A 62,337-nucleotide genomic window follows, 5' to 3' on the forward strand; every position below is an offset into this window, starting at 1 on the left:
CTAATAAATGCTTGTGTGAACCCTGTGATTTATGTTCTGTTTTACCCCTGGTTTAGAAGAGCTATCAGATTCATTGTCAGCCTCAGAATACTGCAGCTTCACTCCAGAGACGTCAAAATCCTGTAGGCAGCGCAATACAACTTTCACCTAAATTTTCACCTTTAAATGTGGGTGTTCATCTGCCCAGCATCACTTTGTGTTTAGTACATAATGAGCAGAAGCGCAGACCCGCGCAGATAGTGACTCTGCATGCAGATCTCTTGTGCACCTGAAAATTGCAGGAATTAAATGCATGCTTTGCACTATATGACCTTTAATGTAACTCATCATAAATATGTGCTAAGTTGCAATAAAAGAGGTTAGTCAGCTTCTCTTAATGGCTTTTTTTGTCTGCATAATCCCTGTGAAGGTATTAAAGTCTGCTTATGTTGTTGTCATTTATTGTCACACAGACTAACTGTAAAGGGCTCTTTCAGACTTTACTTTGCTGAATCAAAAACATTGTCATTGTATGAGAAATACCTGCAGCCGTCTTACTCTTTCAATCTGAAAATCTTCTCAACATGTTCAATATTATGTCTAACAAACCACATTTACAATCCTTGAAATAAAAACAGAAATACCCAAACTCGTATCACCCTGTGCTTTCTCAAGGATCCATACAACCTGCACACAGCAACAAACTAACTCATACCACAATACTTCCAGCACATGTCTGAGTGCTAACTATCAACATAAGTGAGTATTTAGAGGTTAAAGGTGGACGGCAGCATAGTAAACACATGGAACAGATTTTCTTATCAATGTGATGATTTGGCTTTTTAGTAGAGTTTCTTTGCACTTCTTATTTAGACAATAATATTAATAATAATAATAATAATAACAATAACAATGAACCTGTTAGGATCAATGTTCATATAGGGGGTTGGGAATCGCATCTGTAACTGGAAGGTCGCCGGTTCGATCCCTGGGCTCTCTGTCCTGGTCGTTGTGTCCTTGGGCAAGACACTTTACCCTACTTGCCTACTGGTGTTGGCCAGAGGGGCCGATGGCGCGATATGGCAGCCTCACTTCTGTCAGTCTGCCCCAGGGCAGCTGTGGCTACAACTGTAGTTTGCCTCCACCAGTGTGTGAATGTGAGAGTGAATGAATAGTGGTATTGTAAAGCGCTTTGGGTGCCTTGAAAAGCGCTATATAAATCCAATCCATTATTATTATTATTATTATATGTGAAATCTATTCTGCTGAAAAGGTTTCTGACTTCATTGTTGAAGCTTCTTGAACTCCAGGTCTGTGAGCATGTCATCTAACTATAATAGTAAACTCATATATTGCCTGTTTTAGATCCTATGGGACAGGAAACAGCAGGCTTTCTACACCCATCATGCACCAGCAGCATGTTCCCTGCTCAGTGCTGCATGACGTTTGACGATTAAAGCTATTCACAACAAATCAGTGCAAACAACCTGTAGAGGGCAGCAGTGGTCCTGTCTGCGGTTTATTCTGTTATATATTTTACCAGAAGAAGGAAAAAAAACTAGAAAAAAGAAAAAGGGCATGACCCCTGACTACTGATTCTTGGGCTTTCATGTTCTCCTATAATATTAACATTTATCTGATTGTATTTAAAAACAATAGTAATAATAATAATAATAATGTTGAAGACATGGTGTCTGTTTGGTGTTGCTGATTTAAAGGTAAAAATATCTAATGAGCATCATGTCAGTGCTAGCTAAAAGATAGTCTAAGCAGCTTGTCAGTTGGTAGATTGATAACCTCATTCAGTAAAATGTATGTGAAAGAACCTGCTATTTCTTTTGGTTTCGTTTGTATTCATATGAATAAAGTTTCAAAGTTAGTGTCTCCTGTGTCAAAGAGGTGAGCAGGATCAGTAACCAACGCTGCAAAGGTGTGACAGCCCCCACCCATATTTAGAATGGGCAGAGGCGTTAAGCATCACCTTTTTAATCACTTAATCACTAGTGTGTACATATATTTATATATACTTATATTTAGTCAGTTAACTGGAAATCTATTTTTTTCTTTTACTACATCTTATTAATATTTTGCTCTTTTCTATTTTTCTATTTATTTTTTATTTTTATTTATTTTTTCTTCTACTGTACCATTCTGCTGAGTGACTGTCTTCTGCTCGTCAAATACATTTCATTGCGATGTTGACCCTGTGCTAACTTGCATATGACAAATAAAACTGAAAACTGAAACTGAACTGATCACTGTTCTTTGCCTCATTAGGGCTATAGTACAAACAGATACATGACTGGAAATGTAAATACTGATAGATACAGTGCTGTGAAAACTGATTTATCCCCTTCCTGCTTTCTACTTAGTTGGGGGATTTTTTTCTTGTAAAATGATGAATTAAATGTGATTAACCACTTTTTTTTTTGGGAAAGCTGAGTTCAAATTCTTTAGTGACACCCAAGCCTGATTGGTACCAGACCAGCTGAATCAAGAAATCACTCAAATAAAGCCTGTCTGACAAAGTGAGGTAGGCTAAAACAACACATCATGCCACAATCTAAAGAAACAGATGAGAGACAAAGTCATTGATATCTTTCAGTCCACAGAAATGAGTTTGTGACTTCAGTGAACCACAGTGAGAGTCATTATCGTGAAAACTTGAAACAGCGGTAAAGCTTCCAAGAGGCTCGCTGAGCAAAATTACTCCCAGAGCGCATCAATGACTCATCCAGGAGGTCAGAACAAAACCTAGAACAACATCTAAAGAACTGCAGGTCTCATTCTCCATAGACGAAAATGAAATTCATCACACTAACACACAAACATGGTGGTGGTGTGAGGGTCTGTGGCTGATTTGCTGCTTCAGGATGACTTGCTGTAATTGATGCAACCATGAATTCTGCTCTCTGCCCCAAAATCCTGACCATCAGTTCATGCCCTGAAACTCACTTCAGCAGGTTATGCAGCAGGACGATGAAGTAAGTCCACCTCTGAATGGTTTAAAAAAACAAAATGAAGGGTTTGGAGTGACCTGCTGTGGCTGAAAAACCCTCCAGTGTGTCTGAATTACAACAATTCTGCAAAGAGTTTGTGACAAACTCCTCGATTGTCACAAATGTTTGATTGCAGTTCTTGCTGCCAGGGTTGGCCCAACCAATTATCAGCTTTAGGGGCAATTAATTTTCACACAAGTACGTTTTTCCCCCTCACTAAATTATAATTTGAAAACTGCATTTTTTTATTTACTTGGATTATCTTTGTGTAATTAGTATCCGATCTGTTTCAGAAAGATGCAAAAACTTTCTCACAGCGCTGTACCTGAACTGAGCGTTGCTGTATCTCCTCCCGCTCTGCAGAATTCCCAGTGAACTGTGCCCAGGTTGGCTCCAGCCCAGCAGCAATGATCCTCTCCATGAACACCGTGGTGCTGTTTGCGCCACAGCAGCTGGCTTGGGTGATTGAAAGGGATGGGCCGCTTTCACCAGATTTTATAGCCAGTAATTCCTTTTATCCACCAAGCTCAGATCTTCCCGCCAGTTGCTTCGTCATCCACATCAAATTAACCACATCTGTGTTACCTCTGTTCCCACAGGGACTGAACTTCCTCATTCCCAAACTGGAATGAGTTCAAAAAATATAAAGCCTTAAAGAGATTGTACTTGTATGACAAACCCTGACCCTCTGCTCAGTGAACTGGTATTTACTGTACTGGCACCGGAAATAAACGCAGTGCTGTATTTAAAGGATGTTGGATCCATTTAAGGAACATAAACAATAAGCTGCACATTGCCCTTGCTTTAATATGGATTTACAGTAATCACTAACTCCATTAAGATTGAGTGCAGGTTGCCTACTGTTAGGAAGGTTGGTGGTTCAATCCCCAGCTTGTTGAAGTATCCATGGACAAAAGGCTAAACCCTGAGTTGCCCTATTAGAGTGTGAATGTTAGATTTAAAGTGGTATTAAGAGAGTGCTCAAACAGAGTAAAAAAGATTATATAAGTACTGATTTATTTATAATTTCCTGTAATTATACTGTTTCCAGCCCTAAATTCAGTGCAGTCTTGTGGTTTAGCCAGCAGGGGGCACCAGCTTCTTGTCTTGCTCATGAACTATCTCCTCATGAATGCTGATCCTTCACGTCTTTCCAGTCCAGTTATGGTGTAAAATTCCAGAAAATATCAGAAAAAGCATATACCAGACACCAAGAAGAAAGTATTCAGGGTGTCTGGTGTGTAAAATAACACGATGATGGGGAGGCGTGATCTGCCGCCTTACTGCTTTTTAAGGAAAGGGAATCTTCATCCACAGCATTAACCAGGCATCAGATGATTGAGTAGGAGAATTCGATGCACATGTTATGAAATCAAAGACATAGGAGTTTGTGTCAGAGAGTCTATGCAAATGCAAGTTAGATGCGCACATATAACCCGGGAGGTCTAATGACACAATCAAAGGCAAATCCTAGAGGTTATGAAAACTGCAGCAGCCAGCTTCAGGGATGATTTCAGGATTATCTGACTATGTGCGCTCTACTTCCTGTGTAGGTGGAGAGACTACAGGTAGTACAGGAAGAGAACCAATGTGCTGGACACAGGAAGCAACCATAAACATCACAGAGGGTCCCAAGCAAGTTACATTTTTGAGTTTTTTTAATGATTTAAATAAACAGTTTAACTAGGAGTTTTCCGTAATGTAATTGAAGGTCTTGTTAACTTAAGCTGTCATTACACTGAATCCACCAAGCATCTAATTACACGCCCGCAGACTGCGTTACAACACCGCATGACAATCTCACGACTCATAGACATAAGATAAGTCAAACAAGGGCGCTGACATCAAACCGAGAGGGACGTTGGGAAAGGACATTTAAATCCTCAAAAACTCAGGCTGCGTCGGCCAAAGCACAAGTCAAATCCAAGGCCATCCGTCTGCTGTCAGAGGCTTTGGCTGAGCAGGTTTAAAGCAGAATTTAATGCTTCGTTTACTACCTCAGGATTATAAATAATCATAAATCACAGGTGCTTGGTGTACCTGTGTAAATTTTTCCAGGTACTCTCTGTAACTTGCTGTTGACAGATAGAAATGGAAACGTGTTGCTGGGCCAAACAGTTCAACACCGTCGTCCTGCCTACCAACACTGCTGATGTCAGTGGGATGGTTGGGAAGGTATCCTGCTTTCTGCCCGCTAAATAAAATCTAGGATTTTTTAAAATTTTCTAAGGCAATTATTTGGGTGAATGCTCTCAGGACAGCACCATCCTTAAATCGCACAGTGAATTTTGACTTTATCAAATTATTTTCCACTGTTGTGCATTAATGTCAGACACCTTTTCATTGCTGGACACAGGGAAGAACACTCTGTTTGGTTTAGGTGAGGGGAGCTACTGGAATAGAGCATGCAAAAGGCAGGAGTAGGATACATGATGCCTGCTCACACGTTCACACAATCCATCATCACAGAGTTTGCACTGAGGAGCTGGAAGGTCACAGACCTTCCAGAATTTCCAGTCGTCCAATTTGACTGGGTCTCGCATACACCTCTGTCTGCTGAGTCTTAAAAAGTTCAGGGTTGCAGTGAGTGTATAAATAAGACTCTTGTTACATTCTGATCCAGCCAGACCAACTCCACCCCCCTATTTTCATTCTTTAAACTGTACTAAGCTAACTTTGTCCTCTTTGCAGCTTTGTAAGGAAAGAAAATCTAACTTACATGCAAAAAAAACCAAAAAAACTCAGCGTATCACCTCAAAGTCTTGAACTATTCATGGCAACATGAAACAAATAACATTTCTATATTATATTTTCTATATTCTAATCCTGGTGGTGCGATTCATGCTATAATACCAGGCATCTGTGGGTGAAACTGCCTACGAACAAATAGACGGTTGGAACACAGCTTCGCTTTTTTCTTTGGTTTGTTTGCACAGCACGATACAGTCTTAGGGGTTCTGACAAAGATTAAAAAATGACTCAGAAGACTGATTATGGAGCTCAACGTGAAATCTCAGTATAGACTGTATTTTAAAGATGCAGCCAACGTAACATAGCCAAATGGTTTGTGTACGCAACATTCTGAAGCCTTAAAGGCCTTTATGCACAGAGCACGCTCCAAAAAACCCATGAAATTCTGAAGCGCTCAAATTTGTCGTGTAACCTACATACACGCTTAAAGAGTTTGGATTTTGCATAGCATTCATCTTAAAAAGGAAGAAAGAGAGATTCTGGGTTCATCATTTCATGGTTTAAAGCTGTATCACGGATGCTTTCGTACATATTCGTACATATTTTGAGACGTCAGTGGAGCAGTTTGAGCTCTTGTTGGCAGAGTTGGGACCAAATCTGAGGCGGCAAAGAAATAATTTCAGAGAGCCGACTGACCATAAGCAACATTTAGCTGTGTGTCTGAGGTGAAATAGGATTCTTTTACCAGTTTACTAAAATGTCAATGAATATCCAGTACCGCTTGATCCAAACAATAAATGCAGCAAATTTGTCCAGCAAATTATGCGTTTGGTGTGAACAAATGCATGTAGAAAAGGTGAGTACAGTGTTTGAACGCCTTTAATGTTAGTGTTTTGTAGACCCCCCTCCCAAATGAAAATTTTAAAGTAAACAGAAGCAGGGACAAACACCCTTCATCTATAAAGGGTTTGTCCAACAGAGGGCACTCTCCAATTTGCATATTGGTAACACAACCAATGTGGAAGTTGGTTGTGTGCTGGTAAACCAGCACACAACCAGCTGATGGTGTAAATGAGTAAAAAGTAGCGAGGCGTAGCACGTTTTAGAGAAATCTGCATCTCTTTCACATGTCTGAAGGGGGAAAAATTGACCATCTATTGGAAAACTGTACTTTTAAAATCAATAAATATATCATTGATCCATTCGCTTCCGCTTTTCAGGGTCGCAGGGGGTGCTGGAGCCTATCCCAGATGTCATAGGGCGAGAGGCGGGGTACACCCTGGACAGTTTGCCAGTGTGTCGCAGGGCTAACACACAGGGACAGACCATTCGCACTCAATTCACACCTATAGGGAAATTAGGTTTTTCAATTAATCTATCCCCACAAAGTGCATGTCTTTTGATGTTGGGAGGAAGCCAGAGTACCCGGGGAGAACCAACACAAACACGAAAAGAACATGCAAACCTAGCCTGATGGTGGAATTGAACTCACCTTCTTGCTGTGATCCAACAGTGCTAACTGCCGTGTTGCCAATAATAAATAAATAAATAATAATAATTTATTGCTTTATTGGGGAAAGAAAACCACATATCGGCAACGTTCCCTCTAAGCTGCGCACTGCTGGCACGGTCTCTGCGCACAGAAAATCTGCATTGCGCACACAAAAAAAATCTAACCTGAATTGAAATTAAAATAAATACATTAACAATTCTATTTTGTAGTGTTAGTCAGTAAGTGACTGGCTGCTCCAGTATGGGATAAGAATGATGCCACCTCATCCCATAGTCCAGCCAATGATGCGATTCACATTCGTATATACGCAGCTAATCAGCATTGTTGACAGGCAATGACAGCGTCCTTATGTGCCGACACCAATGTTTTCGCTAGCAAAGTGGCGTGGTTGATGTGGAGTGAAGCCACCTCCAATGGTGTACAACCATTGGAGATGTGAGCAGGACAGACGGAACAATTGACAGAAAAAGTGTGGCCTTTATACCAGTTTTTAAATTGTGTTGATGGGCCATGTAAAACCAGAGTTATGATAAAAGTGTGTGTTCGCTCAGACACATGAAAAATTACAGTGGGGCAAAAAAGTATTTAGTCAGCCACCGATTGTGCAAGTTCCCCCACCTAAAATGATGACAGAGGTCAGTAATTTGCACCAGAGGTACACTTCAACTGTGAGAGACAGAATGTGAAAAAAAAAATCCATGAATCCACATGGTAGGATTTGTAAAGAATTTATTCGTAAATCAGGGTGGAAAATAAGTATTTGGCCAATAACAAAAATACAACTCAATACTTTGTAACATAACCTTTGTTGGTAATAACAGAGGTCAAACGTTTACTATAGGTCTTTACCAGGTTTGCACACACAGTAGCTGGTATTTTGGCCCATTCCTCCATGCAGATCTTCTCGAGAGCAGTGATGTTTTGGGGCTGTCGCCGAGCAACACGGACTTTCAACTCCCGCCACAGATTTTCTATGGGGTTGAGGTCTGGAGACTGGCTAGGCCACTCCAGGACTTTCAAATGCTTCTTACGGAGCCACTCCTTTGTTGCCCGGGCGGTGTGTTTTGGATCATTGTCATGTTGGAAGACCCAGCCTCGTTTCATCTTCAAAGTTCTCACTGATGGAAGGAGGTTTTGGCTCAAAATCTCACGATACATGGCCCCATTCATTCTGTCCTTAACACGGATCAGTCGTCCTGTCCCCTTGGCAGAAAAAAAGTCCCATAGCATGATGTTTCCACCCCCATGCTTCACAGTAGGTATGGTGTTCTTGGGATGCAACTCAGTATTCTTCTTCCTCCAAACACGACGAGTTGAGTTTATACCAAAAAGTTCTACTTTGGTTTCATCTGACCACATGACATTCTCCCAATCCTCTGCTGTATCATCCATGTGCTCTCTGGCAAACTTCAGACGGGCCTGGACATGCACTGGCTTCAGCAGCGGAACACGTCTGGCACTGCGGGATTTGATTCCCTGCCGTTGTAGTGTGTTACTGATGGCGACCTTTGTTACTTTGGTCCCAGCTCTCTGCAGGTCTTTCACCAGGTCCCCCCGTGTGGTTCTGGGATCTTTGCTCACCGTTCTCATGATCATTTTGACCCCACGGGATGAGATCTTGCGTGGAGCCCCAGATCGAGGGAGATTATCAGTGGTCTTGTATGTCTTCCATTTTCTGATGATTGCTCCCACAGTTGATTTTTTCACACCAAGCTGCTTGCCTATTGTAGATTCACTCTTCCCAGTCTGGTGCAGGTCTACAATACTTTTCCTGGTGTCCTTCGAAAGCTCTTTGGTCTTGGTCATGGCGGAGTTTGGAGTCTGACTGTTTGAGGCTGTGGACAGGTGTCTTTTATACAGATGATGAGTTCAAACAGGTGCCATTCATACAGGTAACGAGTGGGGGACAGAAAAGCTTCTTACAGAGGACGTTACAGGTCTGTGAGAGCCAGAGATTTTCCTTGTTTGAGGTGACCAAATACTTATTTTCCACCCTAATTTACGAATAAATTCTTTACAAATCCTACCATGTGAATTCATGGATTTTTTTTTCACATTCTGTCTCTCACAGTTGAAGTGTACCTCTGGTGCAAATTACTGACCTCTGTCATCATTTTAAGTGGGGGAACTTGCACAATCGGTGGCTGACTAAATACTTTTTTGCCCCACTGTAGAAGGAACATTGCATATCGGCAGCACTTTCCATCCTGCACTTCTGCACTCATGCTATGACCATTTACAGCACAATGTCCAAGTTAGTGCTTAGAGATTAATGAACAAAGACCAAGACAGAGGAAGCAGTTGAAGGGCCTCAAGTCTCATCAACATCAGCTCAGTAGCAGAGGACAGCAGTACTGCTCTGAACTGCAGCAGACACTGAAAACAGAGGAAGTGGTTTTTCCACAATTTGGGAGTACAATGGCACCGCTGTGTAGGCTCTCTCACTGCCTAATGCAAAGGGCGCCCTTTTTAATGCTGAGCACAGGATGTCGAGAGAGACCATCAGCACTTCACAAGGACAGCTGGGGGGGAAAAGAGAGACTGCTGTCTGACTTCTGATTACTTTTGTAGGATAGGTGCTGTACCTGAACTCGTTCCTTCTGTAATCTGGGATTTTGTTCTGACAGAATAAAGACACCATTGCTTCAGTAATGGCAAGTGTGGCTGTGAAATTGTTCAGGCTCTAGCAAGCAGTGATTCTGCCACTGTGTCTCTAAATCAGCCACATTTCTCTGTTTGTTCAGTTATTTATGATTTAAAAATGTTTTGTTACCATTTCAAAAGTGGTTATAGTAAGAAGTTCTTAAAAGTACTACATAACTCAGAGAGGAGAGTTCACTTTGGGGCTTACACTCGATAAGAAATAGGTTTTTAATTCAACTCATGTGATGAGCTGAATATTTTAACCCAAACCTTTATACTGTTTGGTTTGCCTGCTGTTTGAAAGCTGGACTAATTCACAATTTTACCTCTCAGTGATTCCTGAGATTAGGGACAAAACAGGTTTTAATTTTCTAAATTATATTTTTTAATTTTTCAAAAACATATTTACATATAATTGTTACACAAAGTTTTGGCTGTCTCACCATGTTTTGGTACAATCTCCCAGGTGTAACATTTTTTAATAATTTATGTTTTTGCTGGAGAAGTGCAAGGTTTTTGTCAACACCGTCAGACACAAAGAAATGCAGAAATATATATTTTAAATTAAGTTGTTTCAGCTATTTTGACTATTAGCAGCTTCTCTATTCTATTGTTTATGCACATATGTTTTCAAAGTAATTATACCACATTTAAAAGTAAATGACAGAGTAGTTTGGGCCCGGTAGCAGGATTCATACATCATCACTTAAAGAACAGCTCTCGGGGCACAGCTAGCTCAGTAGATGCCACATGATCGAAAGGTTGGGCGTTCAAATCCAACGAACGGAGGCTATCCTGGATTGGTAGCTGCCCACTGCATCACTGAGTGAATGGGTTAAATGCAGAGTACTAAGCATTTTCCTACAGGATTAATAATGTATACATAAACAATTAGATTCAAGATAAGGCAAATTTGATAATATTTGACACATCTGTGAAGCAGAAATATCAGTAAAATACACAGGAAGTAATATGACTGAAATATTAGTAAAAACAGCATTAGAAAAAGGGTCAACACCATCAGACAAAAATTCTGATGGTGTTGACATCTGATGGTGTTGACAAAATACCCTACTTCTCTTATAACACATGTTTTTCTGACAGAAGCCATCTTGTTTTTCATCATTTGCTTATGGCCTCAACAATCTACCTCAATGAGGCTGTTTTTACAAGAAAAAATAATTAAACCTTGGATTACATCGACTTTGGTGTTGACGCACTATGGTTGTGACACAGAGTTTTATCAGAAAGGTGTGCAATAAATGAAATAAAAACAAACAAATTATCACAGCAGTGACCTCATGGCATGTGTATCAAACAGGAAGTGGTAAAGGGGTCCTCAGAGTGTAAGCTACCCACAATAATTCCTGATTTATTTGTACATTTAAAAAAATCTGACGGTGTTGACACAAACTCTGGACACGATTTTAATCACTTAAAAAATATTTAAAAATAAATTTTCAATTGCATATTTTGATATTATATAAGGTATTGACTTATATACTTAGTGACGAGAACATGTTTAATTTTACATTACTTTTATTTTTTTTTCTGTATTTTAATATTATCACACCTGCTTCTGGACAATGGATTTTTAAGGTACTGGTAATGTATTGTACCATTTAAAATAAATATATATTTATAAAAAATGCAAAATCATAGTTTTGTTGTATAAACATTGCCTTGGTTTGTCTTTTAGGCAGTTGGGTTAACACTTCTATGCATATTTTTAACCACATAATTGGGTTTTATCTGCCGGACATGTTTTGTCCCTTATCTCAAGAATCACTGCTCTAATATTTCAGCTGCAGGTCACCTGCCACATTGATTTTAGGCTCATTTGTCACAGCTAGCCTTTGTAGCTCTCACAAATAAAACAGCAACTTTCTTCAAAAAACAAAGAGAGAGGATATTTCTTTTGCTTTCAGGAGATTCAAATTCACATGTAGTTTTCTGGCAGGTAACATTGGTTAGGACTGTGCCACCTGTGCTAGTGGAAACAATAAGTTCTGAATTTCCGCCTAAGGCCAACTTGCAACGCACAATAAGCCATGACCCCCAAGAAAAAACCTTTTCTTATAGATAGCCCCTGGCCACTTGTACTGGATTTGACCTGCTTTTGGCTTCAGAACAACTTTAATTCTTCACTGCACAGATTGAACAACCTTCTGGAAATATTCATCAAAGAATGTGGTTTATACTCACATGATAGCATCACACCGTTGCTGCAGATTTCTCGGCTGTTCACTCATAATGCATAATGTTCATACGTAAGAGTCTCCTGTTCCGCCATGAGCCAAAGGTGGTCTGTTGGATTGAGATCTGGTGACTGTGGAGGTCATCTAAATACAGTGTACTCTTTATCATGTAGACAAAAAACAGAAAAAATATTATTAGAGCTTTGTGACATGGTGTGTTATCCTACTGGAAGAAGCCATCAGAAGATGTAGTCCTAAAGTGATGGACATGATCAGCAGAAATAGTCACATACGCTGTAACTCTTAAACAACGCTCATTTGATGCTAAGGGCCCAAAATACCACCACTACTAATCTGAACTATTGATATAAGGCAGGATTTCATGTCTGACCCTACAATCTAAATGCTCACAGCAGAAATTCTCAGAGTCATCAGAAGAAATGTTCTTCTATTGTCAGATTTTGGTGAACATTTGTCAAATGTGGCCTTAGTGTCTTGTTCTTAGGTGACAGGAGTGGCAGAAGACCATACTGGGGGCTCTTTTGCAAACTAAGATGCTCTTCTGCATACTTTTCTTGTAACAATTGGTTATTTGAGTTACTGTTGCCTTCCTCAGTCTGAGGCATGCTGGCCTTTCTCCTCTGACCTCTGGCATCAACAAGGGACGCCAGAGGTCAGGGAACTGCTGCACCCTGGATATTTTCTCTTTTTCGAAACATACTTTGTAAACCCTAAAGGTAAAGGTTTTTGAAAACTCTAGTAAATCAGCAGTTTCTGAAGTATTCAGACCACCCTGTCTGGCACCAACAACCATGCCACGTTCAAAGTCACATAAATCACTTTTCTTTTCTTTTCTTTTCTTTTCCATTATGATGTTCAGTTTGAACTTCAGTAGGTCATCTTAACCATGTCTACGTGTCTAAAATTGTTTCCATGTGATTGGCTCATTAGAGAGTCACATGGTACCTAGCAAGTGTTCAGTGAGTGGTTATAAATGGCAAAATAATCTATATATAATTTTTAAAATGTGCCATACACTACAACATGTGGACTTTTGAAACAATGTCCAAGTGTCAACAAGACATTTGCTTAACTCTCTTTCAAACCAAATGTAACAGGATGTTAGTTTCGATGGCTTTGAGGCCTCAGATGTCTTTTAGATCTTTAATCAAAAAAAATTCCCCTGCGGTTTATATCTTTTTGCCATTTAATTTCTTGCATGCATTTTTAACATGTCTGAGCTGGAAACATATTTTCTTGATGGTCTAACCTTTCATGGATCAAGTTTTAAAATGTGACTCTTATGAAGTACTAAGAAAATCTTTGGGCTACAGATTTCTTTGGGCTACATTTGGCCATGACTAAGGGGAATTGACTCAAGACAGTCTGGCTACGGCCATATTGCTCTCTGATGAGGCGAAGGTACCAAAAGTAGCCCAGATTGGGCCAAATATGTCCACTATCTGGGCTGTATTCATAACAAGATTTGCTTGAGGTGTCATTTTGACAGCTCGGTGAATAAAGCCTGTTAAATTACTGTTAGCCTTACTGTGTAGCCTTGTTTATGCTTCATCCACAGCACATACCCGTCTAACTGTTTTAAACTGGTTAGTAGCTTGTGTCACCTGATATTTCTGAAAGAACACCATGCACACCACCACCATCAAATTATACAAATTAATTTTTCCTTCAAATGTCATGTCATTCATGTCTGACGTCACTTTTGCGTAGGTTTATGGGATCTTTGGTTTTGTTGTCAGCCACCAGAGACCTTCTGATCAATTAACAATGATTCAGTGAGGTCAAATTCCCTTCACAGCCCAAAGAAAACAGACGACACCATTGTAAGCATCTTGGTGAATTTTATATAGCAGGTTATCGCTCTCTTTATAAAAGATTTCTTGGGTGGTGCCACAGAATCATGCTGATAGAGCCCTTCTTCACATATTGATCTCTATTTAGTAATTCTGTGCTCACATGATGAAGAGGGGAAAGCAATGACTGGAATGTGGAGTTTGGTTGAGCAGATTCCGACACATAAAGCAAACTGCATGCAGGCACTTGCCAGCATGTGCGTGCATGCATGCGTGCGCATCTAATCCTTCAAAAGGCTGGCAGTGACTGGCCCAAAAATCGGATGTTTTCTCATTCGAGCGTTTCCCAGACACACCTCTCTTTGCCTCCTCCTCCTGCCTTTTCTCCACTTCTATATACCGTCTGTCTGCCTGACATCCCCATAATTTACTTTATAGTTGTCGGTAAAGGGGGAAAGTGGAAAAAAAGATTTCAGAATATAGAAAAAGATAAAAGCTCCTTCTGCTGTTCCTCTCTCCTTCTTCTCCTCCTCCTCCTCCTCCTGCTGCTCCGTGACACACATGCCCACAGCCTTGGGGCAGTATAGTTAAGGAGGTATGTAAAGTTTGTCTTTTTTTAGGACCTGTAAGGGACAAAACCAGAGGTGGTCAGGAAAAAAAGTGAAAGCCAGAGTGAAGAAAAGGCAAAGATGGAACCTGAGAGGGGTAAAAAATGTCAGAAAAGGCTGTGAGCTGCAGGTGTGAGAGCTTCATATGTGCCTCTCACACACACAGACTAGTCCTGACAAAGAAATAGTGCTCATGGGGGTGAAGAGAAATCGACAGGAACTGGGGGCAGCTGAGATAAACCAGAGAGAGAGAGGCAGCAAAGGTATTAGGAGCTCATAAAAAGGCACTTAGAGCTGCAGTTAGGAAACTCACATTCATCACTCCCAGGTGAGCGAACATGCGCATTTTTTTCTTCCCCACCAGCAGCTGCTCCCGTTACCAGGAATTACAGAGACAGAATGACAAAAGATGTCACGATAACAACTGTGTGAGAAACAGAAGAGTGATGGGGAATGTGGGAGGATAATCTGATTTTAAAAAGTGACAGTTCAGCGTGTTATGTGTCTGAGAGAATCAAATTATAGAACCCACAGCAGCGGGGGGGAAACAGTCTGTCCAGTGAATTTAAATCTTAAAATAAAGAAGATGATGGCATCTGCTAAGGGAAAATGTGCCAGTGCCCAGGCGCTGCATAGCCTGCAATTTCTGGGCTGGGTGGCGGGGGTCAGTATAATCAGCTGTACAAACCATGTCTCTCAAATCCTTTACCCCGCCCATTAAATACAAGCCATTCTTGTTTGTCTCATTCACTCCAGCAGGACGCCTGTGAACAGGACGCATGTTCACTCTGTTTGGACTGGAACTTAAAATGACTGACTCTTTCCTTTCTTTTTTTTTCTCTTCTATTTTTTTTTTCAGGGCAGGATTTTAAATAAGCCACTTTCTATTGTTTCAACTCCCTTTGATGCTTTTCTAAGGATCACACACCCTGACAGTTGGGAGTTGGGACTGATTCAGAAAGCAGGAGGGGGGAAATCCAGAGAGACAGACAGACAGAGCTGTGCCCTGAAGCTTTCTGGGGAAGAAAGAGGAGACAGATAAAGAGTCAGAAATAATCTGAGGGAGAGAGAGAGAGAGAGAGAGAGAGAGAGGAGGGAGGGAAGAGCACAGCTGTTGTGCAAAGACGAGGAAAAAAATACAGATAAAAAAGGCGAGGAGGTACACAAGTGTGAAGGGCGAGGAAAGGAGACTGACAAGGACGACCAAGGCTGGAGAGAGGAAAAAGGGAGATAAATGCGAGAGTCAGCAAACAAAAAAGGGCCAGAGACCGAGGAGTAGGTCCAGGCCAAGGCCAAGAAAGATATAAAGAGGAGACAAAGTGAAGACAAAACTGAGACAAACAGCGACTAACAGACACCTGACATCACGGCCAACGGCAAGAATGGAAGAGCAGCGAGACGACAGGAGAGGCTAGAGAGAGAGAGCGTGCACGAGAACGAGCTGTGGTTTGACACGAGGAAGAGGAGTAGATTTCCTCATCATGATTTATTCAGCTGATTTCCCAAATTTAACCAACCTGTGCCAGAAGAGCAACTTCGTCCCAGGATAGAATGAAGAGAGGAGCTGAGAGATACCTATAAAATCTGCGGAAACCTCTTTCCTTATCCTCCACCTTCCTCTCCTCCTTCCTGGCTTTCTCTTTACATCAAGCTTTAAATCCGCCAACTTCCTCTTCCTCTGTCCTGACATCTCCTCTCCTTCCCCCCCTTCTCTCTATATCCTCACTATGTGGATACCAGCTGTGCTCCTATGGATGCTTAATATCAGCAATTTGTGCTCAGGACAAGACTATACAGACTATTACCAATCTGGAGACATGGGCACACAGGTAAGTATTTACACTTCACACCTCACAACATGATAATTATGTTAGTTTTTCTTACAATCGATTCCATACAGATGAACATTTTTGAGAAAAAGCTGAATGAACAAAGAATTGTAGATGCTTCCATGGATGGCACACAGATGTTATAGAAATAGTATTAAAGAACCATTAACCTATGTGCTTGATACGTAGACACAGACAGCAGATTGCCCAACTGTTGAGATTGTCCTCTGCACCGTCAGCACTGAAACATTATATGTGAGAATACGTTTTGTAAGGATTGCGTTATTTAAGCTGTATTTACTTAGGCAATCTCACAGATGTAATCTTTTTTACACAAGCAACATTTCCAACAATCACAGTGGTTTACACAATGGAGTCATCATAAAATCAATAAAATCCACATGGGGTATATAAACCTAACAACTTCCAGTTGTTCATTTTAAACTTGATTAAGCTTGATAGCATGTCCTTAATAAAAAAAATAAAATAAAAAAAAAACACACAGCTAACCTGATGCCTTCCAACCAACAGTGACTTTTTGGGACATGTAACTTTTGCAGAACTTCAACTAGCTATTGTTGTAGCTGTCTCATATATGTCATCAAATTGTGAATATTAAATCTTCCAGCAATTGTTTTGCTCCTTCATGATGTGTTTTCACACTATAAGCTATCTAACAAAATGCAAGGAGCTCAGTGATGCCTTGCTTTAGCCTGAATTTTGTTATTGTGCAGAGTAGGAACATTACAGATAAGTAATGCAGTGAAAACCAAACATTTTGTCTAAATGGAGTTTGGAATAAGCTTTCAATAATGGCATCATGAGCATAACAATGGCCATTAAAATGTTCAACTGGAAAATAAATACAATTATGTTTTAGGGGAAAAACACAGTGTTCATTCTTGTGGTACACTGGCATACTTCAATAGCATAAAATACATACAGTCAAATGAAAAATAAAGTGCATAAGTGCTTTAAACCCAACATTCACACTAAAAAGGATATAGTGGGGCCACTTGGGGTTCAATATCTTGCCCAAAGATACTTTGACACGCAAGGATGCACACCTGAACCACCGGAGATTAAGCCACTGACCTTCTGAGATGAAAACCCACTCTACCTCTTGAGCCACAGTCATCCCATTAATAATAATTATGTTATGTTTGTCACTATGTCACAATCCTGGGACGTCACAGGAAATTCAACTTGAGCATGGTGACGGAAGAGTTATGATTTGTGCTTATTTTGCAGACACAGGACCTGGATACCTTCCAGTCATTTAGTCAACCATGTATTCCTCTGTATACCAAAGTATTCTGCAGTTGAATGTGAATCTGTCCAACAGCCAAAGCTTGGTTTTAGTGGTCAAACAAACTGAATCATGTAAGACAGACCTTCCCAAAGTGTGGGGCCCGCCCCCTAAGGGGGGCGCAGAGCCATTGCAGGGGGGGGGGGGGGGGGGGGGGGGGTGGTGGTATGCCAAGGGGGGGGGGGGGGGACAATGCTTGGACACTGCTAGCACCACACAAACGCAAAGCAGGAGATAAAGCATAGCTGAATATGTTTCCAAACCAACTTCATTCTAAGCCAAAGACTAGAAAATATGGTGAAGCATATTTTTCCCTTTGGGTTCACCTGCACAAGTGCCAAGGTAGGTCTCTGCTGCATGATTGGTTTTCCCTTTTACCCTAACTCACAAACACTTGTTGTAATGATTAATTACTCCTGACATTTTGGAGATGTTAGCTCTTTATACAGTAAAGTTACAGTGGGATACAGATAATATGAGGCTGATCCTGCCACAATTTGTTCCCCCTGTCTAAATCACGGACAAACAGTATCCTACAGCTGTTTATGTTTTTAAACCCATTTTGCACAGAGAGGCATTTTTTGAAAAATGTATTGATAGTAATGTTGAATATTATTACACAGGAAAAAAACAACTGCATGTAAAATAATTACACCGTGATGCCTCTGCCTTTCTAAATAGAGGGACAGTAACTTCATGTGTAAAACCTGAAGATAGAAACAAAATACTGTTAATCTGACTATCTGCCATTCTGCAATTCATCTCATGTAAACAATAACGTGGCACAGCGTGATGTTGTGTGACAAACTCTGTATTGCTCGTCCACACGTAAACGCAAAAAGGGAGTTTTAAAAAATCTCAGTTTTCGGTGATTTGGAACGCCGTTTACGTGTGGACGAAACAGCTGCGTTTTCCAAAACACCCGTGTAGGTGTGGACGTAGCGTAAAAGAGTTAGTAGTGTATTTCCTTACTACCTGTAATTTATTGCAGATTACTCGTATTTGCTTAATTGTTTACTAAACAAAGGGGGGCCAAGCAAAAAAAGTTTGGGAACCATTGATGTAAGAGGACAATGAGCCCAAATAGAGCAGTGACTATAATAAAATGGCTAAAAATAAATTAAAATAAAATAAAAACAATAAAATGCTTTAGTCCAGTTAAAGTCCAGGCCTCAACCTAAAAAAAATTGTGTGGGAGATGAAGCAAGTAGCGTAAAAACAAATGTCCACAAACCTCAATATATGGGGCACTATAAAGAGAATTCCTCCACAAAAATGCATGTGATTGATAGTCATAGAGAAAACAATTGCTTCCAGTTACTGCTGGCAAAGTTTCTTCTACAAGCTACTGAGGTTCGACTCCACTGAACGGCTACCCTGAGGTACCCCTGAGCAAGGTGCCGTCCCTACACGCTGCTCCCCGGGCGCTGCATTGGTGGCTGCCCACTGCTTCACTGGGTGAATGGGTTAAATGCAGAGGAACTATTTCCCTATGGGGACTAACACGCACACTTTACTTTACTTTACTTTACTGAGTCATGGAATATATTTAGTTTCCCACCAGATTGTATCATGTGAATCAAATTTGGTAGATTTATCAGAACCTAAAGAAAGTGGCATCATTTTTGTATACTATGTAAACAAAAAAAAGTGTAATGCACTTAAGATTAAAGAAAACACCATCTTCTTAGGTGCTTGAATGCAAATGCATACTCCAAAACTAACAGTAGTCAAGTGCAAACAGTTTTTCTTTCAGTGAAAACTTAAAACATGAAGATTCCTCACCATAGAGCTGGCTGCACACAAGATGGTATCATCCGCATAGAAGTGAACATTTGATGTTCCTTTGTAAAATGTTTAGATTGTGTGATATTATCAGATAATTTATATTGTATAACAATATAACTATTATATTTAATTAATAAGTTATATTGTAATATAACTTATTAATGTATAACATTAACAGCTGGGGGCCAAGTATTGATCCCTGTGGGACACCTAAATCCTTCAAAAGCTTAAAACACAAATTATAAGAAACTTTAAGAACCAGTTATAAGAAGAATCCTTGCAGCCTCTAGAAAGCAACTTATTAATAAATCATACAAATAGTATGATCACAGAAACATGGAGTAGATTTCTAAATATAGAGGTTATCATTTGCTTTTCATTACACAAAATTAGAAGATATGCATTTATATAATGCATTTGTTTTACACAACTTTTTTGTTTTGTTTTGTAAAGCAACTGCTTGTTTCTGTGATGTTATTAAGTTATGACTAAAGAAAGAAAAAAACAAAAGTCAGCATGGTTTTGAAAGTTTACCTGACAACAAAGGCTGTTTACGAGCCAGCCAGGAAATGGTTCGGTGTTTGGTTTCCTGCTCTAGGAAAGTAGACCTCATTTAGTGGAAGCTGCTCGGTGCATAAGTGAAAAACTTCAGACTTATCAAAAACATCTATGACAACAATGAGTCATAGTGCTTTTCACGCTTAAGATAGAGGACTTGGTTTTCTTCTGAGCACTTTTTCCATACGTGTATGTATCTTTTTTAAACTCTGTTTAAGTCACAATAACTTCAGACTTAATGTGGTTGTAATACTACTACTACTACTACTACTACTACTACTACAGCTACTAACAACAACAGCAATAATAATAAGAGTGAGAAATGAATGGGTGTGTGCACATGTGTGTGTCTATATGCCAGCAATGCCTGATGTTAGACACAATGGATGCAAGATCAGTCAATTATGACTTCACGGTCCCTTAGCGATTACCTCATGTTATGTGATCAACTAACAATGCAAGAGAGGAGGAAGAGCAGGAGAAAAAGGGCAAAATGAGAGAGAAGAGTCTGTCATCTGCTCTGTAATGAGAAGTACAGCGCTAAACAATTCTACAGTAAATATACCACAAACTTTTCTTTCTACTGGTTTTAAATAGCAACCTAGGTTGGTCAAAAGATTAATAGGAAATCAAAAGATCCTTGAATTAATTCCGTACAAACAGGGCAAGTATGTTCTTTTCTGTTCTGCTGAAGTTGATCAACTATATTTTTAGAAATGCACTCAGCTCTATTTTATAGTTTATAAATGTGCAAAATGGCTGTCAGATAGATTTATATCACCTGACAGCTATTTCCATCCAAAACAAAAGTTACACGTGTGGCACAGCTCAGGGGATGACGGAGTGCAAAGGAGTCTCATGTGTAAAAACAGCTGTCTACAGGCCTTTAGAGACTGGGGAGAAACACAGACAAACAACTGTCTGAAAGAACATTAAAAAAGTTGCTGGGATTAAAGGTTCTGGGTTCACTGAGGTGGAAACAAGACCAGTGTTGGTTCTTTTAACTTAGGTATCTCAAAAGCAGATATGGTCTAAAAACAGCATCTCTTATTTCCAGTAGTGGCACCATGAAGTTGTCATGGATCATCAAGCTGGAGCTTCGTGTATACAGATTTTTATGCAGTTTTGTTTTTACACTAAATTCAGAATTCCATATTTATAGTAACAGGTGGACATAAAAAACTGCTATGAAGGGGAGGTTAATAATGACAGTAAAGTATGTTGATATTTGTTAAGACGGATGGAGGGAAATGAAAAAGGAGGGGGGAGGCAGACAGAAAGAGATAAATGGAAATAGTGATAACACTGCAGAGATCCAGTTTCTGTTTAGGCAGTGCCAGCTGTGCCAGTCTGCTCTCTCTCAGCCTGGGAAATTAAACAACCCACCCATGTTCCCAGGAAGACTTCAAATGTGACACTCAAAGACCAACTCCCTGCTGACATTTAGTCAGATAATACAGCAGCGTCTATTAGTCCGTTAATCTCTCATCTTTCATCTACTCTATTAAAACAGAAGAGAGTCGTTTATCATGATGGCGGGAAAATCATTAAGGGAATGACTCACAGCTGGAAGGGTTTATAGAGTGATATCTGCTTTAAACTGATTTACTGTATGGATCTCATCCACCACATTGAATAATCTCCATTACGTTTGTCTATTTAAGGAGGCCCAGTGTTGTCCTAGAGTAAACTCCAAAAGCTCTTACATAGGAGGCTTCAATGGAAGCTGACCTGTTGTGCTCATTTCCAGCTCTGTCTTTTGTTTTTAGATTATAGTAGAGTAACTCTGGATGATTCATACAGTACTACGCAAAACCATTGAGTCACCCCTCAATTCTTTATATTTTCCTTCTAAGCAGCCAGACTTTCTTGTAGTTTTTTTAAAGTGCCATTGAGCTATAGTTATCCAGGATTTCTGAAGTTCTTTCAAAGTTTTTCTTTGGACATTGGCTGCTTTTTCACTTATTGTCTGTGTACCTGCTAATTTTCAGATGAATGTTTTTTGTTTGTTAAGCCAGTTGAGACTGACCTATGAATCATTCAAGCATAAAAAGGCTCCTAACTGAAGGGATTAAGCAGTGTTTTGTCTGCACATAAAAGACAACTTAGCAAAGAACCACTTTTAAATTGTATCTTTAGGCACTTTATTACCAGCAGCTGTCACAAAAACACAAAACTTGTTCTCATTTTTGTAGCCAAATCTATGAAAAATGCCAAAGATGACACAGTTTGACAGGCATAAAATGGCTCTTTAGCACGATGTGCAATGTCTTGAAACAACTAGGGGAAACTATACAAGTGGAGGAAAAAAGAAGTGCCAGGCTTAAAACCTATCTACAGCAGATGAACCATATCTGAAAGTCATCTCCTTAAGAAATATGAAGGAAAGCAATCAAAGACCTGACACAGGACCTAAGAGATGCATCTGGACCTTCAGTTGATCCATCTTCTGTTCACTGAAGCTTCATCAGAAATAATCTCAGTGGAAGGGTGGCTGTCAAGAAGGCTTAAGGTGGAGAAACAGGGAGGAAAGGCTTAGGTATGCCACATTATACAAGAACTGGAGTGAAAACAGGGGGCAACACATGTGGTGGAGTGATGAATCCAAATGTTAAAGGTTTCATTCAAATCATAACTGATATGTTGGAGGTTAGGAGAGAGGTAGGACGGTGAGTGCCCAGCTATAAAACACGGTGGAGCCTCTGTCATGGTTTTGCTGCATTTCAACCACTTGTTTTGGGGACTATCAAAATTGATGGAATCTTGTATGCAAAAAAAGTGCCATCAGATTTAGATCCACCATGCAATACCTTAATTTTTCAGCAAGACAATGAAAAACCCACTCCCAGTGCAGTAAAACCATACCTGGATACATAAAACACACAGTGGAACACTATCAGTTATGGATTGGCCTCCCCAGAGCCCGGACCTCAACACTGTTGAAGCAGTGTGGGATCATGTTGACAGAGAACAGAACAAAAGGCAGAAACATCCAAAGAAGAGCTTTGGATGTCTTTCAAGAAGCCAGGAGAACTATTCCTGAAGACTACTTATAGAAATTAGAAGAGTGTGCCTTTATTATTCAACACACTCTGAACTCTCTTAAGTTCAGACTGTGTTGAAGAATAAAGGTGGTCATACTAAATATTGACTTTCAAGCTTGTTAGAATTGCACAAACTCTGTTGTTATTTCAATAAATCGCTGCACCTATTTCCCAATTTCCTAGCAAAATACAAAGAAATGAAGGTGACTCAAGACTTTTACATAGTGCTATATATACTGTGTATTTATTTGTAGACTTATGTATACCCTATGTGTATTCTCAAATTAAGTTTTCCTGCTTTGGATTTTTTTTCTTTTTTTTTTTGTCATTAAAAAATAGCAGTGTGTGCAGGTGAAGAGAGGACATGCATGCTCTTAACTAACAGTAGCCAAAAACAACATGTTACAACACATTGGCAGCTGAGGTATTCACTGTTTACCCAGAACAAACCAGCAAACTCCATGCTGTAAATTCCACTGTATCAAACCATTTTTCACCAAAAATACACAACTAAATCGTTCTGAAGCCAAACTATAAAAAGAGTGTTTTTAAATAATTTCTATTTTATTACACAACCAAAACACCCTCTTAGCTGCAAGATTTGTGACGTTTGTTTATCATCTTTTAGGTTCATTTTCTGTCTACATAACTCTTTTTACTCTTTGTGCTGACTACATATGTAAAAAGTATAATTTCTCTATTCTTCTTTCCCCCCCATGCTCTGTTGCAGTCAAATGACCAGCTCAGTTTGGAGACAATAAAAAGTGTGGATGACCTTCTACAGTTCCTATACCCTGAATACAGTGTGATTCAGCAGTGCCTAAAGAAGAGGTCATGGCACAGCTCTTCATCCCCCTCTTCATCATCTTTATCCACATCTTCAATGAGCCCTTTACTCAACGCTAACAATCAGGACATGTGGGTTCCGATGAGGGAGGAGGCTCTTTACAAAGTTGATGACACTTGGCGAGGTAAACACTGATGGCTTGCACAGAGGTAGTCTGTTTATTATTATTTCTTCAGAATCATTAGATTTGTGGAAGTCAAGACAGTGTTATTGCTGCTAATGTCAGCCTTTCAATCACAGCAGTCTGAAATACTTGAACAGACTGGCAAAGTGGAAAAAATGTGGCAGTGACATAACCACACAATTGTGTTTTTTAAGGACTAACAGATGGATTTCATTGTACTGGAGACAGAAAAAGTAGCTGGTATTGCAGAGAATGAGCATTTCCTCTCCCTAAAACCTCTAATAAACAGAAAAACGAAGAAAGGGGGAAACAAACAGAATCTACCTATAATTACCAGCATACAATGGAAATTACTGTTGTGTTCACTGAGCAGCTGTATGTCAAAAATGTGCTTCTGCAGAAACAAATTGTGGCGAGAATTATCCCAAATGTGGTTTCTGAATCCTCAGGTGGGTGTTTATACACTCATGTGGAAAAATATGTGAACAACAACACGTGAAATATTTCACTATCTCAAAAAAAAAAAAAAAGCCAACATGCAGAAGCAGTATGTAAAACCCTGAATACACCCTTACCGCTTCCATAAGAATTAAAAGGGGAAGTAGCAGCCAGGCACTGCTAATCAAGTGCACATGATTAACTGATCATCAGCAAGTGTGACCACCTCTAGAGAAAAGCTGAAATTTTGGAAGTTTGCTTATCTGCCGCATTCAGGTGTGTGTTCACACAATGCCAGGGAAGAAAGACATCAGCAATGATCTTTAGAGAGGCAATTGTTGCTACCCATCAGTCTGGAAAGGGATGCAAAGCCATTTCCAAACAATTTACAGTGAGAAAGATTACTCACCAGTGGAAAACATTCAAGACAGCCTCCACTCATCCAAAGAATTGATGCCTCAAGGTCAGACCATGCAATGCCTAGAGTGAAAAAAACACACCTCAGACTCTACAGGTCTCAGTTAGCATGTTCAATATTAAAGATAACGGCAGTACAATTATGTATGATGTGTTTGAAACTGTTTTAAGGAGAAGGCCTCTTCTCTCTGAAAAAAACATGGCAGCATGGCTTAGGTTTGCAAAGTTGCATCTGAACAAATCAGAAGACTTCTGTGCTTTGGACAGACAAGACCAAAGTGATAGACAGAAAACCCAGCATATCAGCACAAACACCTCATACTGACTGTCAAGAACGGAGGTGGAGGTGTGATGGTTTAGGCTTGTTTTGCAGCCAAAGGACCTCGCACCCTGCAGTCACTGAGTCAACCATCAACTCCTCTGTAAAGTGTTCTAGAGTCAAATGTGAAGCCATTGTCCCACACCTAAAGCTTGGCCCAAACCAGATGATGTAAGGGGCAGTGATCCCCAAGCATAGCAGCAAGTCAACAACAGAATGACAGAGAAAGAAAATAATCAAGGCGTTGTAACGACCCAGTTAAAGTCCAGACCTCAGCTCCACTGAAATGCTGTGCTGGGAACTTAAGAGAGCTGAATTCCCGCAAACCTCAATGAAATGTAGCACCACTGTAAAGAAGCGTGGGCCCAAATTCCTCCATAATGATGTAACCGACTAATAAAGCCATACAGAATACCGTTGCTTGAAGTGAATGTTGCTAAAGGTGGATCTTTAAGCTATAAGCATCTCAGATTGTGTTTAAGTAATTTTAGAATTAAACTGAAGGTGTGGTTCAAAGATGTCTGGTGTGGCCTTCACAGAGGGGTGCAGTTCCTGTTGTCATGCATTGTTGGCTGTATTTTCAGTCATCCTGGAGGAGATCCAACGAACCTCGTGCCAGCCCAGAGAGGTGTGCATTGAAGTCGCTAAAGAATACCCAGAATCCACCAGTCAATTCTACCTCCCTCATTGTGTGGCACTGCATCGTTGCAGTGGATGCTGCAACAACGAAGCTTTTTACTGCACAAATACAAGTTACGCTCTTGTGAACAAGACGGTAAGCCATGCACCCGGAGTCTCTATTTTACCTCCTTGTATCTAACATCTTGTTATGGTTGCCCTGAGAGGCCAAACAGACTGCAACTTAAGAAAACACCAGCAATAAGAAAAATGCTGCAAAAGCACACAAAACACAATGGAAATAGGAAAAACGACAACAGAAAAATAGGAAAAAACAAAACAGAAATAGGGAAAAACAACAAGGGAAATAGGAAAAAATATAAGGGAAGTGTTTCTGGGGGGACAATAACCATTGACGGACCAGTTCCAGGAACCCAAAACATGGTAGGCGTGTTTTATCATGATTCATATAATACTGATGACAGATTTTTGGGCTAATGGTTAGGTTAACACACTTACCTCTCATCTTTTCTTTCCTCACAAAACCGATAAATCCTCCACTTTTTTAAGTGTCTCCCAGAACAATACTTAACATATTTTGGTTCCTACAACTGGTCCGTCGGGTTATTGTCTCCCCAGAAACACTTCCTTTGTACTTTTGGAAATCAGCTTTTTTTTCCTATTTCTGTTTTAGTTTTTCCTATTTCCGTTGTCATTTTTCCTATTTTGTGTTTTGTGTGCTTTTGCAGCGTTTTTCTTATTGCTGGTGTTTTCTTAAGTTGCAGGCCGTTTGGCCTCTCAGGGCCACCGTATCTTGTACACTCTTCAGCGCTTGAATTATTTAACACTCTGCTCCAGATTTTATGCTCTTGCGCCACAAACTGCATCAGGAAAGAGGACAGAAACCAATCTGCCCATTTATGTAACCAGCTTGTCTGTATCACAACACACCCTACTCCAGTGGGACAGCCTTTGGCTGCAAATGGACATGATGTTAAGACAATATACACAGTTGAGTCACGCACAGTTGCACAATCTTACAACAATTACATCAGCATCTAAACATCAGCAGTACTGCAGCAGAAGAACAGGAAAGAAAAGAACAAACACTAATTCCTTCCACAATGCAGATTTTTATGCACACATGCACGTCTAACTTTCTTCTTCCCACTCCTAGCTGATGGAACGATCCCAGTCCAGGTTGGATTACACTGCTGTCACGGTAACCTTCATCAACCACACTTCATGCGATTGCCTCCCCAAGCGGCCACTCCGCTCCATCATCAGACGAGCAGCAACAGATCGCCTGTGAGTTGGAGTGATAGGTGAAGAGTGACGTGTGGGTGCCTTTACAGCCATTCATGACTCACTCTTTTGTGTATCCATGCATTTATAATATAGCGTGAGTGCGTGTCTGTGTTTTGATAGGTGCTCTCCTCCTGAACGTGCCTGTGCCTCGGGCTTATGGGATCCAGCAAACTGTGTGTGCGTCTCTGCAGACACGATAAACTACCCTGAGAGAGAGGCAGGTAAGCATGCATGAGTCATGTTGGTCAAATTAGTCATTTTCTACTCATGCTGATGCATATTCAGTCTAGTCCATCAGTGGTTCTCAAGCATGTGGTTGACACCCACTATAGACAAAACTGACAATTACAGTTTTTCCACTGATGTGGCGCAGATGGCCAATCTAGAACTAGCTCCACCCTTTTGCACTGAAAAAAGACTAGCACCAGAGCCAAGGAGACCACTACCCCAACTTCTCCTAATGACGCAACATAATAATTGGTTCTGAATCCTCTTGAGCCCCTGGTACTCAAAAGGCACCAACACAGAATGGGATCTGCATTGGTACCAGAACTACAATGGTGGAAAAAGAGTCATAGAAGAGTAAACTTTTTGGCAAATGAAACCAAAGTGGTAAATCCAGTGAACAAGGCTGACTTATGTTCCAAATAAAGCCTTTAAATGAGGATGTCAAAGTTTGAGCGTCATTTTGATGACATGAAAAATAGAGATTAATTCATGGGTCAAAATCTCACTGCAGAGTTTGATATTTTTGTCTGACCCACCCTTTCTGCAGTACGGACTACGGAGCCCCGCAGGGGACATGGGAGGAAAAAAAATTAAGACGGACTTTTGCGAGATCTCGCAAAACTTTTGTGAGATCTCGCAAAACAAACTCGGGATCTCGCAAAACAAACTCGGGATCTCGCAAAACTTTTGTGAGATCTCGCAAAAGTTTTAGCCGCATTCTTCCCGTTAGCTCGAAGCTAACGGGAGGTCTAGACCTACTACAGCCGGGAGGAACACTGCTTTCCCGGCACATCGTGCCTCGACCTCCCGGTCGGCTTCGAGCTGGCGTCCGAAGAATGCGGCTAGTTTTGCGAGATCTCGCAAAAGATTTGCGAGATCCCGAGTTTCTTTTGCGAGATCTCGCAAAAGTTTTGCGAGATCCCGAGATAGTTTTGCGAGATCTCGCAAAAGTCCGTCTCAATTTTTTTTCTCCCATGTCCCCTGTGGGGCTCCGTAATGGACAGCACGGACACTCCAACGTGTTAGAAATAGTGTTGTTTTTTTAAACTCAGGCATGTCCTTTAAACAAGACATGTCCTTTTAATTGGGTCACGGCTCTGAAGTGGAATGCACAATAGTACAAAAAACTTCCACTGAGCACGTTTTGGGATGTGAACCAAAAAAAAAAAACTGAGTAACAACACCCAGATGATGATGATGATGGTGATGATGATGGCGTTTGGGTGGCAAATCTTTCCCTGAGGTACTGCCTATTCATTTGTAGCAGGAATGTTTTTGTGCCGTTTTACTTGTACAATCATGTAGTGAACTACAGTTCCTACCACTCTTTTTTACATTAAAGTAACCTCTCTTGACATATATTATTGTTTATCATTTTCATAGCTGTTCATCTGATCTATACTGAGAGGTCCGTCTTTGAACTATTGTTTCCACAGGCAACATTAGTATAAGTGTAAACCAAAAACTATTCTCTTCTTTGGATTTACCACAGGTATGTGTCCTAAGAAAAGAAAATGCCAGTCTCTCTGCAACTTAACCACAGTTCCTGTAGCTGCCTGCCAAACTGACAGCCATGAAAGCACTAAACTTTGGGAGGCTGCAAACATAATACTATCATGCTAACAGGCTGATGTTTAGCTGACATATCATGAAGTCAAATCTTAGTTCAAGGTACAGCTGCAGGGAATCTTTTGTACTGGACAGATTAAAATGTTGACCTGAATGTAATCAGGAGGCCATCAAAGGCATTAGATTTCATCCTCTGGGGAACTTGAACATCTAACCCTAACCCATATTTCATGACAATCCATCAAATGTCTGTATAGATGAGCTAGTTTTAGTTGCTCCCTTATTCGTAAGGGATCACCACAGTGGGCAGTGCCAAACACCGGATGGCCTTCCTGAAACAACATTAAAGGAATCTGTTTCTCTTCCTGGGAAAATGCCAACCTCACAGTTACAGTGTTTCATCCTCTGGGGATCATGACTCTGCACAATATTTCATAAATCTGAAAAAGAAAAAAAACCCTGACAGAATACAATTTTTCACTTTTTTATGTTTTCCAGAAGTGCTGGACTCTGGCCTTCTGGCTCTCTGTGGGCCCAATCGGGTTCTGGAAGAGTCCACATGTGAATGCATCTGTCAAAATGGACTCACTGAAGCCAGCTGTGATCCAGGCTGGAAACTGGACCACAACACTTGTAAGCAAGGGTTTCATTTATTGTATTTAAATATGTTTTGGCTGCGTTATGCAAAATGGTAATGTGCAGCTCTTGAGAATTAAGTTTTCCTCAAGCCTTTGGATTCACTGTGAGCAGTTTACAATAAATGCGCCATGAAGCCATCACTCTGACAGTAAATGAGCAAGCTCGAGAGACAAAAATACACAGATACAGGGAAGTTTGGGGAAGATAGCTTCATGCAAATGTCTTACAAGTAGAAACACGACCATCAAATACTTAGCCCGACAGTGCTGTCAGGCATGTGTGACACAATATATGATAAAGTTTCATTTTGATTCATAAAATCCCTCTCCCTCTTCGGTTTTCTCGGTGATCTTCTCTCAGGTGAATGCCAGTGCGAAGGTCAGGGCGAGGGGAAGTCATGCCCTGCTGGCCAGAGGTGGGATGATGATCTCTGCGGCTGTGTGTGCGCTGCAGAATGTCCCGGACACCAGCCTCTGAACCCAGATACTTGTCTGTGTCAGTGCAGAGAGAGTCATGAGTCGTGCATGCGGCAGGGCAAGAAGTTCAACCCAAACACCTGCAGGTAGGTGTAAAAAGCAGTCAGAAGTCCACTCCTGCTACTGGCTTTGAGCCAAAGTGGCTGTTTGGTTTGTTCATCTCAGGTATCCACACTGTGGGCGTCTGCCAACTAAACTCAAGAGAACCTTATCTGATCAAAGAAAATATTTAACCACAGACAAATTTAATTAAAGACATTAATTAGGTTTTCAATTATATCTGTTAATAGTTGATTGTTGTATTTAAAAAACCTGAATCCACCACTAATCACAGATGTCTTACACCTCCACTGGCATCAGACTACTTTCTGTTCTGTCACTGTCTCTATGTGACATAAAATACCCTCCTCTTGGTTTAAAATCACAATCCAACATGCAACCACCAATAAAGTGTACTTACGCACACTAAAAGCAGTATCCAAGTCTGGTTGCTATGCATGTGTCATCCAAACAATTCACTGGAATTAGTAATTCCTCTTCTTAGTTCCAATGTAAAAAGAAAAATCCCCAACTAAACACTTCCTCTGTATTATGTAAATGCACTGACTGACACATGTGGCTAAGAACACAAATCTCTGAAAGAGATTTAAAGGACACAAACATAAAACAATGAGGTGGGTTAAATAAACCAATCTGAGCCTTTAATGCCTGCTCCAAAAAAACAGAAATACACAAAGTTCAGTAAACTGGTTTAATCAATCTGATTGTTGTGTCAAAGTTGTTCCTGGATGCTGGTCCAGGATCAACATCAAAAGTGACCAGTCACAATATAGTTATGTTGTAGTTTTTAAACGTGGAAACGCTGTAACACCGCACACCAAATCGTAATCCTAACCCCATAACCCTAACCTAACCCTGTGGACTTTTTTCCAAGTTGCAAAACTATAACATGGCTGGTACATAACCAACACGAGGATATCAGACAGACCACACACACAGGGTTGATTAGTTACAGGTGAAAACAGCTGAACACAGGTGACAATAATAAAAGGAGGGAAAACAAATACTTGAAACACACAAAGAAGCCAACACACAGACAAAACAGAGAAGGACAAAGAAGTGAGGACAAAGGGGACAGTAACAAAGTGAACAGTATCAGCTAAATCCAAGCAGGGATCAGAAATCAAATTTAACCAGGAAATGGAGACCATGACAATATGTTTGTGCCAATGGAAATCATTTATCATTTATTCAAACCACAGCAGGAGGTGATCTCTTGGAGAGTGATTACAACAATCACTGAAAACATACAACTTGGCACTAACGACTGGTAAACTGGCTCAGTGTTTTAGAATTGCGGATATGGGAGTTTTATTTTGGAAAGAGTTTGCACACGGTGTAGATTTTCACTGTTGTGCTGCAATCTGAGTACAATATGTACACAGCCACTTCCATACTTGCTCCCTCAAACAGTGGCTTACACTGCGGGAGCTACTCCTGCATGTGATGCTTCCAATGGCTGGTGACCCACTGGGGTGCCATCACCCATGGAAAGAGTGAGAGCATTAAGAGAAACAACTCTCGATGGAGACGTCAAACATTCCACACAAGCATCTCCCTCCATTTTCTTTTGCTCACATGTTTCCATGTGACCTTTTATGGACTTGAGGCATTCTAAATATTTGCGTGTGTTTTGCGTGCATGCCTCGGTTCCCACAGTTAGCATGCAAGGGATCAACCTTCCCCTGACCCGAGAGGCCTGCAGAGAGACAGAGAAGGAGACTGGGTGAACTTGATGACAGTGAGCAGAGCAACCATCAGAGCAGACAGAGACCAGCTCAGAGACAGATGGAGTGACAGGCACAAAGAAAACACAACCGCAGACCTCGGCTTTTACATTAGTGGCCTTCCATGTGGTAAAGTTCACGGATTTACGTGCAAGTGACCTTTAATGCCAGTTTTCTACATTTTCTGAGCTTAGGGGGGCTGAAATAAATTCACTCTTTGTGGAAAATTGTAGCCTCCATTTTAGCCACCTTTTGTCTATTCAGTCATTATTACTCATTTTTTTAATCTAAAATGATATGAAAGCATAAAATATCTATTCATCCATCCTGTTTATCTGGGTCCGGAACATGGGGGCAGCATAAGCAGAGACACCCATGACCTCCCTCAGCCTCCAGCTTTTCCGGGGAGGACACCAAGGCATTCCCAAGTCAGCCAAGAGATGTAATCTCCCCAGTGTATCCTGGTTCTGCCCCAGGGCCTCCTCTCAGGGGGCCATGCCCTGAATACCTCATTTAGGAGTTGCCTAGGAACTTAAAATTAAATTTAAAAAATTGTCTCTTCCTAGTTAAGTACACAGTAAATGTCTCCTGCAGAATCTCTAAAGTGTTTGCACACAAGTCAAATTAATTCAGATGCGCAAATAAAAACTAGAAGTTAAATTAACCAATCCTTAAGCTGCATTTAAGTTTTGGAATTTATTTTGCTGACATTTGCATTTTTTATGTTTGACAAAGGATAAGTAGTCATTTAGAACGGACTTTACAGGCATAGTTCACAAATAGCAAACTAATTCCACTTTTTTTTTGTAGTTTTTCTTTTCTTGCTCACTTTCTCACTTTCTTACTTACTTTTTTACTTAACCTTTAATGCCTAGTTTATCCTATTTCACATATGGGATTTTGAGACTTTACATCATTTTTCATCCCAGTATGTGGCACATCTTAAGCAATAACTTGCAGGAAAAACATGTCAGATGTAAATATAACAGAAATTAAAACTTAAACATACATACATAAATATTTTATTTAAAACATTTGCTATAAGGTCCAACAGACCCTCCATTTACCAAAAAGAAAAAAATAATTTTCTGGTAATTTCTTCATAGTTTGGGCTTTAAAAGGTTAAGTCTGATTTAACATCTGGTCGCAGGAGGTGGCTCACAAAGGACCGTACACCTACTGTGATTTTGAAGTGAGAGTTTTCAATCCCCCCCCCTTCCCCCCGGAAAAGTACTCCCTCTTTTTTTCCTCACACACAGAGTCCTTTGATGCAAACAAAACTTGGATGAAGGTTTGCCCAAAAGGGATATGATGATCTGAATAATCAATAGTAAGCATGCCAAGACAAAAATAATCTCCTTTGTATTTCTCTTCTGTTCCTATCTTCCCACTCTCAACCTCACCCTTCTCAAAAATCTTTTTCTGGATGTTCTCATTTCATTTCCCCCTTTGTCTTCTTTTCCTGCTTTCATTTCTTTTCTTTATCTTATTTTCCTTTTCTATTATTTTTTACACTACCTCTTGATCCCCTCTGTTTCTCTTGATCTGTCCCTTCCTGTCTCTAGTTGTTACAGGTTGCCATGCAGAAACCCCAGACGCATGTGCCAGGATGGATTTTACTACAGCCGCCTAGTGTGTCAATGTATCCCCAACCACCTGAGGTCTGAGTGGAATTAAGAAACCAAAGGCAGGAGCAGGACTGCATACCTCCCATTTATTGGGCTGTTTAGTCTGGAAACAAAAGGTCAGAAAGGTGAGAATGTCTCTAGTCAAAAGGGCAGGAAGTGGACCTACATATTTACATGTGATGACTTACAACAGACTGCAAGTACCACTGCAAGAAGCAGTGTTGCTTCTCTATCAACAAAAGGAGGATTAGAGCGCTTCCCTGATCAAAAAGACCAAAGCAGCCGGCCACACAGAGTGAAAAGCAGTCAAAAGGAGCCCAATGTGGAGAGGCATCTGACTCTCTGGGACTGTTGTCTTCTTAACATTGTTTAGAACATGATCCCAGCTGGAAACAACCGATTAAACCCAGAGACTAGCTAAAAGTACAACAGTGAACATGGACCAATCAGACTGAGCCAGCATTCATCCTTGCGACATGTTCGAGCAAGAAATCCAGCCACCAACCTGCAGTAGAGGCACCGCTCACACTTGCGTGAAATGGAAAGTGGAATAAGATAATAACAGAGTAGACTCTGTGCTTTTTGAAAAAATAAAAAAAGCTTCAGCCAACTTCAAACTTTGGCATCCCTGAGAGACGAGATACTTGAGGGGCTGAGGGAAATACTTGGGATGCGACTGAACGGTCCCTGGGGCCTTATAGTCATACTTTACTTTGAAGAAAGGGTTTTGTTTTTTTTAATTAGACTGATGATAAAACTGTATTTTATATGAAAAAAAGCTCTAGTGCTGTTTCAGTAGAGGTTACATACCAGACCCTGTTAAATCAAATGATAACTGAAACACTCCCAACTGTTATTATATTTACCAGTTAATACTTGCCTCTACTGCAGCGCTGCTTTTTGAAGATTTCTCTCATGCATGGTTGAATCCAGTCGTGACTGAAGTTAACATTTGGGTACAGTTCTGGGTGTTCTACTAATTTAACTTCACATGCTCCAAATAATGTTATTTGTACATATTTAAATTTTGTCATATTTAAAAAAGTGATTTGTAACATTCTGTATTTAAGTCACTCATAACTAAATATTGTTGTAGAACAAAACAATTTACATGTCTTTTTACTTTTTTCTACCCTGCAAAATATTCTTTCTAATAGGTTATTTTGACACATAGAATGCTCTTTTAAAAACAACATATATTTATTGCATTGTGGTAATTATTGCAGTTTTGAGCTATATAGATATAGAGAACTTTATCATGCTTTAATATTTAAAAGTAGTTCTGAAGTAGAGATTTAAAGCCCTGTCTGTCTAATATGTCTGTGCTGTAGATGTGCTAATTTAATCATTTTTTTGGTTTGCTTTTAAATTAAAACAAATTTTTCTAAAGCCAAGGAAATACAGTAGGTATAATATGTATTTTATTGCACAATGTTCTGCTACATTGCTTTCCATTTTCTGCATCTAAATATACATAAATATAATACATATATACTATAATAATTGACAAAATGAGTTGGAAGATTGTTACTGGTGCCTTTAAAAGCCATAATGCATGAAAAATGCATTATTTAGTTACACAGACACCTGTGGGGGAAATTTGACTATTTATGTGGTCTCTCATTTCTTCTTCTCCCTCCTCTTCAGCCTTCTCACTCTTACTATGTCTGGGTTAAAGACAACAAACAGTATTAAGTCATGGAAAACAAAGATATCGGCTTTCTGTCTGGCCTTCGTGACCGTCAGCCTCTTAAATGGGCTCAGGACTTGTGTGTCTGATTTCTCCATCTGTCTACATTATTATCTGATTGCGGTGATTAACAGTAGTTACTAACATTAAACACAGAAAGCCTCAGCTACATAAACGCAGGAATTTGTACAGTTTTCACAATTTTGAAAACTGGAAACCATGGACATCACTATCTAGTCCGTCTAGATATCTCTGACATGACCAATTCAATTCAATACATTTCACTTCATTTGAATTCAATTCAGTTTATTTAATGGCAAATCCCAACATCAGTGGTCTAAAGGCACTTTGTACTATAAGGTAAAGACCCCACAATAATACAAAGAAAAACAACCCTCAACAGTCATATGACCTCTTATGAGGACTGCTTTGGCGACAGTGGGAAGGAAAAACTCCCTTGTAACATGAAGGAACCTCTGGCGGAACCAGACTCAGGGAGGGCGGCCATCAGCAATGAGTTGGGGAAAGACAGGACAAAGACATGCTGTGGAAGACAGCCAGAGATTAATAATAACTAATGACTAATTGCAGAGTGGTGTATAAACACATAGTGAACGAAAAGAAAAAAGTGAGTGAGGAAGAAACACTTAGTGCATCATGTGAAGCTCCCAGCAGTCTAGACCTACTACAGCACAACTAAGAGACTATTCAGGGTCACCTGATGCAGCTTCATTTTTCTTTTGTCCATCTGTTATCAAAGTTTATGAATGCTTTGACTCTTATGAACTCTTCTCTTCAGAGCTGGGTTGGATGATAACATGCCTACCTCCTTAATGCATTTTTTCTTTGATCATCACTGCCATAGTCTTTACTGGTAACATATATACCCTTAATCAAGGCTTTATTGCCCACTGACCCGCAGTGGAATAGAACCCCCCCCCCCCCCGACTTACACACACAACATACCCTTAATGGTCCCATAATCTCGCAGATAGATTTTTGGTTTTGCATTGAGAGTCCTTTTGAATCCAAATTCCAACGCTGGGAGTCTTCTTGAGATGTTTGACTCCTTAATTGGCAAATTGCCACTTTATTAGGAGCAACTATCCAACTACTTGTTAACACAAACCTCTAAGTGGCCAGTCACAACAACTGAAAGCCATGTCGATGGTCAAGATGCCTGCTGAAAGATGAAAGGTGATTTAAAGGACAATGTGACACTGTTGTTGGTGCCAGGCTGTTGTTGATGTAACGGTTATAGGCAATATTGTCTTGATACACTTTGAGACCCTGATTATTGCTGCTGACCATGTCCGTTCCTTTATGACCACAGTGTACCCATCTTCTGATGGCTGCTTATAAAAGGATAACACATCATGTTGTCATTATCATCTCAAACTGGTTTCGTGAACATGACATTGAGTTCACTGTATCCCTACAGTTAGTAGTTACCAACAGAGCACCTCTGAGGAGTAGTAGAACAGGTGATTTACATCATGGATGTATTGTGTAACTCCATCATGTCAATATGGACCAAAACCTTTGAGGAATGTTTCCAGCTTGTTGAATATGTGCCATGAAGAATTAGGACAAATCCGAAGGCAGAAGTTCAACCCACTACTAGAAGGTTGTTGGCCCTGCGACAGACTGGCGACCTGTCCAGGGTGTACCCCGCCTCTCGCCCTATGACAGCTGGGATAGACTCCAGCGCCCCCCGCAACCCTGAAAAGGATAAGCGGAAGCGAATGGATGTATATAATTATTGTAGATGAGGGTCATATCACTATAAGCCAATATCTTACTAGGCTGTTCTGACCATGACAGTCTGCAATATGATTTATTGCATAGCCATGTTACGTACCACTCTGTAGAAACACACCTTTGAAACACATGAAAATATTTGAAACTTTAATATTAACATGGGCTTAAAGGCATGCAAAAAGGTAAAAATGATACTATAATTCCATTCAGGACATAATGTAATATTTTCTTTACAGTCTGTGTCATATTTTTATCCAGAGCAGTAAAGTATTTCATTTCATAATTATGGAGGAAGCAGTTCTTTCCTCTAATTTAAAGGCAATATGTCTCGCATATATTAGACCAGCAGAATCAACACGATTTGAAATGTTTTATTTTTTTTCTTCAAGAACAAAATATAAACCCAGCTCCAATATCCCCTTATATAATTAGCCATTGAAACTCTTCAAATATTTACAAAAGATAGAAAATAAAACAAATAAATATAACCTGCTGCTGCTTGAGAAAAGACTGGTTTGGCCTCCCAGTAACACTTTAAACTGTTTATTCCTGCCGCTTATGTTTCTCTCTGAAGGAGAAGATTCATCCTAATAAAGAAATCAAAAATGTCTCTGTGGTTTAAAAAAAAAAAAAAAAAAAAAAAAATTACGATTACATGATTAAATAGAAGCCAGAGGGTCAGTTCCTGAACTGTCAGGGAATTACAAACAAACGATGATAAAGAACCAAATCCAACAATAAATTAGTGGGATACTGGCAAATTTTGGTGGGTCTCAGTTATTGCTTGGTTCAGTTTTCCAGATATGATTGAAAATGAAGCAATTTCTTTATATCATACAGTGTTAAAGAACACGAGCAGCTTTTTATGTTGCAAAAAGAGCAAAGAATATTGAATTCACTGCCAAAAGAAAACCAAAACATAAAACTTTTAACTGATTAAGAGATTGGTGAGCACTGACTCCTACTGGTTGCTCATGGTAAGGTCAAGCAGCTTAGACCTAATCAACCACATTTTTTAATAAGAAATACAATTAGTATTTAAACAAGAAATATTCAATAAAAACTTCTCAAAGAGGACTTTGATACCACAATCTTACAACTTTAGAGATTAGACTCTGTCTAAATTAGCATGTTAAATCAGCATGAACTTGCAAAGGATTCTTTCACTGTATATTCCCACCACTACCAGTCAAGGGTGGGACAAATTAACTGAGAAATTTTATGAGAAGAGTGCAAAAAGCAAATAATATTTTATGGCTTACTGTGAAAAATATGTATCCTTATTACAGCAACAGCCTTGTCAGTTTATTTGTTTTTTCACAGCTTTCAACAGCTTTCATTGTCTTTAACCCACAATGCTTAGCGTCCAAACCAGGTATAACAGCTGGAAAACAGCATGGCAATTCCAGAGCAGGCACTTCAGTATCTCTCCTTCTCACAAACTGACTGGGATTCAGTTCAGTAGCTGTTTGCACTGATTGGCTATTAGATCAGGCTGCTCTCGGGCCTTACTCTTTAGAAACACCCCACAGCAGAAATCCGGTAAGCCTTTCAGTTCTTGCTGTGCATCTCCAGATGCACGAGTCTTTGCACAGAGTAACAAGCAAGCCATTCAGAGTGCACTAATCTGCTGAGGTACAATCCATCCTTGGGCTCCATGTAGGTCCACAGGTGTTGTATCCCAAGCCTCAGTTCTTTTCACTTCAATTAAACACAATGCCTTAAAGTTACAAAGAGGAGGAAAGAACAGGAGAGAGAAAATTATGTTAGAATCATAAAATAATGTTATCCTACAACATCCTGGCCTTACAATAACTACATAAAGCACCATGCAGCTCTTTATAAAAAACAAAAAAAAAAAAAAACCCTCACAAACTTAAATCAGCCTTGGGAAAAAAGCCACTTAAATAAATACATACATACATATTAGGGCTGCAACAATACTCGTATCGATATTGAACCGTTCGATACAGTGCTTTCGGTTGGCAACTGCCTCAACGCTACCCGAACCTCTCCCACCCTCATTCAGATCTGGCGTTTGGAACCACCTTAGTTTTCATGTGACGCATTACCCTGAAGGTAATGGCGTCATGGACAAAACTAAAACAGTATGTCGGATGTGCCACGCACGTGTTGACGCCGTCCAGCCCCACGCACGGGGCGATCCGTGGTAACTCGTTAACGGAGATTTGCCGCGTTATGGCATTAATGTCATTTTAACGAGATTAACACTGACAGCACTTGTGGGAACACAACGAATATGACTGCACATTTACGCCGACATCATCCTAGTGCAAAGACAAATGGAAGCAGACAAAAACAACAAGCACGCATGCTACAAACTTTACCCGAGTCATTTAAACAGCCGTTATGGGGACCTGATATGTTTAATATGCTGCTGAGAGTATACCCCAGAAAAAGCGTATAGTATAGCTTTTATTTTGGAAAGAGCCATTTCTCTGTAATAAACTCTCTTTTCCAAAGATTTTTTAAAATTATTTTGTTGTTTCAGCAACATTAAATTTAAAAACTGTACTACTGAGTTAAAATATATATTTATAATTTTAATAAATGACAAATTAAAAAGGCATGAATATTTTTTTGTATCGAAAAAAATATCGAACCGAACCGTGAATTTTAATAATACTAAACATACAGAGGGCTGTTAAAAAATAAAAATAAAGTTTACCCAGGTCATTTTTCTTTAAGTCAGTTTACTAAAAGTGAGTGATAGTGTCAGCTGAACGCAAGCAAAGTCTTACGGCTCTGTCACTCTAATATATATAAATAAATTCACATATTTGAACTTTGGCATCAATAAAACACAAGAAACATTATTAGAACACACCTCACACCCACAGCACCTCTTTTCAATTATACCATTTAGATAGACAAACTCATTTGTTCTACTCTTTAAACACTTGTCTGTATGTGCAGCAGACTGTTATGACTATGCACAGACTGTTTATAAACTTCTGCACTGAAAAGTATGTTTCTCTTTCACCATTTTTTACTGATTTGGACCACTATGTATTGCATAAAAACTTAAGAGTATGATTTCCATCAGTAGCCAAGACAGCTTACTCACCCTCGTCATCGGAGTCAAATCCAAAGAGGTCTGAGCATTTCTGCAGCTGGCGATGACTCTGCAGTTCCTCGACACTGTTGAACGTGGCAAAACAGTTGGCACATCGTTGTCTCTGCACGGCTGATGTCAAACAGGCCTGCTCTAAATCGTTGCTCATCTGAGACACCAGGACAGACAACGCATCCTTCCTTCGTTTTGGCATGGTGATGTACTTCTCATCCAGGTATGCTGTAGGCGGCAGACGCATGTACGGCTTTTTGCTGTACTCTGCAAGAGTGTTCTTGCACACAGAGGCCTTTGTGTCTTCAGCGTCACCTGACATCTGTCCATTTGTTATCACAGAGTATCCAGGTCCAGTATTTGTAGCCTGTGCCGTTTCTGCAGAAGGTTTCTCTCCATCACCCACTGGGCTCCCATCAGTCATCGCTTTGGCCTCAGCAAGCGGTTGCACTTCAGATTTAGACTTTGCAGGCTTCTTAGATGCTGACTGAGCCGCATTGTCTTTGCGATGTTTCTTCACTGTCTTTGCGTCATCTTTCTGAACACGCTTTCGCTTCTTATCTGCTTTACTGGGGTCTAGGGCTTTCTTTCTCTGGGATTTTTCCTTATTTGTTACCTTCGGCTTGCTTCCTTCAGGCGCAGCAGGTAGACAAGTCTTTTCATTTAGGATGTCAGAAGTAGCAGCAGGTGTGGAGGAAACTGAGCTGTCTAATGGTGCAACTGAGTCTTCTTGCTTTCCTTTTCCCTCCTCGTCAACAGGAGCAGATTCTGCCGAGTCACCCTTTTGCTGAATGCATTTTGACTTTGCCGTCTTTTTCTCTTTAGACATTTTGCTGCGATCTGCTTTGACAGACTTTTTGTTCCCTCTTTTGTTAATATTTTTGTGCTTCTTATTTACATTGCCTGAGTGTGAAGAAGCAGTTCGAGTAGTCTTCCCTTCTTTTGTTGCTATTGATTTCTTTGATCTTTTCTCCCTTTTTAGTTTCTGCACTTTCTGTGGTGTGGGTTGAACACCTGAGCCGTTAGCTGGCACAGAGTCACAGGAGCCATTGTGTGTCGCATCTGTGTTTTTCACCTTCACCTTTCCCTCATCAGCAGAACTTTCTGCTGCTCTGGCCTCAACGTGTGGGACTTCCGATTTAGACTCAACAGTTTGTATTAAGGCTGGTTCTCTAGTCTGGGAATCCCTCCTGACAGTCTCCGTGTTGACTTCATCATTTACCATCTTGTGCTTCTTTTCCTTGTTCGAGTCTGAGGAAGCAGTCCTTGTTTTTTTGTCTTCTTTTATAACAAGTGATTTCTTTGATTTTTCCTCTGTTTTTAACTTGCGTGCCTTCTCAGTGGTGGGAGGTACGTTTAAGCAGGGAGCTGGGACAGAAAGCTCTGAGTCACTAGTAACCTTTTTAGTCAAGTCTTTGTTTTCCACCTTTACTTTTACTTCATCATCAGCAAAACCTTTTACTGCGGCTCCTTTGGCCTCGACTTGTGGGACAGCAGATTTGGATGTGGCATGGCTTTTTAAGGCAGGTTTTGGGTTTTTCTTCAAAGTCTCATTGTTGTTACTGTTTGCAATCTTCTTTGTCTTCTTGAGATCTGAAGGTGCAGAATGATTTTTAATTTTAACCCATCTTCTTAGTGACCTGTATTTTTTAATTCCAGAGTTGGTGATGCCTGATGGTTTTGAACTGTTAAATGATGAAGACTTTAGTTGGACATAATTCCTTCTGATCTCCTTGCCCACCGATTTCTTCAATTTGCTGGTTGACATGGCTCTACGTTCGCCTCCATCTTGGACCTGCTGACTTTTCTCTTTGTTTAGCTTGTTACTCTCCATTGCACTGACAGCTTTCTCTCGAAGCTGGGCAGGGCTCTTCTGAGCCTTGGCCATTGCAGTTTTTTCTTTCACCATTTCACCCTTTTGACCAGCGTTAATCTTTTCATCATCCATTGCATTATTTAACTTGGGTGGTCGACCTCTTTTTTTAGGACCTTTTGTGTTTACTTTGATTTGTTTTTTCTGCTTCGGGTTATGCCTCACTTTGCTGCTGTGTTTTAACAATGATGATGAGATAACTTTGTGAATTTTTGGCGCCATCAGGGCTGTACTTGTTACTTGCCCTTTTCTCAAATTATGCCTTAATCTATTACTTGAATCAGTAGGCTGTGCAGAGGTTTCCTTGTTGGAAAGACTCTTCAATACATTTGAATTCTTGCTCTCGTTTTTCTTTTTCAACTTCTGTTTTATCAAAGATGATCTGCTGATGGAGAGAGGAGCAGCTTTATCTTGTATTCTTACCAACAACTCTTGACTTGCCTGTTCTGGTAACTTTAGTGCAGTCTTCACACGCTCTGTCTTCTTTGCAGCGGTGAGACTATCTGGCAAACTCTGCTGCTGCCTCCCAGCTGATGCATCATCAAGTTTGTCGCCTGTTTGTGCATTTGTGTTTTTGTCTGAATTAGTAGATTTTGAAGCATAGTGTTCTCTTTCATGAAGGTTCAGTGCCCAAAGACAAATAAATAAATGAGAGCATCCAGGGAGGCAGCACACTGCCTGCAGTGGACTGTGCTTCCTGGCATGGCGTCTCATTTCCATTCCGCTTTTGAACCTGGCAGTACAACCCTGATGAAGGCAAGGATGCCTTGGACTCCATCTGTGTCTTTCAACATGATGTTGAAAATGTTCGAAACTCCATAAAACCCTCATGCAAATACTACATTTATTGTTTCCGACATGGAACGCCAGTTCTAAAGGTTTCAGCTCACCGTAGTGATCATCGAGTGCATGGTATAGAAGTGCAACACGGTTCTTTGAAATGTCAGTAAAAAAAGAGCATCCATCTGCGGGACAGCTCATTTTCTCTTGGGGCTCTGTATTTTTTTCTGTAACAACTTTCCAAATTTGTTTTGTAGCTTTCACCTTTAATTTATCTTCTGTGGAACAGGCCAACTTTTTGTTTGCTGCAGAAGAGCCTATATTTGCATCTTGTTCAAGTATCTGCATAGCTTCCACATCCTTTTTCTGTCTGTTAAATTCCTTCTTTTTGTCGATATGCCCATTTACTTTGTGAACAGGACTTTTACTATTAAGGTGCTTAGACGTGTTATGTTTCTCTTGTGAAGATGAACCATCCACAGGCTTGTCATTGGATCTTAATTTTCTGCTTTCAGGTGGTGGGCTTACTGATGTAGGACAGGCAGTTGATTTCCTTGGTCTCCCCTTACTCTGACTCCCAGAAGATGTGTTTGCCATCTTAGCTTTGGGTTTAAGTGTTGAGACATCTTTGGTGTCAGGCACCCCATTTTCTTCAGCTTTAATCCTCTTTAGCTTCTCTATATGATCAGACAGGTGCATCATGGCCTGGAGGTCATCCGTGAATACTTTTCCACAGAACATGCACTCATCTTTACGATAATGGAACATTGCATGTGCCACAACACGAGTTCCCTTGAAATCCTTTTTGCAGAAGGTACAACAGTACTCCAACTTGGATTCCTCCGATTCTTGTGGCGTTTCCATAAGTTCGCTGTTCTCCCATGTATCTAAACTGCCATCCTGAGTTTGCACTGTCCCATCAACTTCCAAGGCCTCCTGTTCTTGTAAAGAGCAGCTGGAGGTAGTCCGTATATTTTGAGGATTTTTAGGTTTACTTCCAACTCTAGAGTCTTTGGAGGCACTATTGGTTGGAGTTCGCTCTTTTTCATTCTCCAGGTCTTGAGTAAGGTGCCCAGGGGGAAGATCAGTCACCATCTCTGTTACTAGTGTTAGCGAAGATATGTCACTTATACTGTCATGGTCTGTACATGAAGCCTCAATTTTGGTTAACTTCCTTAGAGCGGCTTCATTTCTTCCCCAACTTGAGTCACTTTTACAAGGCACATGTCCTCTTGAATCTTTAGGTGAAACCGTTGTGAGATCTATCACAGAAACATCGCTTTTGCCTTCTTCACTCTCGGTCTGGAAAGAGTTAAGTTCTTGTTCTCTATCTTGACACTGTGACTGTGCACGATCAGCATTCCTAGACTTGGAAGCAATCCCTTTATTGGAAACTGGGTGGACTTTGTCAGTAACTTTCTTTTTCCCTGATATTAAAGTCTGAGAAACTTCAGTTTTTGAGACATCTTTTGCTGTTGGAGCTTTGCCTAAAACCGTGGATTTCGAGGCAATAGTAACTTTCATTTCAACAGTGGGCTCTTCACAGGCCTCTTCTGCTGAAGCAATGGTGGAAACTTCGCGGATTTCATCTAAACGTGGAATTTCTGTTGATGCTGAAGACGCTGTGGTATCTCCCATTTCAGAAGCTGACTTCTCAGAGAGCTCTCTTACTGAAGATATCTTTCCTGAGACAGAAGTCTGAATTTCTCCAACTGAGGACCCTCTATGTTTAACTGCTGCTGCTGGAAAGCCAATTGTATCCTTTGTCTCAGTGGCAGGTTCTCCACAAAGCGGATCTTTTGGAGGGCTACCGTGCACAGATGACCGTGTGATTGTGGATACTGAGCTGTGAATATTCAGCCCATTTCCTTTTCCTTTTTGCCGCCTTGCATAACAATGCAACTGCTGGACAAATATGGATGGATCCCGTGCTCTGAGAATCACCTTGTTACGATGCACAGTCTTGACGAGTGGTGATGTTGCAGGAAGCTTCACAGTAGGTTTGTAAAGAAGCACTTGTGGGAACCCTCTCTTTCGGTTGCAAACATCTTCATTAAACGCACCCACAAGTTCATTGTCTGGTAGCGAAAGTTCCAGAATTACTTGTGGAGGAGAATCTGGTTTAGAACAATCCAAAGAAAACCCTTTCTGGTATTTAATGTCTTCACTTTCATTTAACTGAAGGTTCACTGAAGATTTGTGTTTGGCATGGTTCCTGATACGACCCGTTTCTGATCTGAGAGATGATCGATGGTGCTTGTCATGTTTTAACCCATGTCTTTTGACCTTCAGGGGAACGTTCTCTTCAAGAGTTCCCGAGTCTTCTAGGAGCCACTTTGGTTTTCTAATTCTCCGTTTTGGGAGATTCTTTTCAGACAACCGTGTAATGCGTCTATGTTGTTCGTAAGCTTGGCCTACACTGTCCCGTATTCTGTCTAGCTGCCAAAATGAGCGCCTCAAAGGTTCAGCAGATCTTTCTTTCAAAGGTCTTGACCCCTGGTTGCCCTTCTTCTTTGCACTGTGATCAACATTTAGTGGTGTTTTTCCTGTGCCCATCCTTAGTCTTTTTGATGCAGCATTCGTATCCTCTTTATGATGCCGCTTTTTAGCTTCTGCCTGAAGTACACTTTTACTTCCTTTCTGACATGCCAACACACTTGATCGGAAAGCAGAGTCTTTGGTGCAGTAGTTTGAAATCCATTTGTCCTCCATGATTTCTTCAAGAGCAGCACTAACCACTTTCTCATTCATCAGCTTCAAACAGTTGGTCCTCAAAGCAATGAGGTTCCAAAACTCTGGATCAAAATACAGATCCTTCTTCAAGACCTGAGAAGAGAACAAAAGAATGAAGTCTTTTAGCACCATTTCTACACACATGGATAATTTTCTAATTACTACATCTGACACTGTGATTTAGAACTTTGTAGACTTGTATTTTAACCACTTAGCTATTTGCAAGCCATTCAACTACTGGAAGACAAGGATTTCTTCTTATAGCTAGCTTTTATGACAATAAATAGAAGTAGGAAGAAGAAACAGAATAGTGCAAATTTATCAGATACAGGAATATATTTATTTCCACAAGTGAAATGTCTATACTACTAAGACTTTACTTTTCTTAAAATAAACTTCAGTCTGTTAATATATACACACAAAAAAAAGATGCCCAACCTGTAGCGTTTCAAAGCGAACATTATTTCCAATAGAGCTGTACTCTGCGTCGTACTCTTGATCAGGATGCATGTAAAGAAGGTAGACCATCTTGTAGGACTCAACAGTGCGCTCCAAGAAGAAGACGAGAAGAGCACACGCCCGGCATACCTCCAGATCATTGTGTAGCAGGCCGGCAATGGTTTTGTAGATTAGTGATTTCGTGAGGGTATCACAGGGAAGACAAGACTTCAGTGCATTAGCACAGAGCTCCACACAAAGCTGGATACCATCGTCTCCAACCTAATGAGATATAAACAAAGGAGTTAAATATTCATCTCCATGAATATATATATAATATTATTATAGTTAACGTGTTATTATATGGTCTAACTTCTTGCAGTATGGATCTGATGAACGGGAAGATCGAGTTGACATTAGTGGCAGACAGCATCAGCTGGCGAGTCTCCTCTAGAAGAACTTGCTTGGATGTGTTCAACCGAGTATGAAGTTTAGTCCACAAGAACACAAGATCACTGCAAAGGGGGGGAGAAAGAAGTAAAATCTGTTCTTGATAATAAGATGTAGGGATGTAAACATTGCATTAAAAATAACTCACCTGCTGTAATATTTGTAGAACAGCCCTCACTTAGAATAAATTTGAAAAAGTTATTTGTTTATAATACTGTTTACTTACCACAAATAGTACATATCTCCCCTCCAGAGCTGCTGGGACAGAAAGGCTGTGATGAGAGCTAACAGTAACTCATCCGTTTCTTCAAACTCCAAGTTACAGATGATGTGCACTGCATTTTTACCATTAAGATCCGCAACCTAAAAAACATTGGAAAATGACTTCTAGTTCAGGCAAGTCTTAGTAAAGACGTATATAATACAAGCATGTCCACAGAGTAAGTTTACACGGAAGGAAAAAGTATTTTATTACTGCACTCTACCCACCTCTTTATGTAGACAGTCATGCTGTGAAGTTTTGTAAAGCCACGTGAGGTAGACCTGGAGGAAGAACAAGTGTTGTCCTGTGTTGGGATGCCGAGCACAACACTTAGCCAGGGCCATAGCCTCAGCAATACGCTCACAGGATAAAAGGTAGCGCACGCGAAGCTCAAAGAACACCGGCAGCTGAGAGCTGATGTATCCATCCACTGAAGGAAAGCCAAGTCAGAACAGAGTTTTACTTTGTATGAGAACAACCAGTGATAACACAGTTTTATGTTAGATAACCTGCAGACAGCATTAAGAATTTACAATGGCCTCTGGAGGAGCAGAAGCCTAACTTTCCTCCATTCAGCAAATGAAATGGTTGATTTCTGACAGAACATGAGAAATTATTATTAATTAAGAAAAAAAAAAACAAAGTATGGTATTATAAATTTTTCTTTTAATTTTTAAAAGACAGCTGATTAAAATTTAAAGGTAGCTGGTGTGTTACAGTTACTCCAGTATTAGCATTTCTACAAATAATAACTACATCACTGACCGTCATTCTGAGGTAAACTGGACTCGCTGAGGATTGCCTGTACGGTCGGGTTGGCCCAAGGCCCGCCGCCCTGAACCAAACGCTCCACCTGAAGTAAGTGAACATTCTGGTGCTTTGCAAGAGCCAAATAACATTCCTGGAGGAGAATAAAGAAAAAACACAAAAGTGTCTTAATTGCGCTATCGTGCCACAGAGTACATAAAAGATGGGACCACAAAATAACTTTTTAGGTACAGCAGCAAAGGTCTAGCCCAAATGATGGAGTGCCCTGACAACAAAATATGCAGTGAAATGAATGATAATGAACATAATCAGATTTGACAAACATGCAGTCACTGTTCTATTGGGAAGATAATAAGCTCTTTATTCTCACCTGGAATGTATCAGTAAAGTGTTTCAGTGGCTCCTGATAGAAGTCGTTCTGGTCAAAGAAAAGCAGCAACTCAAAAACACTCCTGTGGAGAAATCAAAGGAATAAATGCTCATTTCCAAGCTACTTTAAAACTTAAATCTGGATATTCCGAGTAAACTAGCTATCTGTGTGGCTCTAAGGAACTCTGTTATTGAGGGACGTGATGAACTATAAAGGGTTGATGGATATATTTAGTAGGGGTGCAACGATACACAAAATTCACGGTTCGGTTCGGTTCGATACTTTGGTGTCACGGTTCGATATTTTTTCGATACAAAAAAAATGTTCATGCCTTTTTAATTTGTCATTTATTAAAATTATAAATATATATTTTAACTCAAAAGTACAGTTTTTAAATTTAACCCTAACCCTTGTGCGTGTTTTTTATTTTGACAGCGAATGCGCACCTGCGGACCACTTATGTGCAGCCCTGGTTATTTAGCTCGTCATATTGCAGCCACAGAAATTCTTTTGTCCATGAAACCATAAAGCTGCACTTTCTTTTTGCCTTATAGTCTGATTTGTCATAACTTTTCTGTTTTGTGGTAAGCTTTTCTTTGGCTGTCACTTCTTCACCCTGACCTGTCTTATTTACAGCTGTCTAAATGACTCGGCTAAAGTTAGTTAGTTGTTTTTGTCTTTGCACTAGGATGATGTCGGCGTAAATGTGCAGTCATATTCGTTGTGTTCCCACTAGTGCTTTCAGGTTAATCTCGTTGAAATGACCTTAACGCCACAACACGGCAAATCTCCGTTAACGAGCTACCGCCGATCGCCCCGTGCATGGGGCTAGACGGCCAACACTTTAACGAGCTAACTGCACTAACACACTAGTTCCCACCCATGTAATTGAGCATTGCATGGCACATCCAACATACTGTTTTACTTTAGTCCATGACTCGCTTACCTTCAGGGTCATACGTCACATGAAAACCAAAATAATTCCAAACGCCAGATCTGAATGAGGGTGGGGGAGGTCCATGTTGCAAGGAGAGCTTAACTTCTGTCTTGCTAGCTTGCCCTGCGCTCTTCCTTCTGACTATGCTGTCTGTGTTGAGCGCTCAGTGGATCTGCGCTCGACAGTGCAGCCTAGGCGGAGTAGTCGAACGCAGATTCACTGAGCGCTCAACACAGACAGCATCGTCAGAAGGAAAGTTGATAAAATAAATTACAAATGTTGTATTGTTCGATACATATGCGTACCGAACCGAAAGCACTGTATCGAACGGTTCAATATCGATACGAATATCGTTGCACCCCTAATATTTAGGTCAGTGACCTGGCAGCATGTTAATGCTTTCTTTGGCTTGCAAATTTGCTTATGAGCAAAAATAAGCAATGAAAACAATTTTTACTTCACTTCCATAAAAGCTGCCACCAAACACCCACAATTAAGATGCTGACATCTACACTGAAACTAAGGAACTACAAAGGATTTTCTGTATTTTAACTTCATATGTGGCTAATTTTTAATTAATGGTTTTTATCAATAGTGTGTAACGTGTCACGTTATGTATGTGCATTTTCAAGAGCCTTTTAAACAAGGCCCGCTTCTGAAATGATGAACAACTCAAAAGGAGGAATTGCGAGTATTATGCAAACATTAAAGCTTTTTCAGCAATTTAAGATGGATGTCTGGCGGTACTTTTTAACTGTCAATTAGATCAGTAATAAGCCTATATTCTTACAATGCTTTGGTACTGCAAGGGTGATAAAAGCTTCCCAACAAGTGTTAGACTAGTTGGGAATAAGTGTGGAAAAAAAAATGTGTGAAAACGCCAAAAGGGAAATCATCTTTGTGAGAGCTTTTTAGTCGTGTCAACCTACTTCACCAGTTACGGATACCTCAAAAACTACAAACGTGCAGAAAACGCCAAACTGCCGACCCTTTGCTGTTAGCTCTCTCCATGCCACATTTGCTCCCAAGCTAGCAGCTGGTGCACTGCTGCTGATGTGTGATGTAGTAAAACACTGAACAGTTAACTGAAAAGATCAGCCTGTTGTCACCAATTTAGCTTTTGGAACATATCCGGCTGAGTTATCAAATTGGTACATCCCTAGTGTCAATATATTTAATTTTGACTTTGTTGAGCATAGAGATGCCACCAGAGCAGATAAGTTTCAATACCAAATGTTGAAAACTCAGTGGTAACTGTATTTATTAGGGGTGCAACGATATTCGTATCGATATTGAACCGTTCGATACAGTGCTTTCGGTTCGGTACGCATATGTATCGAACAATACAAAATTTGTAATTTATTTTATCAACTTTCCTTCTGACGATGCTGTCTGTGTTGAGCGCTCAGTGAATCTGCGTTCGACTACTCCGCCTAGAGTCGACAGTGCAGCCTAGGCGGAGTAGTCGAACGCAGATTCACTGAGCGCTCAACACAGACAGCATCGTCAGAAGGAAGAGCGCAGGGCAAGCTAGCGAGACAGAAGTTAAGCTCTCCTTGCAACATGGACCTCCCCCACCCTCATTCAGATCTGGCGTTTGGAATTATTTTGGTTTTCATGTGACATATGACCCTGAAGGTAAGCGAGTCATGGACTAAAGTAAAACAGTATGTTGGATGTGCCATGCAATGCTCAATTACATGGGTGGGAACTAGTGTGTTAGCGCAGTTAGCTCGTTAACGTGTTGGCCGTCTAGCCCCATGCACGGGGCGATCGGCGGTAGCTCGTTAACGGAGATTTGCCGTGTTGTGGCGTTAAGGTCATTTCAACGAGATTAACCTGAAAGCACTAGTGGGAACACAACGAATATGACTGCACATTTACGCCGACATCATCCTAGTGCAAAGACAAGTGGAAGCAGAAAAAAAACAAGCAAGCATGCTACTAACTTTAGCCGAGTCATTTAGACAGCTGTTTAATATGCTGCTGAGAATATAGCTCAGAAGAAGCGGATAGTATAGCTTTTATTTTGGAAAGAGACATTTCTCTGTAATAAACTCTCTTTTCCAAAGATGAGTGATTCCTCAATCAGATACAGGGCTCGCAATATCGCTAGCCCAACGTCCCGGGGCTAGCGATTTTTTCCCAGTCAGGGTACCAAAATCTATCTCTGCCCTGCCCGGTTGTTCAGTCTGACGTCACTAGCCGTGTCTGGGTCTAAACTCCGCTGCAGGTCCATATATCAAACGATCACTATGGCATTACTGAGAGTTGAAAAACTGTCTAAAGTCTTTCATCTTTAATAAAATGATCAGCGTTCTGCTCTAACAGGTGTAACAATTGAGTTTAACATCCAGGCATCCATGAAAACGGAATTTATGACATTTAACGGAGTTAGAAGTTACCAGGGAGTTAGCTCGCTAGCTTCTATCTAAATACAATATAGCATGTCCTGACTGCGGGGTTTTGGAAACAAATTAAAACGTACAGCTCTGCTATCACTTCCAGCATAAATGAAGACAGCAGTGACGTTTGTAGGGTTACTGAAGTTGGGCTAGCTGGTATATAATGATGTGCTACGTGACCGCTAGCGACACAGCTATGTTAGCATAATATAAACAAGCTAACTTTTTTTCCACTCGATAAAAGTTAACGTGAGTGTTCTCGGTGGTCAGGAACAAATGTAATCGCATGGCAGGATGCTGTAAAAGGACCAAACTTTAGCCAGGAGAACAACTGAGATAATCCATCCACAATACGAGGTTAGTCATTCATATACTGCTGCATGGGCTGGGCTGCAGTTACATCCTAAGGTTTTAAAAACTGAGCTTAAATAAATGATTAGCGGTAATAAAAGCCGAGGGAGGTCAACAGGGATCACTGACTGTTTTAGGAGCTTTTTGAGATTAAATAGAAGAAAATACATAACATTAAACATGTTAACAACACAAAAGCCATATTAAATGCAGACTACTTTAGACCCGGAAGTAGGATTCGTCGCGTCATCACTGAACAACCGGATTGTAGGAAGGAAAAATATATGTCAATGCTTTTGCATTCTTTCGGAAATGTAGCTGGGTAATTATGTCATTGGCATCGGTGAGCCACTGTCAATATGTGACATATTGAAATCGCGTTTGAATTTGCGCTTGTTTTTTTTGCTTTCACTTTGCAATCGCGCGAACTGTGTATAGAGAGCGACAGCACTGATCTGTGAGTGATGATAATTTGCGCACCAATTCCTCTGACATCGTCTTATTAATTGTTAGCTTACTATGCAAACATGACAAGTGAAATCTCACGCAGCTTAAACATGTGAGAGGTTGATCGCGCAGAGAATCGCTGAGCTTATGTGAGTGCGTGTGTAAAAGCAGCAGGATATATATTTGACTACGATGACCTTCACAGACAGATATATAATTTAGTTCTGCTGAGCCAAATAAGACAGGTCAGGGTGAAGAAGTGACAGCCAAAGAAAAGCTTACCACAAAACGGAGAAGTTATGACAAATCAGACTATAAGGCAAAAAGAAAGTGCAGCTTTATGGTTTCATGGACAAAAGAATTTCTGTGGCTGCAATATGACGAGCTAAATAACCAGGGCTGCACATAAGTGGTCCGCAGGTGCGCATTCGCTGTCAAAATAAAAAACACGCACAAGGGTTAGGGTTAAATTTAAAAACTGTACTTTTGAGTTAAAATATATATTTATAATTTTAATAAATGACAAATTAAAAATGCATGAACATTTTTTTTGTATCGAAAAAATATCGAACTGTGACACCAAAGTATCGAACCGAACCGAACCGTGAATTTTGTGTATCGTTGCACCCCTAGTATTTATGTACCGTAAGTACCACAAACAGTATAGATATCACGTAGGGTTGTCAGATTAGAGTCATTTATTTACAACACTATTTATACCAACAGTGCCATCTTTGCCTCTTCCAAATGACAACTTCACACAGGATTGCTGCAAACTTCAGTGCTGTGCCATTTCACATCATCCCTAATAACACCTAGGAATGCCATATCGTATATTGCTATAGCAATATCATGAATTTATCGTCTCCGTTATGCATAACAACAACACTAGCCCAGGCACGTTTGAGAGCAAGAGCTGCATGTCAATCTCCGATCATAATTCCGTACCTGAAAATTGAGTTTCTTCAACAACCTCCAACAAAGCACAAGTTCGCAAAATATGCAAGAAAACTGTTTCTGTGAAAACAACATATGTATTTTGTAGGGGTGCAACAATACTCTTACTGATATTGAACCATTCGATAAAGTGCTTTGGGTTCTGTACGCATATGTATCAAACAATACAAATTTTTGTTTACTTTATCAACTTTTCTTCTGATGATGCTGTCTGTGTTGAGCGCTCAGTGGATCTGCGTTCCGACTACTCCGCCTAGCCTGCACTGTCGAGTGCAGATCCACTGAGCGCAGCGCAAGCTAGCAAGACAGAAGCTAATAGGGCTGGGTATCGTCACTGATTTCTAGAATCAATTCGATCCACGATTCGATTCAATTCGATTCGATTCAATTTCATTCGATTTGAATCTGGGAAATTTTGACAGTCAGAAATATTATAATTCAGATCAATACATTTGCATATTTTTGTATCTATAAAAAGGAAGCTGACACACACAAGACTTTATCAAATGTGTAAGCATCATAGCAGATGCCTTTGTGTCAAAGTAGCTGAAGATAAAACACAGAAAAACATGAAGGTGATTTTCCTGGCCTGGGATTTTATAAAAATATTCTGCAGTACATCAAAAACGAGAGAAAATCATTAATCAACTTATGAACATTACCTCTGATGTTACAGCGGTTTTATGGCTAAGCGTTTTGCATAATTTTAAAAAGTTTAAATTTTTTCAGTATTGAACAGCAGAAATTAGGTTTTCTTTTCGGAAGTATGTAAAAGGAAAAAAAACAGTGGCCGACAGCCTGTAAACACCGGTAGACTTGTGCGTAACAAGCAAGTGAATAATGCAGAAAAAAGATTTTAGACGGGAAACTGTTCTTGAAGTACAGAGAGAGAGAAAGCGCTGCATGAAGTGTGATTTTTATTGTGGTGGAAGCAAAACAGTAAAAGTCACGAGTGAATTCATGACGGTGTTTATGTGAAGCGTAGTTTGGATCTTCTTTTGCTGCTGGTTCAGTCAATAATGTTTGGAGAGAGATAAAAACTAACAGCTTTAGAATAAGCACAAAAAGGGCGTAAACACAAAGCGCGGACCCGCCGACAGATCAGAATCAGCGACCTGTCGGCTCTTTCAGCCCCGACCGTGTCCGTCCCGTCGGGTGAGAAAGGCGACATCTCACTGATTCTGATCTGCGGTCCGCGCTTTGTGTTTACGTCTTTGTGTAGAATCCGTGTTCCTGCTCTCATTCACTGTTTTAGCTGTTTGGTGGTTGTTGACATTTTGTGGGGTTTCACCTGAGGTTCTGGCATTTCGGGCAAAATAAATTCATATTAAAAAAATCGATTCCAGAAGCCAGAATCGATTTTAATCGATAAATCGATTATAAAAACCCACCCCTAGAAGCTAAGCTCGTTGCAACATGGCAACTGCCTCAACGCTACCCGAAATAGAACCTTCCCCACCCTCATTCAGATCTGGCGTTAGGAACTATCTTGGTTTTCATGTGAAGCTTGAAAACCAAGATAAGCCGCGTTATGGACAAAAGTAAAACAGTATGTCGGAAGTGCCACACAATACTCAAATGGTGGGAACTAGAGTGTTAGTACAGTTTGCTCATTAACGTGTTGACGCAGTCCAGCACCACACATGGGGCGATCCGCGGTAACTTGTTAAGAGAGATTTGCGGCGTTATGGTGTTAATGTCATTTTAATGAGGTAAACGCTGACAGCACTAGAGGGAACACAACGAATATGACGGCACATTTACGCCGACATCATCCTAAATGGCCTGTATTTGTATAGTGCTTTACTAGTCCCTAAGGACCCCAAAGCGCTTTACACATCCAGTCATCCACCCACACATTCACACACTGGTGATGGCAAGCTACATTGTAGCCACAGCCACCCTGGGGCGCACTGACAGAGGCGAGGCTGCCGGACACTGGCGCCACCAGGCCCTCTGACCACCACCAGTAGGCAACGGGTGAAGTGTCTTGCCCAAGGACAAAACGACCGAGACTGTCCAAGCCGGGGCTCGAACCAGCAATCTTCCGATTACAAGGTGACCTCCCAACTCTTGAGCCACGATCGCCCAAAGACAAGTGGAAGCAGACAAAAACAACAAGCACGCATGCTACAAACTTTACCAGAGTCATTTAAACAGCCGTTAGGACATGATTCTCCTTATGGGGACCTGATATGTTTAATATGCTGCTGAGAAATATAGCCCAGAAGAAGCGTCTAGTATAGCTTTTATTTTGGAAAGAGCCACTTCTCTGTAATAAACTCTCTTTTCCAAAGATGAGTGATTTCTTGATCAGATAGATTTTTTTTTTTATTATTTTGTTGTTTCAGCAACATTAAATTTAAAAACTGTACTTTTGAGTTAAAATATACATTTGTAATTTTAATAAATGACAAATTAAAAAGGCATGAACTTTTTTTGTATCGAAAAAATATCGAACCGTGACACCAAAGTATCAAACCGAACCGTGAATTTTGTGTATCGTTGCACCCCTAGTATTTTGCCACTTGAAGCAAAAATCAATAGACACACTATCGACTACAATCAGACTACAAAGGAGAAGATACTAGCAGAAGGTATGACCCAATGTAAACAGCTGACTCCAGAGCATCACTTGAGCACATGCTAGTTGCACTACATATGACAGGAAGAGCAAATGGAAAATGGAAGTTACTGATGCCGCTACATGGTGGAAAAGCAGGGCTCTAAGCAGCTGAGTGTAAGTGTTAAGGAGTTATTTTTATGCTTTTACTTAAAAACACTACCCAGGCTACGTTGTAGCTTACATTTGACTTGTGCTACTGAGCTGTAATACTGCTGCTGTCACCAAGTGGCAATAGAGTCACACTTCAAATTAGGCAGTGTGTCAACAATGGCAAGCTCATTGGAAGAGAAGGATGGAAATGGCCCTTCATTTACTTACACTTAAAAATGCCACCGCCTGCAAGCTGAGAGTAGCAATAAAACAATTTTTATATATCAGCTTTTTTTTTTCTATATTTCAAGAAATATAATTATTCTAATAATTTTCTTGAAATACTAGAGCTGTGCGATATGACCAAAACCTCATATCCCGATATAAGATATTTATCCTCCCAACAACGTGGGGGAAAGCCTGTTTTAACGTTTGAGTCTAAGGTTTATTTTGAGCACCTGACGGCTCTTTTTTTGCTTCTCATCCATAAACTCTCTCCATACCTTTTCACATGATTCTTGCATAGGTGGTAGACGAGGTTTGTCGTGTTTGAGTCTGAGGTGCGGACCGGTTTCCTGCATAATTCGCATAGTACAGTTTTCTGCTCTGTGTCACACTTTTCATAACCAAACCATGTCCATGCTACAGTGGTAGCCCCTCATTTAGAAATAAGGTCTTCGATTTGTTTTGATTGGTCCTTTTGTTTCTCATTATTTCAGTTTATTTTGAAAAATCTCAAAAGGACCTTCAGCTTTATTGTGAAAGGTTTATGTGGAAAATAAACAAGCAGACGGCGGAGCTACACGCTGGCTTTACCGTTGTTGTTGCTAACAACAATGCGTAAAAACAGTCGTTTATCCGTCTGTAGTGTGGTTATTTTCAATATAAGAGAAAGAGAGAACTTTAAGAAATTAATAGAGCCACTACAGTGACCATCAAAAAGAGGAAAAAATATTGCCGTAAACAGCAATATTTACGGCACCACGACACCACGAAGCAAACGATAGCGTAATATGAAACGATAGACGTTTTCATATCGTCACTTAATGTATATCATTATATCAAAGTGCCCTATGAAATACCACGATAACATTTGAGGCTCTGTTTCACACCCTTACTAGACAGGCAGGCACACAGCCCCTTCCCCTCACTAGCAGCTGAACACTTGGAACAGCAAACTGATACCCTGGTCTTAATAGGAACTTTGTGAGGTCAGTAAGGCTCCTATTTCAACAATACTGAAGTATTAAACAGTTATCCTAAATGTTAATTTGGCCTGTACACACATTAACCTTTGATTTTTAACTATTAGCAATTACCCATATTATTTGTCTGCCAAGCTATCATTAAGGAACTGGCTTATGGCTAATAATAAAACAGTAATATTAATGCTATCAGCACTTCCCATCTTTAACATTAACAGTGGTTGTTTAACGAGATAACAATTATTTATGTCTAAAAGTGTTTCTCTTAAACTAGAAACTGAGAAAAGTCTATAGCAGCCAGACAGAAATGGCAGCAGTCCACCATCAATATTTGATCACTAGGAGAATAGGAAATGAGCAGGGCTCCAGCTACATGTGCACAAACCAGTGCTCTTCTAATCATTATTTAAAAACAACTATGCCTCTTAATTTTGTCTCTTTTCCTTCATTTGAAGATGGCACTGAGTTAATTTATAAGCTATTTAAGCAGGAGAAGAAAATATAATCAGAAGGACTGACTACTCCAAAACTAAAAAGAATTAATTAAAAACCCAGAGGAAACAATCAAAAGATGAGGCTAATATTTATTGTGTATTTTAGAGCCATTTCAAACCTTTGAGTATGAAAGGAAGTGATTAGATTATATTTTTAATGACTCATGATCATGTGTGACAATTCGCACTGTGTGAAACACTGCCCACACACAAAGTGAAATTAGTCTGTCAAGTGCAGCAAACACTGCACCAGCAGACCACACGCCTGTGCAAAATGTGGTCACACACTGCTCAGGTCAAGTGCTTATTATGTCAGTTTAAGCCAATACAGCTGAGATCCAATGACAAATTTCTAGATACAAGTCATGCAGAGCTGCATTAGCACAAGCTGCTGTTAGCTTTCTTACTTTCCATCTTGGTTGTACTGATAAGACCAAAATCACGTCGTTCTTATCCCCATAACAGTGTATATCACAACATAGTGTATTTTCCGTAAATCAAGTCACTGGTTTATTTAATCACCAAATTGAAAGTACTATTTCTTTATTTTTTTACATTCAAATTAAATAATCAAAAATGTAATAAATTACAAGGTGCTATCCCTTAGTGACACAAACTAAATGACCCCACGCAGTCACGCAAAAGCCTCCTGAGGCCCCCGGCTATCATTACTGGTCTTGTATGATCGTCAGGAAACTAGCCTGTCTACGAACATCGACTGAAGAGTGTGCAGTCTTAAATGACGCGCTCCATTAAGCTCATACAAGGATGTGCTGTTCGGTTCATCCACATATCTGTTGGCGCAACGTGGTATGCTACGTTGCAAATTTCCTCCAATACTTTGGTCTGACGCGTAATATAAACGAGGCAACTCTACTTGTGAGAAGTGTTTTCAGCTGGGCGTAGTGTCCCTGGAGTCGAGTACTCTGACCAATGTGTGAAAACATATATTTGGCCGCTAGTATATTTATGAGTCTTTATTATATGGCGTACTGCAGAGAAAAGCCTGTTCTAGAGTTTGCGTATGAGGTTTATTTTGAGCACCTGGCAGATCTTTTTTTCTTCTCATTTGTAAATTCTCCGTACTCTTTTACATGATTGTTGCATAGGTGGTAGAAGGGGATTGTTTCTGTGGTAGGGACGGGTTTTCTGCTCCGTGTCAGACTTTTCATAACCGCACCATGCCCATGCTACAGAGGCAGCTGTGTCGTTAATAAACAATTCAACTTTGTGTCCAACTATGTGTGTCTGGCTTTGTCTACATTACAAGCAAAACTATCCAGAAAAGAGGGATGTTTGGGAAACAAAGGTGCTGCTTTCCTCTGACTTATATAGTGTAAGTACGAGCTACAACAGCACTTATAAATAATCCAGACTACTTATAAGATAAGAAAACTTCAGCCTGGAAACAACCAAAAATCACAGCAAATCTGTGAGAGGTATTTAGATCAGCAAAGACTGAAAGCAACCTTTTTAGGTAGGACTGGGTACTTACAAAGCCAGGCTACTGAGTGTGCGGAGCACGTGATCACAGTTTGACGTGAAGAAGGATGAGGCTTGCGCAAAATAGCAGAGAGCAATCTCAAGGATCCTGAGCTGAGGCAGGAGCACCTGCCAGCGAGAGGCGTACTCCTCCACCAGCTGCAAAGACAAAAACAACATCTAAACAAAAGTACAATACAAAGTGCAATTGCACAGCATCTCTATGGATATGGCATTTTTAAAGGTTTTGAGTGCAAACGCAAGTACACTGCTGATGCTTCTAATCGCACTCGATTACAAAGATCTGTTTATATCATGTTATACTTTAGATCTGTGTGTTTTGGACAGCTACCTAGATTATTTTTACTTGAACATGTACTACAGGCCCATCACGAAACAATATCTGTTTACAGTTGACCTATGACATCCTAATCCTTATGTTGCCCTCTAATGGTGGAAATCCAGCTCATCTCCAGTGGAACGCAGTGAAGTGTTAACCCTCAGCCAGTGTTTAGTTTGGCCACAGGTGTCAAACTCCAGACCTCGAGGGCCAGTGTCCTGCAGGTTTTAGATGTTTCCTTCATCCAACACAGCTGATATAAATGGCTAAATTGCCTCCTCAATATGTCTTGAAGTTCTCCAGAGGCCTGGTAATGAACTGATCACTTGATTCAGGTGTGTTGACCTAGGGTGATATCTACAACCTGCAGGACACCGGCCCTCGAGGCCTGGAGTTTGACACCCCTGGTTTAGGCCCTCATCCAACTGCAACAATTAGTTCCCTACTAAGCTAAATGTAACCATGTTAGCAAAGCATGACAGCCCGAGTCTGGCACCTTCTTTATGAACAACAAACTCAATACCATGTGTGATATCATTTTAAAATATGTGGTGCAATAATTACTTCTCATTTTGTTATACTCCCAAGCTCTAGCACCCCAACTTCAGCTCCAAAGAAATCAAGTCAAATTACATATGCCTATGCGTCACGCGTTTAATGCTTACTTTTAAAGTTTGGATGGCTTACAGCTGGGATTTGTCAACAGGAAGTAGTACGCCTGGCTATTTCTAGTGTCAGTAATTGGGCAAACATGATTTTATCTCTCTGTTGTTAACAGTGCAGGGTTATTAGTTACTGCCATTCCAATGCGCTTTTGCATAAGATGCAACCACTGTGAGACCATTTAGTGATGGCAGGAATTATTTTCCCACTGCTGTGAAAGGTGGGCTGTAAAACAAACGCCCGACAGCACAGGATAACAAATATTAACCCAATTTCAGCGTAATCGCTGCCAAAACGTAGTGTAATCGTGCAAAATCCTGACCAGCGGGTAGTTAGTAAACATTCAGCGTACAACCATGCTAACTTGCAAGAAAATTCTGGGCTAGCTGGCTCATACGATTAGCAAAGTCAGCCTGAAATCATGCACTGTCACTAAATCACTGCTTAAGTGGCTCGCATGTTTTGCTAAAATCGTGTGTATGCGGGCTCGGATTACTTGACACGCTGTTTGTCACGCAAATATGCTTGTTTTTAAAGCGACTACTGCTAGTTAGCTAAATGATAACGGGCTTAGCCGCTAATGCTAGCCGTGTGTAACTAGTAGTTCTGGGGGAGGGGAGTCGGCTAACATATATGCTTATCTTTGACAACAAGCACGCCGCTAACTTCAGCTACGGCTCCATACCTTGCAAAAGTCAAAGCAGAACGCTTCGCTGTCGCCTCGGAGTTCATCGCTTGAGTAGCGGCTAAACAAAGTCTGCAATTGTTTTTCTAGACCCTCTAACTCGTACACACTGCTCTCCTCCGCCATACTGCCTGTCTAGCCTCGCTCGTAGCAGCCAGCACACAACACATACATCGCCACAGTCAACGACTTGCATTGACAGCGCTGATTGGATACCGGGAGCGTGAAGTGACGCGCTCATTTACTAGACCAGCACGCGCCGATGGGAGGGCGGGATGCCTATGACAACTTATAGATGCCCAGTTACGCTATCTTCCCGGTAATTACGGTGCTACCAGAACACCATTACATGCGCCACAAACCACATGGCGAACACAAACATGACTTAACATTTGCGTTCACGTCCCATTTATAAGCTTGGAAAAAATTATTGTGCATTTGAACTGGTCTAACTTAAGTTTTGCTCATATACAATTTTTTACACGTCATAAGATAAGATAGCATTTATTAGTCCCATTACTACTATACAACAATAGAAAAAATGTAAAATATACAAAGTAAAATAATTATAATTTCAATATACAATGATACAATTTGACATTTTTTAAAGATTAGTCAGAGGCGTGTGTAGAAGGGGGGCGTGAGGTGGCACAACCCCCCCCCCCCCCCCCACCCGAAATATGATTATTTCAGTATTTCTACACACTCCAGATTTTTCAGATGCAATTACTGTACTTTAAATTCCATACTATTTATTTTGAAGCTTTGGTTTTGCACATCAGTTGCATTATTATCACCCTGCTGAGCATTATGTAAATATTTAAAGTCAACAATGGCTGCAACATTAAATAGATATATACACACGTCAATTAATTAATAATTAGAATCTAGTAATGCAATGCATATGATTGTGAATATTGTCATTGGTTGGTTTTGACAGTGTATGTAAAGACCACCTAACACTACTGAAAAAAATCACACTTATGGCCACTTCAATAGGTACACTTGTTTAACTGCTTGATAATCCAAATATCTATTCGGCCAATCAAATGGCAGCAACTCAACATGTTTCTGCATGAGTAAACGTGCCTTGTTGATATCAACAATTATAGGAGAACAGCCAGACAGCTTCCAGCTGATACGAAAGCAACAGTAACTCAAATAACCACTTGTTATATGCAGAAGACCATCTCTGAAGCAGCAGAAGACCACACTGAGGCTACATGTCACACAGGCTCTCTAGATCTGGACAATGGAAGATTGTAAAAACATTGACTGTTCTTGGCAGTCTCAAATTTGTGAAATTCAGATGAAAGTATCAGAATTTGGTGTAAATAACAAAAACAGATCCATCCTACTTTGTGTGAATGGTTCAACCTGCTGTTAAGTGGTATAATGTCAGGGTGTGATGCTTTTAGTGCACTTTTGGTTCCTTGGTACCAACAGACCACTGTTCAAACATCGTCACAAAGCTGAAGTCATCTAAAACTACTTTCTTGAATATGAAAATGAGTTCATTGTACTCAAACTGCCTCCACAGTGATCCAGATCTCCATCCAATAGAGCAACTTCTTTGTAAGGCCAAGGAGGATGCCTACAGAAGTGGTGACAGGGCCCTGTACAAGCAAGCCAGGAACACACTGACCAAGGAGATCAAAGCAGCTAAAAGCATCTACTCCCAGAAACTGGAAGAACGGCTCTCAGCCACCGACCCTGCGTCAGTGTGGAGGGGCCTGCAGGAAATCACCAGCTACAGACGCGGCGTCTGTACTGCCTTTGATGCTACATTCTTTAGAGCTATGCTTGTAGCATTCTGCCTGTTAGCTTAGCACAACAACAACAACGAAAAGGCGCTCTCTCACCCAGGAAACACACAGTCGCAGAAAGAGAGAGAGAGCGTCGCCCTGTAACCATGGCAACCGTAACGCTGCCGCCTGGAACGAAAGAACGTAGCTGTCAAACAAAACCCAAACAGTCCTGACCCGCGACAAAATGAAACAGGAAAGTACCGCAGTGTTTATTTCAACAAAGTAACTGTATTCTGAATACCACCTTTTTAAACGGTAACTGT

The 62,337-nt window shown here is 40.4% G+C and overlaps 3 protein-coding genes across 3 annotated transcripts in view; 2 read left to right on the top strand and 1 right to left on the bottom strand.

The window, feature by feature from the left end:
• Positions 1-126, top strand: part of LOC146608512 (trace amine-associated receptor 13c-like) — a 1,032-nt gene extending 906 nt beyond the window's left edge. Inside the window, exon 1 of the mRNA XM_085348087.1 lies at positions 1-126. This exon is cut by the window's left edge and continues 906 nt beyond it. Within this exon, the coding sequence (XP_085204213.1) occupies positions 1-126 (126 nt within the window).
• A 15,190-nt stretch (positions 127-15,316) lies between these two features.
• LOC146608513 (vascular endothelial growth factor C-like) lies at positions 15,317-34,097 on the top strand. The gene is made up of 8 exons (XM_085347974.1): positions 15,317-16,274; positions 23,704-23,944; positions 25,703-25,893; positions 26,914-27,044; positions 27,165-27,265; positions 29,340-29,474; positions 29,841-30,042; positions 33,309-34,097. Exons 1-8 carry the CDS (start codon positions 16,173-16,175, stop codon positions 33,418-33,420), a joined length of 1,215 nt encoding a protein of 404 aa, XP_085204100.1. The 5' UTR covers positions 15,317-16,172; the 3' UTR covers positions 33,421-34,097.
• Positions 34,098-37,497: 3,400 nt separating this feature from the next.
• Positions 37,498-60,430, bottom strand: LOC146608514 (uncharacterized). The gene is made up of 10 exons (XM_085348115.1): positions 60,267-60,430; positions 58,592-58,737; positions 47,585-47,666; positions 47,212-47,347; positions 46,674-46,876; positions 46,411-46,547; positions 46,108-46,249; positions 45,735-46,016; positions 39,911-45,389; positions 37,498-38,542 (listed from the first exon to the last, which is right to left on the bottom strand). The coding sequence occupies exons 1-10, from the start codon at positions 60,390-60,392 to the stop codon at positions 38,526-38,528; spliced, it is 6,750 nt and encodes a 2,249-aa protein (XP_085204241.1). The 5' UTR covers positions 60,393-60,430; the 3' UTR covers positions 37,498-38,525.
• Positions 60,431-62,337: the final 1,907 nt, after the last annotated feature.

Source organism: Diplotaxodon limnothrissa, linkage group LG23 (assembly GCF_057381915.1).
Source record: "Diplotaxodon limnothrissa isolate DT_005_m linkage group LG23, D_limnothrissa_male_GT1.1, whole genome shotgun sequence".
Taxonomy (NCBI): domain Eukaryota; kingdom Metazoa; phylum Chordata; class Actinopteri; order Cichliformes; family Cichlidae; genus Diplotaxodon; species Diplotaxodon limnothrissa.

Bases quoted from the DNA above. Each gene is read 5' to 3' on its own strand.
- LOC146608513 (XM_085347974.1), top strand. From the start codon at position 16,173: ATGTGGATACCAGCTGTGCTCCTATGGATGCTTAATATCAGCAATTTG. The intron at 25,894-26,913 runs GTAAGCCATGCA...TCCCACTCCTAG, and splicing joins ACGCTCTTGTGAACAAGACG to CTGATGGAACGATCCCAGTC. The intron at 29,475-29,840 runs GTAAGCAAGGGT...ATCTTCTCTCAG, and splicing joins GAAACTGGACCACAACACTT to GTGAATGCCAGTGCGAAGGT.
- LOC146608514 (XM_085348115.1), bottom strand. From the start codon at position 60,392: ATGGCGGAGGAGAGCAGTGTGTACGAGTTAGAGGGTCTAGAAAAACAA. The intron at 58,738-60,266 runs GTATGGAGCCGT...TTGTCTTTGCAG, and splicing joins TCTGCTTTGACTTTTGCAAG to CTGGTGGAGGAGTACGCCTC. The intron at 47,667-58,591 runs GTAAGTACCCAG...ATTTCTCCACAG, and splicing joins ACACTCAGTAGCCTGGCTTT to GAGTGTTTTTGAGTTGCTGC.